Genomic DNA, 51755 nt, shown 5'->3' on the forward strand with positions numbered 1-51755 from the left:
AGGAAGGAAGGAAGGAAGGAAGGAAGGAAGGAAGGAAGGAAGGAAGGAAGGAAGGAAGGAAGGAAGGAAGGAAGGAAGGAAGGAAGGAAGGAAGGAAGGAAGGAAGAAAGAAAGAAAGGAAGGAAGGAAGGGAGGAAGGAGGAAAGGTCGATGATTTTTTTTTAATACACAGAAGAGAGCAGAAGAAAGTTTGAAAGGTGAAAGTCAAGAAGAGGACAGTTTTGTTACTATTGTTAAATTTAATAGATACTTTTTATAAACTATGTAACAGCAGGTCAAAGTTTTATATACAATCCTTTGCTTGTTCCTTTATCTATTGAAAAGTTCGTGCATGTTCTTTAGAGTAATATTGATGGATATGGACAGAAACATAGATGAAGACAAAGATAAATTGGGAGAGGCTGTCTCTATTTGTAATCTGGCTTCAAACTTCACCACATGACTACTAAAATAGCTCTCTTCAGATTACCATTGATTTCATAACTTCTAAATCCAATTCATTTGCTCAATCCTCAACCTTCTTGTCCTCCATATAGTTTTTAACATTTTTTATCCCTTTTCCTAAATACTCTCTCCCCCCCTTACTTTGGTTATTGTCTTTGTACTTGGAAAGGACCAAAAGGACTCTTGACTAGAGCATAAATTGGATTTAAGTGAGAGAGTTACACAAAGTCATCAGCCTCACACTCTCTTCCAGAGTCAAGGAAATCCAGTGGCAAAACAAAAATCAAGAGGGCTTGTGATAGCCCCGAATGCTGCAAGTGATGTTGGCTTCTTTGATGACTAACCCAGCTCTCACAGCTCCACGGCACCTGGTTCACACTCTTTCATGGTCATTGGAACAAATTACGTTCATGTCTATGGTAGCTATTCCCTCTAAGTCACCAACAGGTTGGAGATCTGTCAATTTCCATCAACATGGTTTAGCCTTTCTATTGAGACAGTTTGCTGGGATGTGGCTGCTGCAGCTTCTTGGAACCACTGCTGGGTAGCAGGTGGATCCCCAAGGACAAAAACAGCCTGGAAAAGCCCTCACACTAGAGGTGCTGGTTTTCCCTGAACACCTGGTACCCTCCTCCCTTATCTGGGAAATGGTAATAACAATAGCACTCACCAATATGAGAGAATGTATACCATCCAAAGAGGATCAGGTCTGACCATATCATTTCCTAGCTCAAGAATCTTCAATGCCTCCCTATCAACTCTGGAACAAAATATAAACTTGTTAGCTTGACATGTAAAGCCCTTCATGATCAGACTTGAGCCTATCTTTCCAGATTTCTTTCACATTATTTCCCTTCACAAGTCAACTGATTTTATAAACACTAAAGGATATAAAGGAAAGCAGGAAAGAAGCATTTGTTAAACTCTTCCTATGTGCCAGGGATTATGTTAAGCACTTTATAAATATGATCTCATTTGATCCTCCCAACTCTAAGAAGTGGAGGCTATCATTATACTCATTTTACAGTTGAGGAAATGAGGGAAAGACCAAGTGACTTGCCCAAGGTCACATACCTAATAAATGTCTGAGGTTAGACTTGAACTTGGGCCTTCCTAATTCCAGGTCCAATGCTCCGTTCAATGAGCTGACCAACTGCTATTGAGCTAATGTTGTTATTGAAGTATGTCTAACACATATGTCAAAATTACAAGCTATAAGAAGAAATAATCTTGTTGGGCAATCATTAATATTGAACAAAATATATCAGAAGAAGACAGGACTCATTGGAAAAGATTCTGAAATTGGGAAAGATTGAAGGCAAAAGGAAAAAGGGATGACGGAGGATGAGATGAAGAGATAGCATCAAGGAAACAATAAACATGAAGTAGAATAGACTTCAGGAGATAGTGGGGGATAGAAAGCTCTGGTGTGTCTCTTCAGATTACCATTGATTTCATAACTTCTAAATCCAATTTGATCAGTTGGACACAACTGAATGACTCAACAATAATAACAAAATGAGGAAATATGCTCCAAGATGGTCAATACTTACATAGAGAGCCAGCTCAGAAGACAAGTTGAAGAACCATTCCCTACAGATAGTGATGTTCTCTAAATTGTGTGTGTGTGTGTGTGTGTGTGTGTGTGTGTGTGTGTGATAGTATGCCACAGTTTTATAAAAGTAACATCTTATTGTTAATTTTCTTAGGTGATTTCATTAAGTGCTTTTGTTTTGAAATAAATGAGGCAGCTAGTTGTCACAGTGGAAAGAGAACCAGACTTAGATGCAGGAAAACTTGAGTTCAAATCTTACCTTAAACACATACTAGCCGTGTGGCCCATGGCACGTCATTGTACCAAAGTTTTATATGTGAGTGGCAATGTTCTGATTATCCCAAGTCTTAGGACGTGGTAGAGCCTCCCATAACGAGGTCTATAATAACTCAAAAAGAATTTGGTCTAACCACCTATACAGGAAAACCAAGTCGATAAAGAACAAATGTTGCCAAAAGTAACTCCCACTAAAATAACAATGAGAAAGGTCAGAGAGGAGCCAAGCTCTCCCTGAGAACATCCCAACAAGATTCTAGAAGGGTCCTAAAAGGTTGAAGGGCTTTAACTTGGCAGAGAACTGGAGATAAAATAAGGGCCCAAGGTCTAGGAAATGGCTAAATGATGACCTATGGATGTAATGAAATATCACTACAGTCTAAGAAATGACTAAAGGGACATATTTTGGGGAAAACCTGGAGACTTGTTTGAACTAATGCAGAGTCCAATGAGCAGAATCAGGAAAGCAATTTATCTGATGAGTACAACATTGCAAAGGGAAAGAATATTGAAAGTTTTAAGAATTCTGATCAGTGCTATGAGCAATCATGACTTCACAAGGGCGATGATGCGTCATGCTTCCCATCTGTTTACAGAGAAGGGATGGACCGAACAGGTACAGAATGAGACATCCATGTTCATACATTACCAATGGCCCTGCAGCATCAGCAACATCCTCCACATATGCACTTTCTGCCAGTGGTATGACAAAGCCAGTGTGTAGCAACTCGGGAAAGCAGATTTTCAAATATTCAGTGGGAGTAGCCACACATCAGAAATGGACAAGTAGGACAAAATAGAGCCTGATTTCTTGTTTTGCTTATTGCCCAGCCTTAAGAAAGTAACAGAGAAAATGTGGACAATGAAGATTAAAAGGATGTGTGCTATGGTTCCTTTTTTTGTTTTTCGGAGAACAAATACCCACATAGTTCTCATTCCGTACATATATTCTGACCATTCATGTATCCCTTTATGTGTGTGTGTCAGCTTATGTTTCCTATATCATGTTCCTTTATATATATTCCCTTGCCATAGAGTTTCTCTACTAATGTTCCTCCTTATATGTGTTCCCTACATATATCCATTCTAGAGCTCCTACTGATGGCGTATGTATATGGGATAGCATGCCACAGTCGTATAGGAGAATTATTTTATTGTTAATTTTCTTATGTGATTTCATGAAGTGTTTTTTGTTTTAAACTGAGGCAGTTAGATGGCACGGCGGAAAGAGGACCAGACTTGCATTCAGGAAAACCTGAGTTCCAAACTTAACTTAGACACTTAGTAACTCTGTGGCCCTAGGCAAGTCACTTTACCAGAGTTCTAGCTTCCATTGTACTCTATGGCCTACAAGGTCCCTTTTAGTTCTCAATCTATGATTCTCTGATCCAATTAGGCAGTATGGCATAGGATGGAGAGCCAATCTTGAAGTCAAGAAGACTCATGTTCACGTCCTGTATCTGACACATGCTGCTCTGTGGGTGATCCTGAAAAAGTTCCTTAGCCTCTCCATGTCCTAGTCAGTTCTCTAAGACTTTAATTTGCATAGAAGGTATTGACTTGCACTGACAGAGGGAGACTTTTCTCACCTGAGAGCTCCCTACACCAGTGAAATAACAGGTTCGATTCCGGTCTTATATTCCTGTCTAGATCTTGTCTAGGTTTCTCCAGATGGGCGAGAAGGAACTGGAGCTCCCACACAAGCTCCCAAAGTAGTCTTTGAAAAATCAAGTTGGAGACAGCTTTATCTCACCCTAGCAAAATACAGAAGACTCCAGGACTGACAATAAGCCATAAACAAATCCAGAAAACATATCCACACTCCCAAATAGGTCAATAGCTGTCTCTTCTCCCTAAGAGAAATGAGCTTGGAGTTGTTACTTAGGCAACTTCTTAACATTTCAGTTAGTCTCACCACAGTCCTCTTGCTCCTAAGACTCAAAGTATTGCCCCATAATTCAGATTACCCCAAGATTCTCAGACATATTCTGGGCACTGATGAAAAAGCCATCATTTGTCCATTGGACTGCGCTGCCCTATTTACTTACCAGCCAAGCAAGACATTGTGCATGAACCAAATGGAATAAATCTCATTACTCACCAAGAAGCACAGTGCATCAGAAAATGACCTTCTTTCTCTAGGAGGCCTAATTGTCAAGCCCTCAAACCCAGAAACTCCAAAATTTAGGGTTACCTGTGAGGCAACTATAAAAAGCAACTGCCCAGGAAATATCCTTTCTCTAATTAGAAAGGGAGATTCCCGGACAGATTTGCTGACCAAGGAATCTAAATTCTCTCCTTCACCCTTTCTGTCTCTCTGACTATCTCTGTGTGTCTCTCTATCTCTGGCTCTGACTTCTGAATCTGTCTCTGTGTCTGTCTCTCTGTCTCTGTCTCTCACTCTCCCTCCCTCCCTCTCTCCATTCACACACACACAAAGTTAAAGTTTCAATGTTTGAAAATATTATCCATCAATTTCTCTCTCAGGCATATATACCTCTGCCCTGCTTTCATAAGATCACAGTTGGAAAGGACCTTCGAAGCTATCTAGTCCAACTGCCTTCATCCTACAGATGAGAAAACTCGGGGCAAGTGACTTTCCCAAGGCTACGCAAGTATTAGAGGGCAGAGCCAGGAATCAGAACTACTACAACAACCCAGATGGCTAGGTAGTCCTACTTCAAGCCACTGTCAAATATCCATGGGAAAAGGAAATTGTACATTTGCCTTGTATGCAGATAGTCTGCTCTGATGCACTGAGATTTGTCTTAGAAAGACAGAGAGAAGGAAATACAAAGTGTGCATTGGTTTTATAGCTCACTTTTCTAGATCACTGAGAACAGGGAAGCTCTATCCTACCTCCATCAAACCGCATAATCATCAGAAATGCCCTGTGTGTCTGATTAGCAAGAGCCCAATGGGCACTGCCACACTCTATGAGAAGAAACTCCAGATACCTCCAACCATCAGTGTCCTCTAAGCTCATTGGGTTGGTTGTAGAAGTCATCAATTTAATACTCTTCCTAGACAGGGGGGGTTTTAATTGTTCTCTTGGTTCTACTGTTACTTAGGTGGCCTTTCCACCTCAGTCTTTTACTGAAACATCCTATCTGCCCAGACCACTAACTGTGGGTGTCCCAAAGCTCTGTCCTCACACCTCTAAGCAAACAGGGATGATGGAATATCTAGTCTTTGCTGGAAATTGGGAAGTGGGAGACAGGGAATGGAAAAGGAAGTCTTCTGTGAAGCCTGCATCTGACTCCAAGCATTGGTCCAGGCTAGGGTAAGGAAGTAGAAGGGATGATGCCCCTATTTATCTAGAATTCGTTTTATATATCTTTTATATCTCCTTTTATGTGTATATAGGTTGTTTCCCAATAGGATGTAAGTCCCTGGAGGGTAAGGACTTTCTCTCCAGTACCCAACAGTGTCCGTTACATAGTAGGCCCTTAATTAATGATTGTTTACTTTTCAAACATGTTGCTGGGTTTGTATCCTTTTAAAGCTTTCTTTTCCTTTAGATTTCATTAAGCTAACAGTATCTAGGGAGGATCATATGCCCCACCTACGGAAATACAATACCAAGACAAGAACTGCCTGCTATTCTTTCTGCCAGGCTTTGAACCCCTACATTCTCTCGTGAACTATTTAGAGAAATGGCTAGCTCCGAGGTGTCCAGTCTTCTCAAAGTATCAGAGAAGCAAACAAATGGCTCCCGATGCTCATGCTTTAATGCTTTAAAAGATAAATGAAATTTGGGGACAGGGCATCCGAACAGAAAATAATACCCCGCCAATGTCTATTTTTCTGAATTGTGGCCAACCACTCAAGCTCCATGAAAACTTGTTTCACAGGTCCTTGGGGGGGAGTTAATAAGTGCTGAAATTAGAGCCAAGCCAATAAACATTTCCCGCGGCTGAGTGCGGTACTGCATGAACCCTCCCTCCCAACTCCAAACTTCCCCGTGGGTATCCTTTATCCCCCTAACTGCCTCGCCATCTGCTCCCATCCCAAGGTGGCAACCTGGGGCTCGTGCCTCCTCTAGCCCGGCTCTGGCCGTGCCCGAACAAGCCCGGGCGCCCGGGCTTTCCAAGCAGGTGGCTGCTTTTGCAGGGAAGAGACCCGCCTTTAGCATCCCGAGGACGCGTGGATCGTTTTTCGCGGCTCCATCTGCTCAGCCCCTAGCTAATTGGCCGGCAGCGGAGCCGCCTTTTATGCATGACAAAAGAAACCCTCTCCCTAGACTCCTCCACGCCCCCTCCCCACGCCCCTCGTGCGCTTCCCGCTGCAGCCCCGCCCGGCCCGGGCAGAAATTGACGCGCCGCGCGCCCCACTCCCTTCTCCTCCCCTCCCCCGCCTCCCTCCAGCCCGCCCGCCTGACGTCTCGCAGGTACTACTACCCGGAAGGGGGAGGGGAGCGAGTTTGCTACAATTGGGCGGGTCCCGAGCCCGGACGCGCCGAGCGGAGCGCCAACATTCCGGAGGGGGCGGCGCGCCCGCAAGCTCGCGATTGGCGGGCTCTCCCGCGGGGCTCCCCCTCCGACCGCCGCCCATTGGCTGGAACCACACATTCCGTCTCAAGGCGCCAGAACCCGGGGGGGTTTAGCGGGGCCAGGGTAGCTCCGGACTCCAGTCGGGATCGGCGGGTCTGGGCCGGCGGGCGCTCCGTGCGGCGGCCAGAGGTGGCCTTGGCAGAGCCGGGCACGGCTTGCTCCCGAGCCCCCGCCCCGTGTGGGGGGCGCCGCGCTCGCCCTCGTCCGCCCATGGTCAAGTTCGAGGCGCCCCCCCAGCCCGGGAGCAGCCCGGCTTCCCGCGCCCCGGCGGCTCCGGCAAGGCAGGAGGAAGCCTCCTTGGGAAGGAGGGCGGTAAGGATCGCTGGGGACTCCCCCTCGCCGGCACCCCTCCCTCCTGGCGGGGAACGCGCCGCGGGTGGGGGTAGAGGGTAAGAGGTCGGGACCCCAAGCTCCCAGAGATGTCGGGGTGAGGGACTCCCCTTAGAGATCAGCCTTGGGGAACTCTCCTCCAGAAGCCCGGGAAGACGCCCGAGGTCCCCCCAAGTGTTGTGACCCTCAGCCGTACTTTGCGCCAAAATTAACTGACCGGGAAGCCCCCAGGGCTGTCTGACAGATTTCCCTGACCGCCCGGGGTCTGCGACTGCCTTTTCCTTCTTTGATGCGAGTTGTTCTAGGTTTGTTCCCCTCGCGCGTTTTCGATGATATTTGAGCGCTCTTTAGACGTTTGCACGGGCAGACCTGAGGGGGTGGGGGGCTCTCGTGGGAGTGCTCGAGGGAGTCAGGACTGGATGGAGGAATGCATGCAAAAGAAGATGATTCTTTTCCTAAACTCAAAAATCTATTTTCCTTGTGTAATCGCAACTTACAGATGGAGGTCAACTGTTTAACACTACAAGATCTGATCTGCCCCAGGCAGCCCAGGCTAGAATTTGTGATTGAAGATGGAGAAAATGCACAAAAGGTGAGTGGGCAAAAATATTCCAAGCCTAATAATCGGAATCTTTAGCACCTCTGGGTTCAGCAGGTCCCAGCGGGCCACTTCATTCACCACCACCCCCCCTCCCCCGGTGACCTTAGGCAAGTCACTTAACTTTTCCGAAGCCTGAGTTTCCCTGTCTGACAAAATGAGGGGGTTGGACTAGACTGACCTGTTAAGGCCCCTTCCAGCTTGGAGTTCATAATCTTATGGTATGACTTGTGTTTCCAGTAAATCCAGCTTAACTTTAGTATTTTTCCTACACCTCATACTTGAGGAGCCGGCTATTTGAAAGATAGAGCACTGAGCCTAGAATCAGGAAGACCTGAGTTCAGATGAGGTGACCCTGGCCAAGTCACTTAACCCTGTTTGCCTCGGTTTCCTCATCTGTATAATGAGAAGGAAATGGCAAACTAATATCTTTGCCAAGGAAACCCCAGGAGGGGTGATGAAGAGGCAGATAGCCCTAAAGCAGCTAAACAACAAAATACCTTAACTGATGGTCAGCATTAGTAAATTCCTGGCAAATGAGAAAGCCCAGAAATTTTCTGTATTCAATATTCAGAATACAATAAAAGTTGCCATCATAGTCATTTTTTAAAGCAAAATATCCCAGCCACTATAGGTTTACTTTTTTCCACCACCGTTAAAAATTTAAGAATATATATGAGGCTGATTTAAGCAGCAAATAACAGATCATTGGGTTTTTTAATAGGAGGGTAGGATAGAGTCTAGTCCAATTGCCTCATTTTACAGATAAGAAAACTGAGGCCCAGTGACTTCAGGTACTGGCTGAAGTGAAGTAATTCTGGAGAAGTAACTTAATTTTTCAGAGCCTTGATTTTCTTAGCTGAAAAATGAAGCTAATACTAAGCACCTACCTCTCAGAGTTGTTGTGAGGACCAACTGAGATGTGTAAAGTGCTTTGCAAACTTTAAATCACTATATGAATGTGAGCTATTACTGTTTTTATTATGCAGTAACTGTCTACGTTTAATGGTGTTGTCTGTGTCCACCAGAGGAAGCTAATGGGCCTGTGTGCCTCTAGAATTCGGGACCTCAGTCTCAATAGCACTGTCCTCTGATTAGTAACTGCACTAATAGTTCACCTTTATACAGTTCTGGAAGGTTTGCAGGACACTTTTCAGAGAGTATCTCATTGGATCCTCACAACAGCCCTTAGGAGGTAGGTGGTTTTATTAGCCTCATTTATAGATGAAAAAACTGAGGCAGGCCTAAGTGACCTACCCAAGATCACAGTAGTGTAAGTAACTAAGGCTGAATTTAAACTCAGATCTTCCAGTGCTTTATCCATTTCAGGACTCCCCTGCCTCTGGTCAGCCAGAGATGCTATAAGCCAGAAATTATGCTACCTTATTAGTTGATAAATTACTGCACATTTTAGGCAAAGGCAAAAACCCCTCATTCATAGAATTTTTATACCAAGAAGCAGCTTAGAAGTCATCTAACCTAACCCCTCTTCGTACTAAACCAAGTTTTAAAAAATAGAATTTTAATCGAGGCTTCGCCACTTCCTTAACAGTGGTCACTTAGTCACTCAGCTTCTCGGAGCAAATATTTAGATTTAGTGATAATAATGAAACTGACTTGCTAGGTTTTTAAGGAGTAATTGCTAATAAGCACTTTCTCTTCTGGTAGCAGCCTAGTCATCACTCAGGAATAAGTCTGTAGGCCAGTTGCTTAACCAGCTACCAAATTCATACTCCCAAAATTGCTAATCCAATCACCCCATCCCCACCCAGAGACCTGCAATGACTCCCAGGTACCTCTCAGTTAAGATGAAATTTTCACTCTTTCCAGAAGGGAGAAAACAAGCATCTCCAAAGTACCTACTAAGAGCTAAAAACCTTAAAATTATTGTCTCATCTGATCCTCACAATGGCCCTGGGAGTTAGGTGCTAATATCCCCATTTTACAGATGAGAGAATTGAAGCAGACTGATTTAGTGAGCTGCCTAAATTCACATAGCTAGTGTCTGAGGTCACATTTGAACTCACTTTCTTTGTAAAATGAGGGAATTGGGCTAGCTAGCCTCCAAGGTCTCTTCCAGCTTGAAATTTGTGCTCATGGAAGAGCTATTGGATTTGGACCAGGTGGACCTGGGTTCCAATCCTAGTTCTCCGTGATTTTTGCCTGGGCGCTTAACAGACAAAATCACTCCCTTTTCCCCTTTTGAAGTCTCCATTTTCTTGTTTATGAAATGAGAGCATTAAACTGGATTCCTCATTAAAGTCCTTTCCAGCTATCGATCTTGGGAATAGGTAGGGTTCTTAAGAATAGCAAACTATATCCTGCCATTATACTGCAATTCATTAAGATGGTAGAGTGAATCCGTTTGAGTGTCATTTTTTCATGCCTCTTGAATAGTTTTTTGAAGAGAGGAAGATAGTTAGAGCACATCATATTTACATAAGGCTCTAGAGTTGCCTGTGCCTTTTCATATTTATTCTCATTTACCTCATAGCCCTGGGAAATAAGACAAGTATTCTCCCCATTTTACAGATTTAAAAAAAAGGTTTAGAGAAGGGGTGACTCATCTCAGACACACCATAGAGCCAGCACTCAACCAAGTCTGTGGTTTTTAAGGGCACACACTTCTCTCGAGGGAAGAAAATGCTCCAAAATTGTATTTCATTAAAGGAGCATCTTTTTTCCAGTACCCAAGTTGTATCGGAGAGAAATGATGTAGAGGAAATATCTTCAATGAGTTCAAAGTCTCTAATGATTTTTAAATAAGATGATGCTAAAGTGTCCCCTCTGTTCCCTTTTCTCCAATTCTTTTATCTTTATACAGCTGCCAAATTTATATTCCCAAAGAACTTAAGTAGCTCCAGGGTAGCTCTCAGTTAAAATGGAAAGTTCACTCTTTTGGAAGGGAGGAAACAAGCATCTTTAAAGTACCTACTAAGAACTAAGCACCTTACAATTATTGTCTCATCTGATCCTCACAGTGGCCCTGGGAGTTAGGGGCTAATATCCCCATTTTACAAATCAGACAGCTGAGGCAGACAGATTAAGTGAGTTGCCTACATTCACACATAGGAACTCAAGTCTTCCTGACTCCAGACCCAGCACAATCTGACTCCAATCTATTTTTCCAGATTGTTTCTTTCACAAACTCTACACTCAGCCAAACTACCCAATTGCTACCCCCATCCGTGTTATTCCACATTCTGCCACTGCCCTTTTTTGCCTCGCCCTCAAAGCTCTTTTCTTTGCCAGGAATCCTCTCCCTCCTCACCTCTTAGAATCTGTAGCTCCCTTCCAGGGTCAGTTCAAGTGTATCTTCCTCCTGGAGACCTTTCCTGATTACCCCCCACTGAAATTACTTTGTATACATTTTTCTATCTACTTAACTTTGTAATTGTTGTCCTCCCTCCTCCCCCAACCAAATATGTAAACTCTTTGAGGTCAGAGATCATTCAGGCTTTTGTCTTTGTATCCCCACTTCTGGGCAAGGTCTATAATAGACACTTAATAAACGTTCGCTCAGTTGGATTGCATGAAGACAGTTGGATTTTCAGAGCCTGGAAAGGATGTGGGAATCTCCAAGGAGTGTAGATGAGTCCTGGTTTGCTTTCCTGGTCAATGACTTTTTGCCAGATGACTAGACGTAGAAGGCACGCCTCACTCTATCCGGCCATGATAAAAATGTCAGATTGAGCTTTCATATTTTGATGAGTCATTAAATGCTTACTGTGTGCTGGGAACTGTGCTCTGTGAGGCCGAGGGATCCTAAGAGAAGCAAAAGACTTTCCCTGCCCATGAGGAGCTCACCTTCTAATGGGAAACGGCCCCAGACAGTAAGGAATATTCCAGAAAATAAAACGCATGAGTTGGAATTATTTAGTCTCAAAAAGGAAAGCTCGTGGGATAAGTTCATAATTAGCTATAAACCAGAATCTCATTATGAAGAAGAATCAGCGGGTATTTTGTGTCTGGTTAAGGTTGAGGAGAGAGCCAATGTCAAGTCACAGAGACCCGAGTTCCAATTCTATCTCTGATACATACCAGCTGTAGGACTCTGGAGAAGAGCCCCTTAGGCTACAGCAGCAAAAGAGACGGTCCAGCGTCTTCTTTGGTGCCGCTTCCACTGGGGGCCGTGGGGCTGGGGCATAGCTTTCTTCTTTGACTCATTTGAGGGCATTGGTGGTGAGGAGGAAGAAAGAGACTTGAAGTCAACAAAATGCGGGTAGACTTAGAGGCCTCGAATCTCCTTTTTTAAGAAGCATTCCAGGTCATGGTTTATCCAGCCGAAGTATACAGTAGCGTAATGGAAAGAGCAGTAGCCTTGGGTAGAACGTTCCTGGTGGAATTCTAGCTCGGCTTCTTACTTCAGACATCACTTACCTTTTAAGCCTCTGTTTCCTCATCTATAGAATGGGAATATCAATACATCTTGGGCAAAGGAAGATATGATTAGAGCAAAACAGTTTGCTAGCCATCACGCGCCATATGCGTGTGAGTTATCATCCCTCCACAGTCTCCAATCAGTCACGGGGGTCCTCGGCCAGAGAGACCACTGGCGAGCCTCCCCCAAACAGCAAAGGGAGCTGTGCCTCTCCTCTGATGATGTCTCATGACTGGACCGCTGTCTTTCCTGAAATACCTTCGTTTGAGGTATACAAAAGACATGCAGGCATCTCAGGTTTTCGCCCATGATCTCCTTTTAAGGAAAACAGATTACAGTTGACATTTCTACTCCTCCCCCTCATCTTTATGGTATTTAGAGGTCTTATGATCTCATCCCCATTGTGTAACATGGTCCAATAGGAAGAATATTGAATTTGGAGTCTCATGACTTAAGTTCAAATCCCAACTCTGCCAGCCCTGTGACCTTGGGTGGGTCACGTAACTTATTTGGACCTCATTTTCCTCAAGTGTAAAACAACAAGGAGGTGAAGAGCTCTTCTAGCTCTAAATCTGTGATGTGAATGTTGGCAATTGCCTACTTTTGTTCATTCATTTCAGTCATGCCTGACTCTTCATGACCTTCTTCTGGGTTTTCTTGGCAACGACACTGGAGTGGTTTGCCATTGCCTTCTCTGTCTTATTTTACCACAATAACAACAACAAAATATTTGGGCAGCGCCTACCAGATCATTCCTATTTGACTTCATTGGGTTAGCACACGGGCAGAGACAAGAGATAATAGCGTGCCGCTCTCGGAGAAATTCCCACCCTCCTTCCTCTGCCCTGTCGTGTTGTTTGAGTCAGATCCTGGCTCTGCCACTCATGGCTCCTGTGCCCTCAGAAAGTTTACTTACTCATTTTCTTCACCTTTAAAATAAAGGACTTAGACAAATAAAATGTATAACATTTTAAGGTTTACAAAGAATTTCACCTGTTATCTCCTTTGATCCCCACAACTCTGAAAGGTAGAGGTTATTTTTGTCTCTATTTTACAAATTAGGAAACTGAGGCACGGGCTGTTAAGTGACTTACCCAGGGTCACAGCTAGTCTTAAGTGTCTGAGGCAGGATGTGAATCATCAGTGAGTCCAAAGTTTTTCCCCCTTGCTGCTCTAACTTCTCGGGTACCTTCCAGCTCCAAATTTGTGACCCAATTGTGCATAATTATGTACCATGTGGTCTTCCAGGAGTTTACAAGTCTTAAAGGGAAGGTAAATAAAATATATGCCTGGATAAATACAGTGCAAATCAGAACATGGCCATTGTTTAAAAGGTCCTTTTAATCCTATGCCCATCGTTAATCCAGGCCCCTGGGACCATTTCCTGTAGAATTAACATGAGCCGGAAATGAGCGAGTTCTTGAGTTCTGCTCTGTTCAACCAACAATGGCTTCATTAGCTCGGACAAACACTTGGAGTACGAGATCACGGCTGCTCTTCAGAGCTTTCCTCACGCTGACAAATAACATTTAAAAAAATATTTGACCCACCGAAATTGTATTAATTCAACCCGCATTCGCTCGGTGTCCATGTCCTTCTCCCTCCTGGCCCTGTTCTAAGCCTCTGTCAACAGCAAATACACCAAGAGGGAAATCTTGTGAAAATCAGATTAAATAAGTATCAGGAGGAGTAGCTGATGGGACAAGCCCGATCCTACCTGACCCAGTACTTCCTTTCCACTAGCCTCTCTCGTTCATTTTTATTCCATCTGTTGGGCCAGGGGCCAGTTTTTATTGGCGTGTCCATGCTCGTGCTGTTGGGGACCTTGGCTGACTGACCGTCTCTCCACATGGCCCGTCATCACTCACCAATCTCTCTCTGTCATAGGAAAACATATTTGTTGATCGATCCAGGATGGCCCCAAAAACGCCAATGAAAAACGAACCGATTGATTTATCGAAGCAAAAGCCCTACACCCCCGAAAGAAGTCCAATTACCCCAGTGAAGCTCGCCGACAGGCCTCAGGCAGAGCCCTGGACCCCGACGGCTAACCTGAAGATGCTCATCAGTGCGGCCAGTCCTGACATGAGGGACCGGGAGAAGAAGAAGGAGCTCTTCAGACCCATCGAAAACAAGGACGACGCTTTCTCAGACCCGCTACAGGTAACGGCCATCATCAGCCTTTTTGACTCCTTCCGCGTCTCGGGTGGGCACGTGCTGCTTGAGCCTCATTTCCACCGAGGCCTTTCCCACTCCAGACCCAACAGCTCACCCGCGACCCCCCTCGCTGCCCGGTGAGCAGACGGACCTGTAGAGCGGAAAACCAGCTCAGCGCTGGCAGACTGAAAGAATTCAAAACGTTGTCGTACCTTAGTAGGGAAAGGATCTGGCTCTAAGTGTCTCCGCTGCTCCGGGACCTGGGCAAGTCCTTTAACCCCTTCATGAGGGCCTTGGGGCATCCACTTAGACTTTTTAGCACAGTCCTAGCACAGAGGAAGCGTTTAATCTCTACCCCAGACTGCACAATTGTAGCTGGTCTGAATCCGGCGATGGGGCTACCATCGTAGGCCTTTATACAGGCCTGGGCAGTCAAGAGGTAGAGAACTAAATGAATAAATACACTTTACACAAAGAAGTTTTCATTATCAGTATTCTTCAGCCCATCAGGATTCTGCAGAGTTCTTTTGGAAATAGGCACTGATTTCACTGGATTAGGGAACTCCCAGGTGAGGAAGCCCCTTCTAGCTTTTCCTCTGCAATAAACAGGTCTTGCCTGTGGCCCTGAGAGATTGAGACACTTGGCAGGTGGAAACATAGAGAGAGAAAAAAAAAATGTCTTCATTTTGAACAATATTTTTCATCACAAAATGCCTTTTTAAAAAACTGTCTGATGCTACCTCGAATAACCCAAAGAGCGATAACTTTTTAAGGCCTAATTTTTAACCCTGTTATTGTGTGAAGAAACTCTTATATTCTGTAAAATCCATTTTTTTTTAACCCTTGTACTTTGGTGTATTGTCTCATAGGTGGAAGAGTGGTAAGGGTGGGCAATGGGGGTCAAGTGACTTGCCCAGGGTCACACAGCTGGGAAGTGGCTGAGGCCGGGTTTGAACCTAGGACCTCCTGTCTCTAGGCCTGACTCTCACTCCACTGAGCTACCCAGCTGCCCCCTAAAATCCATTTTTTTAAAAAATGTTCAGTTCCACACGGGCTCTTGGGGCTGTATTTTCAGTTCATCTTCCCTGAAGATTTTTTTTCTTCCAAGTGAATACACTTTATTTTTTTCCAGTCATGATAGATTATTTGCAGTTAATTGATTTTGTCCTGTGTTGAACTCTTCATTACTTTGACTCATGAGTGTACCAGGAAGAACAGAGACAAATGAAACAGAATGGACAGGAATCAAAAAGCTCAGTAGGGATCAGTTTCCCTTTATTTCCCACCAAATTGCTTTCAAGAGTCGCAGATAAGGACAAGACTGACTTAATGATGAATATTTTTTGTTCTTTTTTTTTTTTAACTTTATCTTCTGTCTTAGAATCCACACTAAGTATCACTTCTAGGGCAGAAGAGCAGTAAGGGCTAGGCAGTGGGGATTAAATGACTTGCCTGGGGTCACATAGCTAAGAAGATTTGAAACCAGGACCTGCTGCCTCCAGACCTGGCTCTCTATCCACTGAGCCTCCAGCTTCCTCTTGTTCTTAATTCTTACTTTATTTTCCATCAGTAAAAACATTCAGACATACAAACAAAAATGCTAAATGCTGGGCATTGAACTTATAAACTTCCCTAGTTTGTTGTTGTTTTAAGGTGTGTATTTCAGGAGATAGAATGTCATAGCAAATAGGGTGCGGAAATCCTGGATTCAAATCCTGCCTCTTGTCCCATAGGGCTGTGTGGTCATTTAACCTGTCAGTGCCCAGGCCTATCTGGGACTGTTCCTTGTAGAGCAAGTGTAGAATTATTTCAGTGGAGGAAGTTTACTCACTAGGAGATCCTGTCAAAAAGTGTCTATTAGGAGCAGCTAGGTGACTCAGTGGAAAGCCAGGCCTGAAGATGGGAGGTCTTGGGTTCAAATATGGCCTCTGTGTGACCCTAGGCAAGTCACTTAACCCCATTTGCCTAGCCTTCTGTCTTAGAGTTGTTACTAGAACAGAAGGCAGGAGTTAAAAATATAAAAATGCACACAACAAGATCCAGCAGCTAAGTCCTGCGGGGAAGGGAGGGAGGGGTTCCCCTCATCTCCTGATATGGCCTTTTTTCTACATATTTACCCAGATTTTGTTCTTGTTCCTGCCATTTACATACTTGTAAATATGAGGCACAGAGCTTGGGCTGGAAGCACCTTCATTTTACAGGCCACAGGAAGCAAAATGTGGGCATTCGTGTTTATTACTCAGTTGATTCTTTTTCATTGCCTTTTCTCCAGACTCCTTGATGGAGATACAGCTTATCAGCTCTAGCATTGGATCATTTGACCATTGAACAATTCACACTAGAACAGATAGAGCAAAATGGGCTTTCTGGAGCGCACGAAGATAAGTGGGTGTTGCACAACAATGAAAGCCCTTAGCTCGGCGCCTCACGCCGGGACAAGTTTGGCAGCTCCCCTGACACGTTCGGTTTGGTCTCCTCCGAGAGGATGCTGGCTTTTGTCATTCTTTCTTGGGCAAAAACATTTCAGGGCAAAAGGCAGCTGGTTCAAAATGAAGGCCTGGGAAATCCTTACATTAATAGTGTTCAGCACACATGGGAAAGGTAGGGGGGGCTGGGGTGCTTAGCGGATAGAGAGCAGGCCTAGAGACGGGAGGTCCTGGGTTCAAATCTGGCCTCGGACACTTCCCAGCCGTGTGACCCTGGGCAAGTCACTTGACCCCCATTGCCCACCCTTACCACTCTTCTGCCTTAGAGCCAATACACAGTATTGACTCCAAGATGGAAGGGAAGGGGGAAGGAAGGGAGGGAGAAAGGAAGGAAATAAGGGGCGTTGAGCCTCCACTGTGTGCCTCGATGCTTAAAAGTCGTCTGGTCCCAGGCTCACACGTCTGGAGTCCAGCCCCAGTTTGTGGTGATCAGTCGTGTTCAGTCCTGTCTGACTCCTCAAAACCCTGTTTCAAGCAAAGATACTGGAGGGTTCGCCATTTCCTTCTCCAGCCCAGTTTACAGATGCAGAAACTGAGGCAGACAGGGCGAAGTGATCTGCCCAGAATCACCACAGCTATTGCGCGTCTGAGGCCAGGCTTGAACTAGGAAGAGGCGTCTCCCTGACTTAGACGCAGTTCTCTCTGCTGAGCCAAGTAGCTGCTCCTAATACCGAATCCTGCGGAGTTCCAGCACTACCAAATGAAACATTTTAGCCTCGTCCCCTTGGCGGTGGCGGCCTAGCGCTGTGCTTCCGTCAGGGAGGGCGCTGCCAGTGAGGAGATTCCCTGCATTGAAGACAGGCCGCTGGCCTGCCGGCTATAGTCATTGCAAGTTGCCTGGTGACTTCTGAGGGAAACGACTTCCCCAGGGTCACCCCCAGTCTGCTAGAGTTCTGCAGCACTCACTTGTCCTCTTTCCGTTATTTGCGTGTCACCTTGGACGTGGCCTCGTGGCTCCCCCACTGCACTCTCATTTCTGTCGGCGTCGCTGCAGCTTTCCCCGGTCTGGCCGTTCCCCGGTCTGTGAGCGCCTCCGCTCTTTCCACATCCTCACAGTCACAAAACAAAGCCCTGCTAGAAGTGTCCTGGGGGTGGGGTGGGGGGGCCTCTCTCTGGTCATTGTTCTCCCCCAGATTCACACCCCCGCTGCGTCGCCATCTTTGGTCGTCTTTGCTGCGCTTCTTTAGTGACTGGTGGCAGCAGCATTCTTCTCTGCAGTTAGTAGTTTGAACTTCTTCAGAGAACTGTTTATCTCCTTGACTATCCCTGGAGGAATGACCTTTGGTCATATTTACGTATATATGCTTATAGCTGTTAATTTTTTGTGTGTCTCAGATATGAAATCCTTATGAGAAAAATTTGCTAACAAAGACTTTCCTCCCCACTTAACTGCTTTCCATCTTACTCATTTTATCTGTAGAGATGCTTTTAAGACTCATAGAATTGAATTAAGTTTCATATGATTAAATATAAATAAATTACTTTTCATAGAATTAAATTAAATTAAATTTTGTCCTCTAAGCATTTCTGTTTGTTGTTCGGTTAAGACTATATCACCTAGGGGCCACTGGGTAGCTCTGTGGCTTGAGAGCAGCCAGGCCCAGAGACAGAGGTCCTGGGTTCAAATGTGTCCTCAGACGCTTCCTGGGCAGGTCCTTTAACTCCTGTTGCCCAGCCCCGATCCCTCTTCTGCCTTAGAACTGATACTTTGTGTCAACTCTAAGATACAGGGGTTTTAAAAAGAATGCATCAGGGGGCAGCTGGGTAGCTCCGTGGATGGAGAGCCAGGCCTAATGACAGGAGGTCCTGGGTTCAAATCTGGCCTCAGACACTTCCCAGCTGTGTGACCCTGGGCAAGTCACTTGACCCCCATTGCCTACCCTTACTGCTCTTCTGCCTTAGAACCAATGCTTATTACTGATTCTATGATGGAAAGTTGAAGGGTGTTTTGTTTTTAAAGGAAGGGTTAGAAAAAGAAAACTATTGCTGCTGGAAAACGTTCTGATTTTCTTTGTTCCTTGTAGATTCCTGTTACCCCTCAGGTTCCCCTTCTTATATTTTAATGGGTTATTTCCCTCTTCTGTCCTCCTCTCCCCATCACCCACCGTAGTTTGACGCCGTCGGATGTGGCACTGTGGATGAATTTGAAAAGCAGCGGCCAAGCAGAAAGCAGAAGAGTTTAGGGCTCCTGTGCCAAAAGTTTCTGGCTCGCTATCCAAGTTACCCCTTGTGCACCGAGAAAACAACAATATCCCTGGATGAGGTGGCCGCCAGTCTGGGTACGTATGTTCCTGGCGTGAGTCTCCGGGGAGTTGGTCAGAAAATGGGCTTCCTTTAACCCGGACCTCTTCAGCGATGGCAAGTGATGGTGTCTCTTGGCCTGCGGCCCAGCTTTGTGTCGCAGCTCTTTAAAGATGGAGGGAGCCGGTCCTGGGGGGGATGCCCGGCGCCTGGCAGCTTACTGAGGCCGGGGGAGGCCTGCATGATGCCTCCGTCGTTAGCCACATTTCCTTGCACGCACGAGCTTCTCACCTCTTCCAAATCCGAAGCTCAGGTTTTGTTTGTTTTCCCTTCAGTAACAGTGTTTTAACTTGTAACTATGGCAGAGCAGATAGTGTGTGTGTGTGTGTGTGTGTGTGTGTGTGTGTGTGTGTGTGTGTGTGTGTGTGTGTGTAACACTCGCCGTGGGCAAAGCTCTGGGAATCCAAATTCAAGAATCTTCCCTCCTGGGGGAAGCCGCACAGAAAGGATCTAAAAGGGAGGGAAGGTCAGGAAGGTGCCTGTAAAAGCCCGGAGCGTCGGGAGCGTGGCTGGCGGGGCACGTCGAGGCCTGTTCTGGCCTCTCCGCGCCTCAGTTTCCTCATCTGTAAAATGAGGGTCAGACCGTTCGTCCCGTAGGGAGGTGCAGCGGCCGCCCGGAGGCAGGAAAGCTGGCCTTCGTGGGGTCACGTCTCCCGGCAGACATCGGTAGCCGCCGGTCCTGGGCCAGTCACTCAGCCCCCTTCGCCAGCCTTTCGGCTCTCTTGGCCCAGAATCGATGGCGATTCTTAGGCGGAAGGTTAAGGCTTTGCGTTTTTTCAAAAAAAGGAAAAACGAATGACTTCTTCTGTGGGAGCCGTCCGCGTCACGTGGGCACAAGCCACAGGGACCCCCAGTGGGCCCGCCCTGTCGGAGGGGCTTCCCTGCACATGGCGGACGTGAATGTTCACTCCCATAGCGACGGCCGGGAGCGAGTTTGTGTTCCTGTCCCAAGGGGGGCCCTGAGGGGCCGCGCAGGGAAGGCGCCTGCCGCAGGACGGGTGGCCCCGGCTTCCGGGGGGCGTCCTCGGCGTTGTTGGGCAGCCCCGTGGGCGCCCGGCCGAGGGACCAATACACAGCCGTGCCTTGCTTGGGCTTTATGCTCCCAGGAAGCCTCTGAGTCCAAAGGCCACCCCGACAGCCGAGGCCCCAGAGAGCTTACCTCTCGCCCACCCAGAGGTGGCGGCGGCCCGCTCATTTTTCAGTCGCGTCTGCCTTTCTGCGGGCCCGCTGGGGGTTTCTCGGCAAAGATCCTGCACTGGTTTGCCATTCTTCTCCGGCTCATTTTACAGATGAGAAACGGAGGCGAACAGGCGTAAGTGACTTGCCCAGGAACATACAGCCAGGAAGTGTCAGAGGCCAGGTTTAAATTCAGAAAGAATCTTCCCGACTCCAGACCTGGATTTCTATCTTCAGTAAACACACAGCCAGTATTAGAGTCTGCTTTTGAGACGGGGTCTCCTAACTCTAAAACTCTCGCTTACTCCCTGAAAATCTTTGCTATGTCCCACTTGGGGGCTTCTAGTACTAGTTAGAAGTAATAGCATGGGCAGTTGGAGGATACAAATAGAAACCCATGTTTTAACTTGCCCTGGGTTCAAATCCCAGCTCGGCTACTCAATATTTGTTTGGCCTTGAGCAAATCACTTAAAAGTTGGGGGATTTCATTTCTTCATCTAAAAAAAATCTAAATTAATAATCTCATAAATCAAAACAGTAGACTAGACATCACTTTCCTGAGATTTGAGATGGGAATGAGGAGAGAAAATAAAAGAATAAGATGTTGTTTTGACTGATGTTTAAAAAAAAACGAGGAAAGTAAAGGAGAGGTAATCAATCTCCTGGGATGAAGGGGGTTCTCGAAAAGCCTAATCAGTGACTAACGGAAGCGTGAGGATGGTAACAATGTGCAAATCCTCAATGGCGGAACTAATGTCATAACTAGGATTAGAAGGATTACTTGGATCCAAAAGAAAATGGAGGCTGGGCACCAAGAGAAAAGCTTTCTGGCAGCAAGATCCCCCAGAGTGAACAAAAACGGAAGGCAAGGGGTAGCTATTTGACCTTCGAAAATGAATTTTTCATGAAAAAGCAAGCAAATAGTTAAATTCATTACTGCTTGGTAAGGTCAATGAATGTGAACAAAATGTTTGAGGATTTTCTTTCACACAATAATTCAGTTCACATTTTTAAATCTTGTGTTATTTTCCATGTGAGAGATATTTTTCTTCTCGTGGCCTGGCCCCTTTAGACGGTCTAGTGAAGCCCATGGAGACCCCCTTCCCAGAATAATGCTTTTAAGTGCCCAAAAGACAGCACGTAGGGTTACAAAGGAAACAATTCTGTTGGAATTCAGTTATCCAAATATTCAGCAAACAAGACACCAGGTTAAGAATCTCTGCTCTTTGTCCATCAGAGCCAAAAGTCCTCTTGAAGGTCATCTCCAGACCCCATTTTACAGGTGAAGAAATTGAGGCCCACAGAGATAAAGCGACTTTCCCAAAGCAGCGGCTCATTTGTAGCAGAGTTGGACCCAGAAGCCAAGCCTCCAAACCTCCATCTAGCGATCTATCCTTAGAGATGGAAGAGATCAGGGAGACCCAAGTTCAAATCTTATCTGTTTTGGGGTTCCGTGGGCAAATTTCTTTGTCTTTAAGCCTCAGTCTCCCCCTTTGCAAACTGAAGGAGATTTAACTCAGTCATTCCTTCCAGCTCCAGATGTCTTCCTCTAGAATGAGACCAATGTCTCTGGAATTAGAGGGGCCAGATAGTAAAAATGTAAGAAGACTGAAGAATTGGGGGAGAGGGGCGTAGGCTTTTAAAGCCACCCGGAGGATTTCCTGTTTGATCATGAAGGTAATAGAGAGCCAATGGATTTGATTGAAAATGGGGGCGAGATTGTTAGCCCTGTGACTTTAGGGAGGTCATTTGGCAGCCGAGTGGAGGATAGACCAGAATGGGGCAAGACTTCAGGCAAGGAGACTAAGCAGAAGCCGTTACCATTACAGCAGTCCAGGGTGAGAGGTGGTCACGGTCGGCACTAAGGGGAAGCTATCAACATCTTATTTTCAAAGTAAATATATGAAAACTGGAAGGGAGTTGCCCTGGACATATGGTCTGATCAGCCTTCATGTCAGGGCTGTTCCATTGTGGATTCATCATCAACCAAAACCTTAGGACTGAACTCTCAGCTCTTCTGAGTGTATGTGACCAGCAAATGCCTTTTATTGTGTGATTTGTGATTACAGTGTATCTCCCCTGATAAACATTTGAAGGGCAGAAGTTCTCCATTGATTTTAGTCTGCCCTAGTTGTCCAAACTAGGAAGAGAGCCAGCCAGGCAGAAGGAGGTCCTCCATACTCCATACCTGTCAGAATTCTTTTGCTGTGGATATTTACATCAGAACAAATGGGGCAGATGAATGCCAAAAGGGTAGGGAGCCTGTTGCTAAATCAGGTAATTCAGAGATGGGGTAGAATTCTTCTTGGATCCATTTCTTCATCGGGCCTTCAAGCTGGCCAGGGTTTTAGGTAGATTCAATGACCATTTAAAGAGATGAGGCCTGTTTTATACATAGAGGAATGCTATGGGATGATAGGATAACAGATTCGTCCCCAATACTCTACTTTTCCCTCCCTCTTCCCAACCATATTCTGTTCTTAAGATCCGAGGAAACAATCCCTGAGATTTGATCGGCACCAATGACTAAAGAGCTGGACTGTTAGCAGTTTCCTGCCGGACTCTGGTCATGGTGACTGCTCCCTGTCACTTAAAACATACAAAGGCCCGCCATATTGATTCAGGCTTCCAGACTTGCCAGATGGACCAGTGCCTTCTGGATTCCCATACCATTTTCCTTGGTGTTGCATCACTGTAGAGTCTCCTTCCTTTCAATGATTTGGTAAACCTGGGTGACCTACAAGGGTCTGATTTCATTCAAATATCTGTCCTAAACTCCCAGGGGCCAACCTGATCCAGGCCTAGATGGTAACTGGAGTGAGAGATTGCTTTCAATCCATTGATCCAGTTGATTAAACTAGCTTTTATTTCCTTGGTTAAGTGAAGGGAGGGAGAATGTTAGTCGACAAGGACATTTAGAATAAGTCACTTCAAAGTCCCTTTTTGTTGCTGTTACAGTTCTGGCTAGGTAATGGTACACTGAAAAATGGCACAGGGGCCAGCTGTGGGTCTGGCTTCTTAGTGGACAGTCTTTCAGATTACATGCAGATCATTGAGGGCAAGAACAGTTTTTTGGCCCTGGACCTACCCATCCCAGTTCCTTTTACCTATCAGGCTTCAATAAGATCATAGATTTAGATCTGGAAGAGAACTTGGAAGTCATGAAGTTCTACCCTCTCATTTTAAAGAAAAGGAAATCAAGGGCCAGCAAAGATAAGCGATTTATCCAGGGTCACCTTGCTAGTAAACATCTGAAGCAGGATTCTAACCCAAATCCCTGATGCCAAGTCTAGCACTCTGTCTACTCTCAACTCCTTAATAAATGTGGAATTCCTAAGGCTCCCAGGGGGCACAGTGGATAGAATGCCAAGCTTGGAATTGGGAATACTTATCTTTCCGAGTTCAAATCTGGCCTCAGACACTTCCTAGCCCTTTAACTCTGGGCAAGTTACTTAGCCTTGTTTGCCTCTGTTTCCAACTCTCTAAAATGACCTGGAGAAGGAAATGGCAAACCTCTCCAGGACCTTTGCCAAGAGCACCCAGATGGGTCAGGAAGAGCCAAGACACGACTAAACAACAAAATTTTAAGATCTCCAATGTAGAAGTCAAAAAACGTAAAATAGTTACCAACTGTTTACTCCACTGGGATCTTAGAAGGATTTCAGAAGGGAGATGTTTGAAGAATTAGTCCTGGGACAGCTGGGTGGCTCAGTGGATTGAGAGCCAGGCCTAGAGAAAAGGGATGTCCTAGGTTCAAATCTGGCCTCAGACACTTCCCAGCTGGGTGACCCTGGGCAAGTCACTTGACCCCTATTGCCTAGCCCTTCCTACTCTTCTGCCTTGGAGCCAATACACAGTATTGACTCCAAGATGGAAGGTAAGGGTTTGTTGTTGTTGTTGTTGTTGTTGTTGTTGTTGTTGTTGTTGTTGTTGTTGTTGTTGTTGTTGTTGTTGTTAAAGGAATTAGTCCTTAGACTCTTTTTTTGGTCCAGATCTATGATTTCATGGTCTTGGAATCTCCCCCTATTGATGTGGTTCAGTATCTGCACCCAGTAACTTATAGTCTGAGTGTTTCCTGGGGCACCGAGAAGTGAGCGTGTCACATTCAGGAGGATTCAAACCCACATTGTCCTGATTCTAAAGCCAGCTCTCGAGTACTAGACATGGAATATTCTGTAGCTGGCATTCTTAGCTACATACTCCAGAGTCAGATGGGCATTTCAATCCATGGGGACTTTTTGGTTCCTTTAGAGTCCAAGGCACTGCGACAGGATGCTCTGGCCAAACAAAATGCTCTCGAGAAGCTTATCCTTTAATAGGGGAGATAAGCCGTGCACATGAGTCACTCTAATATAAGGGAGTCAGTATGAGAGGCATTGTTGGATAATGCATAGAAAGGACTGACTCAGGTTCAAATCCTGCCTCTGACTAGCTCTGTGACAAGACAAATCACTGAATCCCCCAATAACTCCAAGCCACTCCGTAAGATTATATTCTAGATGAGTGGCCAGGATGCATTGGTGGAGAGAGTTTCCTTTACACCGATGAAGCCACATGTCTGGATCAAATGAAATAATATTTGTGAAACACTTGATGTCCGGCATATGACAGATGCTTTAGTAATTGCTTGTTCTCTCCCTTTCCTCCCCTCCATTCAAAAAAATGAACATTTTATTCAATATATGCAGGCTCTGTTAGGTGAATGTAGAATGTCACCAAATGCTTTTCATTTTGATGTAATTCAAAACTTCTGAAAAAATGTATTCATTTATTATGTGCTTGGTTCTGGGAACACAAATACAAAGAACAAAAGAACCCATTTTCTTTATTCCATCCCTATCTTCTGTCTTCAAATCAATACAAAGTATCAATTCTAAGACGGAAGAGCATTAAGGGCTAAGCAGTCAGGGTTAAGTGACTTGCCCAGGGTCACACAGCTAGTGTCTGAGGCCAGATTTGAACCCAGGTTCTCCTGACTCCAGACTTGGTGCTCTATCCACTGGGCCACCTAACTGTCCCTTAACAATTCCTATTTTCATAGAACTTACCTTCTAATGAACTACTCTCCCAAGTCCTATTCTGCAAAAATCTTTCTACCATTTATTCACCAGACCCAGCCAGCCTTTATTGAATCCTCGCTCTTTGCCAAGCATCAGTGACAGACAGAAAGACAAGCGTGACACAGATTCTGCCCTCACAGAGCTGACGGTCTAGCCAAGGGAGAGGCCATGCGTGTGCACACACATTGTACATACAGAAATACACAAAATCGATGCTAGATGCTTGTTGGGGAAGATTTCATGGAGAAAGGGCCCCAGAGCTGATCTTTGAAGGGAACTGGAGCCATCGGTGAATTAAGCCCAGATCTTAGCCATAGATTCTCCAACCCTGAATAGAGGATCATCCCAAGAAATAAGAGAAATCATTGCATTATTGTCCATTATTTAGCCACTCTTTGCTTGATTCTTCACTAGAAACCATACCAAACCTGCTGCAGATACGGTCTTTGCCATCCAGGAGTCTACACGCCATAAAGTGTTTGGTTTTTTTCTAATAGGTGTCGAACGAAGACGCATCTATGACATCGTGAATGTTTTGGAGTCCCTGCACATGGTTAGCCGAGTGGCCAAAAATCAATATGGCTGGCATGGACGGCACGGCCTCCAGAAAACCTTGAAGAACCTCCAGAGACTAGGAGAGGAACAGAAATACGAAGAACAGATGGCCTATTTTCACCAAAAGGAACTCAACCTGGTGGAGTATAAATTTGGAGACCGTAAAAGGGAAGGTTTCCTAGATTCCCAAGACCAACCACTATTGGATTTCTCTGAGCCTGACTGTACCTCTGGTGAGTTTGCTGAGCACGTGGGTAACAGAGCTGTGCTTCCCCAAGAGTTTCAGCACGAGGGCAAAAGTGCAGAATCTGAAGCTGTAGAGATTTCCTAGAGGAAAATTCCCCGTTTCCTATCTTAGGATTCTCTCCAATCCAGTCCAACAAACATTTATCACACACTTAATAATAGAGGTAGGGGATGGAGGACTGACCTGATTTCCCTAAAAGAGGAAACTTGCCTTATGGTCATACCTCATACTATGGGTCAAATTATATCCTCTAATGGCTTGGTATAGTAAAGAGACAAATGGCCTTGGGGGTCAAGATCTTGACTGACTTCCAGTGTAATCATATTTCTATTGAAATGGGACATTGTCCAGTTGATGATGCCATTTCAAGGAGATATATAAAAAAAAAATCTCTCGGACTCTGGGGGATGCCCCAGGGAACTCTTTTAGGGCTATAAGTTGCAAAAATGGGCTTGTCCGTGTGGCTAGATATGGACAATATCATAACAATAAAACTGCAGGGCTGGAAGTAAATTAGACGTCTTGAGGGCTTGAGCCTGATTCTCCAGGCTCAAATTTCCCAGGACCTGCCCCCCCCCCAACATGTTGTCTCTAGAGAGACCCCTGACCCATGACTGGGTGCAGCCTTTGCCCCGATGAGCTGGGCCTCTTGACCCTTGTGTTCTCTTCCTCTTGAAGCATCTGCCAACAGCAGGAAGGACAAATCGTTGCGGATTATGAGCCAGAAGTTTGTCATGCTCTTCCTTGTCTCTAAAACGAAGATAGTCACCCTAGACGTAGCGGCCAAGATCCTGATCGAGGAGAGCCAGGATGCAGCCGATCATAGCAAGTTCAAAAGTAAGAGTCCATCCATGAACACAGTCTGAGGCTAGAGGAACTGCTTGGTGCGTCGTTTTCCTGACCAGCTTCTGGGCAAGGGCAGATGACTTATTTTAGACCATCAAATGGGGGTCATAACATAGAGAAAAATCATTTAGACCCATTGCTTTGTTTTTCAGTTGGGAAACAGGCTCGCCAAAGTAAATGGCTGCCATGATGAAAAATGGCAGGACCAGGAGCAGACCCAGGTCCTCTCCCCTTTCCTCATCACCTCAGCACAGATGAAGCCCCCAAGGCAGCCAGGTGGTGCAGTAGATTAACTGGACATGGGTCTGGATCCTGTCTCACATTCTTTCCCCAGACTCAGCATTCTCCTCTCTCAGGGGGAATATTATCCCTTGGGAGGATCCAGTGAGATGGGCCATAAAGCCCACCCCATACTGCTGCCACCTGGGGGCTTGCTCAGGAGCCCCACGCTTCCCCACATGTCCTCGTGTGCTCTTCCCACCAGCGTGAGCTTAGGTGCCCAGCTAGCTCTCAGCAGCTGCTCTCCTAGCAGGCGGGACAGTACTGTGAAGCACGGCTCCACTGGTGCCTCCTGTCCCACACCCCTTCCTCTTCTCCCCCACTGCCCCAGGCACATTCCGAAAAGGGGGGGCAGGAGAGGCACCCCCAGGAACACTCGGGCTCCTGGGGGTTTGAGCAGAATGATAGTGATTAGCAATTAATAGTATGCGGTAATTACATATTTATATCTAATTGTAATCATAACTGGTATATTTTAACTACACCTTTTTATATAAATATTACTAATTGTAATAACCGGTCATTATTATTATCTACCGAAATTCACACTAGGCCAAGAATTGCCGGGAGTTATTGTTATGATGATGATAATGACAACAATATCATTTATATAGCACTTTATGTTATAATTGCATTCGCACCCACGTCTTCAGACTAAACCTAGCATTCCCCACCACACCATCCTGGTGATTTAGTTTTACCCGGTAGGTAAGAAAATAGCTACTATCCCTTTGTAGCCTCAGCTCGGTTCTTTCTGCCCCTTTCTCTGGGATAGCATCGAGGTTCCAGGGCACCTTTGGAACCCACTTAGATGAAGGGAGGAAAACCGCTAGAGTTGGTGGGTGATGCTTTTGGACAACGTGGGAAGCAGCGCCCCTGCCCCGTCCTCAGTTGTGAAGTGAGAGCATTTCCCAGCTGTGTGTAATCACTTTCCCATTTGGATAGAGCTTTTCGCCCAACAAGATATCGTCTCCACCTCATTTACCTTCCTGAGATTTTTCTCTGGCCAGTGAGTTTTTTAGTCTCTCTTGGAAACACAGGAGTTTTGAGAGGATACTTTTCTCTCACTGCAACAGTGGCCAGCGTGGGTGATAGAGAAGAGGACAGCCAAATTTGGAGTGCTGAACTGGGACCTAAAGGAGGACAGGGTTAGACTTGATGGCCTTAAAGGTAGAGGTTTTCCAGCTCTGAAACCCAAGGTCTTGTGTCTTGAGTTAGAATCCTGGCTCTCTTCCTTCCTCAGATGAGGATGTTGCTTTAGGTGGCTTCTGAGGTCCCATCCAACTGTAGCTCTCTACTCCTCTGATCCAAATTGCAGGCATTTTAGATGTAAAGCCACCGTCCAGGTCAGATTGCCCGTCATGGCAGTAGCTCAATGGCCATAAGCCCTGGAGGCATTCCATAGGACTGGGGGGGCTCTTTGGCTGCTCGTGCTTCTTCAGAGACCACAGGGCCTGCTTTTGACAGGGCCATAAATAAGAATTTTAATTTACCAGAAGTTTCTTTAAAAGAATTCATTTTCCCAGTTGGTATTTTTGTCTTTGCTGTCTGTCTCTCTCCCTCCTCCCCCCACTACCAAGATGCATCATAGAAGAGGGGAGCTATTTGGAATATTAAGTCCTACTTCTCTCCATCTGAGCTTTTATCAAGCAACAGGCAGTATCATGGTTAGAGCACTGAGCCTAGAGTCTGGAAGACCTGAGTTCAAATCCAGCCTCAGACACTTCCTAGTTGTGTGACCCCCAGCAAGGCATTTAACTGCCTCCATTGCCTCATCAGTAAAGCGAGCTGGAGAAGGAAATGGCAAACCGCTCTAGTATCTTTGCCTTGAAAACCTCAAGTGGGGGTCACAAAGAATTGGAAAGGACTGAAAAACACCCAAACAACCCCAAACAGAACCCTTCCCTAGTCCCTGAGCCCAGCAGACCTGGGGCCATTAACCATGACACCAACGTTGGTTCTCTCTCAGCAAAGGTACGGAGGCTGTATGACATTGCCAACGTTCTGACCAGCCTGGTGCTAATTAAGAAAGTCCACGTGACGGAAGAGCGAGGTCGGAAGCCGGCCTTCAAATGGATCGGTCCCGTGGATTTCAGCACAGAAATTGGTAGGTGGGGGCATGGCATGGAGGCTTGCTTTATTTGTGATTCTAAATCAAACATGGCATTCTTGTCCTTTATAACTTTCCAGGCTGATTTTTCTCCCTCCCCACCCATTCATGCAAAACTATCAAGTTTCAGGATAGCTCGAGGACAAGATTCTTTAAAAAAAAAATGTTTTATTGATGTTTTTCTTTCTGAAAAACTGATGTATTGACCATATCCAAAGTAAATGCCTAATTCCAGACTCACAGTCAACTATCCCTCTTCCAGGATAAAGGGATAGAGTTCCTCTGTCAAAACGAGCAGTTCTCGATTCATCTCAAGAAGCAGAAATCAAGCTAGTTAATACTTGAAGGACTTAGGAAAACAGAAGAGGAAGAGGATTCCAGATTGTGGGGGAAGCATCAGCAAAGGCACAGTGATGGGAGTTTAGGCACTGAGGAGGGACAGAAAAGAAACCGACGTGCCTGAACCAGAGTGTCTGTTAAGGATGATTGGAATGGAAACAGATCAGAGAAGACCTTGAGAAGCCAGCCAAGATGAATGTAGGGGGCAGTAGGGAGCCATAGTAGGTTCATGAGTAGGAGGGTTAGATGCTAATATCAGTTTCTAAGGACAATTTATCCTAGTCATGATAGGATTTTCAAGTTGGAAGGCTGAAAATAAAGGGACCAGCAGAGAAGGTGTTGTTTAAGGCAGTCTAAAGAGGAGCTATCTGAGTCAAACTTTAAAGTATGCATAGAGTTCAACAGACAGAATAGGGAAGGAAAAACTATTGATAGAAAAATTAGCTTCCCATTTTTTTCTTACATCTGGTTTAAACAAACCTAAGAGAGGTAGCTAGGAGACACAGTGGATAGAGAGCTTGTGGGAAGATTCATCTTCATGAGTTCAAATCTGGCCTGAGACACTATTAGCTATGACCCTGGGCAAGTCACTTTAACCTGTTTGCCTCAGTTTCTTCATCTATAGAATGATCTGGAAAAGGAAATGACAAAACACTCCAGGATCTTTGCCAAGAAAACTCCAAATGGTCAGGAAGAGTCAAGCACAATTGAAACAACTGAATAACAACAAACCTAAAAATAGCCTATAGTTGATTTTTCTTTTAATCACTACCTATTTATAATGGCATTTATATAGCACTTTCAAATTTGCAATTATCTCATTTGATCCTCACAGCAACTCTGGGAAACAGGAACTTTTCCTGTCCCCATTTTACAGATAAGGAATCCAAGGCTTAAAAGATTAAATTACTTCCCCAGGATCAGAAAAGTAGTAAGTTTTGGAGGCTGGATTTGAACTCAGATCTTCCCAACTCCTGCTCCAGTGTTTTATTCACAATGGTCCCCATTGTTATGATCGTAGAGGGACTTGATGGAAATGATTTAACTTGTTAGGAAGAGAAAAGCAAAAAAACTCCAGATGGTAGAGGAGCTTTAAACTTTCCTTTGATATAAACAGGAAGTCAGATAATTCAACTAAACTTCCTGTAGAATCCCCTCAACCAATCACAATATGGTTCTTCAGGAAGACTAGCCTCCTGGTATCAATTGATGTTTAGCTGATGTTAACTAAATCAATATTATTAGAATATCAATGGTGATCAATAACGCATCTGACTTAATATTGATGATGGTACTTAATCTCAGCTTCAGAGAGTAAATCTGGATCCCACTCTCTCCCTTCAAATTCCCTAAAACTCCTTTGAAGCTGTCTTGTTGCCAGGCCAGCCAGCAAAGGTCAGTAACTGGTTTGAGTTTCATAAACAAAGATTTTACTTGAAGTAATCAAACAACAAGGGGAACTGAGAGCAGGGAAGAGGGTTTTAGGAATCCCTAAATGAAGTCTAAGCTTAACTCAAAGTATATAATCTAACAGCTTCAGAATGTTGATAGCTGAACTGGGCCAGAAAGGCCTACTGGCCTTCTTTGACCTGCTTTGGTGGACACTGCCTGCCTCTAAAAGAATTAAATTACAGCTTAAATGAAGATATTTAGATGGATAAATCTGCTGTAATAATTTGATGAATGCTGATAATTGACCTTAAATTTCAGTAGTAATCCTGTAACTTTCAGGTATGCTGGTTGATACTTGGCTAGACCAATAAATTTTGGAGAGAAAGGTCTGACCCCAACCACCCTCCAAAATGAGTCCCTGGGTCCAGTCTCCCTCTCCCTTATATAGGGCACAGCCCCACCAATGATTGGTCTCAGGCCCTAGCATGGCGTCAGGACTCTCCCAAGATTCCAAGTGTCCAACTGGAAACCCTGCCCAAAGGCATGGCTTCTTGCAAATCCTTGCAAAACTCAACTTACAATAATGCCCATTTTGTCTTTGGGAATTTTTAACCTAAAAATTTCCCATGTGTATATCTACTCTAATTCTATGCTAACTATGAATTATGTTTTCCTATCTATGTCTACCCCCCTCCACAAAATAATAAATCTATCACTTTCTATGCCTTAACTAATCTACTTTCTATTCTGTCTAAGGCAGGGAAAAAGGAAAGAAAAATTTGGGGAAAGGTGGGGTTTTATATAACAGGTATATGCATAACACCGTTCAGTCCCATACAGAGTGTGTGTGTGTGTATATATATATAAGCCCATGAGTATGGACGTATTTCTCTTTAATCAGAAAAAGTCATTTTAATTCTGTAACAAACTACATTTTAAAAGAGTCTAACTTTAGAAAATCAATCATTGCAGTATTATGTAAATTCCTCATCAATGCATCTTCTCAAATTTTTGAAGTTTTCCATAAAAGGAGAGAGCAGTTGCATTCTTTCTCAAATATACCTTTTACAAGGCACAAATCATAATGAGCATCCCTTGTGTTCTGTTGTGCTTTGTATCTGGAAATCTTAATTAAATTGTTATCATAGTCATTTTATAATTGCAAAGGCAAATGCAATATTATGCAAACACTGTAATTTGGGCCACCCAAAGTTTTAGCAAGAGATAATTATTTTATAGTTTTCTAGATATTCTATTTAGCTAATTCAGGAAACAAAAATATAAACCTGTGATTAAGTTGAGCGTTATCTGGTCTTATTTTAAGAAAGCTTGTTGTATTTAACCTCTCCTTTGGAGAGGAGCATTGAGGCTTGTTCAGCTCCTCCCCTGGCACCTTCTCGCTCAGCCCCCTCGTTTTACATATGAAGAAACTGAGGCCCAGAAAGATCAAGCACTTTACTCCTCACAGGTAGTAAGTAAGCCTCATGGGTGGGACTTTCGCAAGGCTGCTGACTCCAGAGTTGCCCTTAAAATGTCATTTTCTGCCTTGGGGGCACAGCAAGCTCCCCATTAGTCCAAGTTGTTAAGCAGAGGCTGGGGAGCTGTTTGCCAGGAAGACGGCAGAAAGTATTCATGTTCGGATAAGGTTTAGTGTGTGTGTGTGTGCAGTGTATAACATGTGCCCATATATTATACACACAAGTGTGTACACACCTACCGTGTTAGCATACACACCCACAGGGCTTCACCTCCGTGTTCAGCAAATCCCGAAACTTGTCCTATTTTTGGCTTCGTGGCTTGAGCCAGCGCTGTTGCCCGCCAGGGTCCCGGCGCCTAATTCGTTCTTTCTGTAGGGGAACAGCTCGACGTTTCAGCAGCGGCTCTCCCGGAGATGAAGGCGCAGCCGTGCTCCCCTGGCCAGCCGTGCGGGAAGCAGAGACTGTCCCGCCACGGCTCCTTGAGCACGATCCCCCCCTCGGAAGGGAACAAGAGGAAGGCGAACTCGGAGCCCAGCAGCCCTCAGCGAGGACAGCGAGGTAGAGCTTCTGGGGAGATCCGGGCTGAGCGCGGGTCTGGCACCAGCGGCTGCTGCTTAGTGGTGCCTGATGTGAAATCTGTTCCTCCCCTCACGAAGTTGCTCTTTGATGCTTTATTGGGGCTTGAAAGGGCAGCCAGCTGGGTTTTTATTTTTAAACTCTTACCTTCTGTCTTAGTAACAACGCAGAAAGGCAAGGCCTAGACAACTGGGGTTAAGTAACTTGTCCAGGATCACACACTTAGGAAGTGTCTGAGGCTGGATTTGAACCTGAGTCCTGACTCCAGGCTCGGCTCTATTTACTGCGCCTCCGCGCTGCCCCTCTTACCGGCTGGCCCCGTGCGTGCCACAACGCAGCCTCCGTTCCAGCTCTAGGCCAGCGCTCCGGGGCTACGATTGGAGGTAGTGATATAATCCTTCAGTTTTAAATACGGATCTCTGTTGTATCGTCTGATAATAAAGCTCCCGTTCTGCTTTGCAGGGTCAGATGAATATTGCTCAAAAATAGTCAACCTGGCAGCTGCCTGCAGGCAGAAGATAAATAAAGATTCACAGTAAGTAGTTCTGAAAAGAATGTATTTTCCTCTCTAGATTTTTCCTCAGGAAGTTTTGTTGTTATCATTCAGACACTTCCTGTCATGACCGACTCTTCGTGACCCCATTAACTGATTTTAATTTAGTCTTACTAGTCTTACCACCTTGGATATTAGCGGTTCTGGTAAGGACCTCCCTCTCGCAAGTTTGAGCGCCTGCTCAGTGATCTCGAGGCTCGGAGAGCTGAAGCTCCGAGAGATACATGAGATACAGCGTGTGGACGTGTGTGGATAGAGGAAGATCGCACAGACACGTTTAATAAGGGTCATTTTATTATACGGGTGTGGTATAGCACGGTCACGGAGCCAGAACTTGAACTTGGTCTTCTTGACTCCCAGGCGAGCCCCCTCCCCACTTTTAGTATTTCCCCGAGTAGAACTGAGATAAACCAGAGAAGACAGCCGTCCTTCGATGCTTTGTAGAGGTGTGGAATACTGCCTGTCAGGTTAAGAGTGTTTAGATTTTTGGTTCATTTATGAAGGTTTTTCTTCCTCTTTCTCTTTATTTTAGATTCTTTTTGATTTTCAGCATTTCTTGACCCTTTTTGTGTATGTCCTGGGCCCCTTTGGCAGACTAATGATGCCCAAGGACCCCTTCCCAGAATTGTGTTTTTAAATGCATAAAATAAAATACAAAGGAAATATTAAACTGAAAAACTGTAATCAAAATCTTTTTTAAAACTCAATCACAAACTCCATGTTAAGAGCCTGTTTAAAGAAAGGGACGGAAAATAGGTCATGTCAAAACAAAAAATATCAATAAAATTTATTTTTCCGAGAATGATAAATTATTGGTCCCTCCAAAATTTAATTTCTTTTTCAGTTTACCATGCCTTTGGAGCATGTCGTGGCTGCGTTGTTACACTCTTCTAGACCGTAGAATTCTCGAGTTGGCCTATCTGTACCCTGAAATAATCACTCTTCTCTCTATTTCAGGAGTAAGGGCTGCATCAGTAAAAAGGCGGCCCACTCATCAGGCAAGCTCGACCCCGTTCCTCCTTTCCCAGCTCATCCTGTGGACTCAGAGTATTGCTTTCATCCATTATCCCACCAAGTGTTTTCGGTAGCTTCGGCAGACCCGTCCCCAGGCGGCCTGCAGAACGGCCACGATGGCCACGTCGCTGTCCTCCCCGCTCCCGCGTCCCCCGAGCCCGAGAGCCTGAAGCCTGCCGTGTTTCACAGCCAGCCTCTGGTCTACGTTCCCTCGGCTTCTCTCTTCATGCTGTACGGCAGCCTCCAGGAAGGTCCCCCCAACCCGGAAAGGGGCCGCGAGACCCCCGAGGGGGTGGCGACCGCCTCCTCCCCCCCAGAACTGTCCGCTGTGCCCCTGGTGAGCGCTCCCAAGCGCAGGCCTTCGCACACTCAGGAGCCGGCTGCCAAGAGGCAGAGCCCAGAGGCCGAGGAGAGCCCGCTGTCCCTGGTGCTGCCCAAGGTAAGGGAACGAAGGGCAGTGCCCCAGGAGATGCCCGGCCTCGCCCTGGCCCGTGGTGGTGGGAAGGAGTCCGTGCGATCGCCTTTCATTGGCCTCCTTAGGAGTCCTGTTTCCTAAAAACACCGTGCCGGGAGGCCACCGCAGCATCCTTGAGAAACCCCCTCAGAGAAAACCTGGGGCGAGCTTTAAGGATTGGGAAAAGGGGTTCTGGTTGTCCCGCTGGGGCCCCTGAGGGCAGAACCAGCCCCAGAGGAGCCGCTTCAGGCTTGAGATCAGGGAGGAACGTCCCAGGATGGAGAGCGGGCCCGGGACAGCATGCCTCCGGTAGTGCGGGGTGAGCTCCCCATCCTGGGACAGCCCTCTGGACACAGGCCTTGTCCTGTGCCCTAGCAGGTGGCCTCGATCCCTTCCAAGGCTGATGCTGTGAAATTGGATCCTGGGTATTTGAAGAGAATTCCAATTCACGTTGTTTTTTACAAGCCTAAGAAATGGGGGCAGCCAGGTAGCACCATGGCTAGAGCACCAGACCTAGCCATGAGAGATCCTGGGTTCAAATGTGGCCTCAGGCACGTCCTAGCCGGGTGACGCCGGACGTGTCCCCTAACCCCAGTGGCCTGCTTCTCGCTGTCCCTGTCCTAGAACTGATAAGACAGAAGGTAAACTTTTAAAAAGAAGAAAGAAAGAAAGGAAAGATTGGAAATCCTCAAAGTGACACCCAAGGGTTAGATGTCAGTCAAACAACAGCATTTTTTTAAAGCCTTTACCTTCTGTCCTAGAATAGGTTCTAAGGATCAGTTCCACGGCAGAAGAACCCTTGGGTGAGTGACTTGCCCAGGGCCACACAGCGGGGACGTGTCTGAGGCCACGTGTGAACCAGGGCTTCCAGGGCCCCCGTCTCTAGGGCCGGCGCTCTAGCCCTGAGCCACCGGGCTGCCCCTCAGCAGGCATTGGTGCGGGGCCTTCTGTGTGCTCGTGAGCCGTCCGGGGGGGGGGGGGCCGCTGATCTCGGGCCTCGCAGGCGAGAGCAGGCCGAGCCGTCCGTGGGAGCACGAGCAGAGAGCTCTGTAGCCGCCCTCTGCGGGCATGTCGGCCATGGAGATGGCTTTTGTCCCCACATCAGCCTGGGACTCGAACCCGTGTCTCTGTGAATGCCAAGCCAGCTCTGTGCCCGCCTCACCGCGCTGCTGCCTGTGCGTTTGGCCGCCTGTGTGGCTGGCGGTGCCTGGATGGAGGCAGCACAGCGAGGCAGCTCGCCGCTCGGACGCTCCTACGTCTCATGCCGCACTTGGGGAAGGCCGAGGCTGGCGAGGGGCACAGACGGAGCCTTTTTAACTTTCTTCTTTTGGGTTTTGCTTAGAGAGTCGCCGAGCCCAGGAGCGCCGTCAGCGCCGAGGCAATGCCCGGAGAAGCTCTTGAGGGGGGCTCTGAAGCGCCCCTCGCCGAGGAGGCGGCCAGGAAGACGGGGCTCCGGGGCCTGCTCACCCCGGAAAGGGGCCTTCCTGGGAGAAGCGCAAACGCCGAAAGAGAAAGCGCCTCGGAAGAAGGCGCCCAAGACTCGCCTCAGTCCCAGTATCTCTACGTGCAGCCCGCGCCTGGTAAGGACGAGTGCGTTCGTACAGTTTGGGGGGGCTCGTTGTTTCCCCCAGGAATGCCACTTCCCCTCCCCACCGCCTCTCGGGGCCACGTTTCCTCTCCCTGTAAAATTAAGATCATGAGAGATGCTGAGCGAGGAAGGTAGGCCCTGACGGCGTTCAGGGAGCGCTCGTTCCGTGCCAGGCACCGTGTTCTCTTGGAGGAGTCCGTCCTCGCCGCCATCGTCAGCGTTCCTCTGACACCCATTCTGGAAACCACCCCCTGAGACGCTTTCGCACTGTTCTGTGCTAAATCTAAAGACCAGACATACTAGAAACACCCTTTGAAAGATGAACCAATATGGACTGTGAAACCATTCCAGTGGCCAAGATGTTTCCTTGATTTTCTTTTGTTTCCGCATCTTTGACACATTGGAGATTTCCCCACCATTGGCATTTCTTCTACCAACCCAGATGGCGGCCTTTCTTAGCCTTGTTGCATGATCTTTTTTTATTTATTATTTCAAAAATAATTTTCTTTTGAAATTTTGAGTTCCAAATTCCCTCCCCCAACCCACTAAGAAGGCAATATATCTGTTATACATGTGAAATCATGCAAAATGTTCTTTCATATGAGCCACATTTCAAAGAAAATAAAGAATGTGAGAAAATTATGCATTGGTTTACACTCAGAGTCGATCTGATTTCTCTCTAGAAGGGAATGCCATTTTTTCATTGTGACTCTTGGAATTGTTATGGACCATCGTATTGATCAGCCGCATCTTTCATGGTCGATCATTATTCCAACCCCGTCATCTGCTTCTTTTCACGCCCCTTTGCATGCGCTCCTGTAGGTCTTGCCGCGTTCGCCCTTGTCATTTCTATAGCCCGCTAGCTCGCCGCCACATCGTAGGCCTCTCCTTGTTCAGCCGTTCCCCAGTCAGCACCCCTGATCTTAATGTTCCGCCGTGTCCAGCTCTTCATGCCCCCATTTAGGGCTTTCTCGGCAAAGATCCTGGAGTGGCTCGCCATTTCTTTCTCATTTTACACAGTTCTATTTCTTGCCCAAGGACGTACACCTAGTCATTGTCTCGGGCCAGATTTGCCCTAAAATCTTCCTGCCTTTGGGGGCATCCCTATCTCCTGAGCCGCCTCACTGCCTCCAGACCAACCTAGGACTCCGTGCCAGCCGTGCAGATTTCTGCCTGTCCTGCCCATGTCCCCTCGCCCAAAGAGCCGGAAGCCTTCTCTGATTTCTCCTGGAATCACAAGAGTGTTGTAGAGGGTCCCGGCTGCCCGCCTCTCTGCCCTGGTCTCCGGCCTGTCACTAGCCCACATTCCCTTCCTTTCTGCCCGTTCTCCTTTTGAAGCTGCTCTCTGTGCCTCTCTGAATACTAAGTAACACTAATCCTCCTGTGTTGTTTTAGGATTAAATGGTTTTAATTTCCTGCTGCCTGCCCACCAGGCTGCCAATGCTGTTGGACCATCTCCAAGTCAGTTGACTTCTGTCCATGTTCCGTGCATGGTGGTGCCATCTACAGCACTCGCCACGATGCCTTTTATCTATTCTCCGGCAATCAACAGTCCAGTGCCTTCTTCTGGCCCAATGAATTTTGGCTTGCCAGGCCTCAGGTCATCAACTCAGCTTCTCGTTGGCACCAACATGGTTAATCCAAAGACATCCAAAGCCCCCTCCACGGACCCACATAATCCAGCACAGTCTCCAGTTCATCTAAGCCCTGGTGTGTCCAGGTCACATAACACAATAACACCCGATTCCCCTGTCTGCGTGGGTCACCCAGTAACAATTATGAAGTTACCCCAGGTGAGTCCTGATCACGCCTTTACGTTAACACTTAATTAACAGTCTTCATTACCAAAAAAAAAAAACTATAGTTTTCTGAGATTCAGAGGTGACGGAAAACAATGTTATCTTTTTTAAATTTTGAGTTTCAGATTCTCTCCCTTCTTATGACCCTATCTCTCTCTTCCCCCCACTCCAAGACAGTAAGCAATCTGATAGGGATTTTATATAGGTAATCACGTAAAACATTTTTCTGTATTAGCATTTTAAGGAAGAGATTTCAAATTTAAAAGACAATGACAAATGAAAATGAAATAGAGTATAAGCAGTGTTGTCTTACTGTAGGAATTGGCTTTGTGGTAAGCCATACCAGCAAATTAGGTTCACGAGATCATAGGTTTACCACTTTAAGGCCTCAAGACTAACGCTCTCATTTGATAGATGAATAAACTGAAGCCTGGAGAGGTAAAATTATTGGTCTGTGATCATACAATAAGTCTGTCTCCTGAGAAGAGGATTCCTAAATCCAAGTACAGCTCCTTGGGTAATATATCACACCCCCTCTCTGTTGCTTTCTTCTCTGGATTTTATATTCTTGTATTATTATATAAAAGAATATTTTATTCCTATATTTTATTTATTTAGGTATTTATATTCATATATATATTCTTATATTTGCTATTTGTGGTATGAATTTAGAGATAAAAGAGACCATAAAGAACATCTAGCCCGGCCCCTTTATTTTACAGAGAAGGGAATTGAGGCCTAGAGAGACAAAGCAATTTGTTCAATGTCATACATTCAGAGCCTAGATTTGAACCCACTTCTCTGACTCCAGAGTTAAGCATCCATTCTGCTTCCCTCATCTCACCAAGACAGATCCAAGTCTTCCACACTTTCTCCCTGATGTGCTTCTTGTCTGTTTTTCTCTAAACCATTCACAGACCAGTCACTAAGTGAGGCCGAGGCCTACTGGGTGGTTCTTGTTTTTTAACTATTTCAGGGCACAAGTACATGTGCTGGGCTGCCTCTAAAGTCACTGGGATGGCAGTCGTAACCCTAAAGGCTAACCTTGGTGGCCCACTTGCTGTGGGCCAGGCACTGTGCTCGGGACTTTACAGTCACTCTCTCCTCTGCTCCTGGAAACCAGCCAGGGCCGGCATATCGAGGGCAGCCCTGAACTCGGGGTCTGTAGAATGGCCTCTCGTGGGTCACCAGACAAGCTTCAGAGGACCCACGTTTAAAAGCATGTTTGCAGAGAGCCCAGCCCTGAGAGATCCTAGTCTGCCATTCTCACACCAGTCAGGGGAAAGCAGAGGGCAGCAGCCCAGGCCAGCGGGCTCATGTGCTTCTCTGCCCTGCAGGTCCCGCCACAGCTTCACCACTGGCCCATTTTCTAGGTCTCCCTCTTTAACAAAGCTGGTCCTTTTCCTGGGGACAGAGCTGACCGCTTCCTGCCAGGCCTTGGGCTATAGCCAGCAGTAATGGCTGTATGATCTTCGTTGGGTCATTTCTCTCTTAGCCTTAGTAACGGGCCTGCCCTTATTGGGTTCTGGTGGGGAACAACTAATGTGTGGAAAACTTCAAAGCTTGAAGTGCCAAATGACCAGGAGAGATCATTCCTATGAACGTCTGGTTCCGAGACATTAAACGATGGAGGCACTTTGTTGAAAGGAAGAGTTTTTAAGAGCTGCAGCCTTTCCCCTTCCTCTGCCCCCCGTGTCATGCCTCTGTCTCTGTGCTCTTAAGAAAATTGTCATAATTACAGCTCATACACATCAGCTTGAGGTTTCCAGAAGACTTTAGGGGTAGGACCTCATTTGGTACCTACCAAACTCCTAAGAGATAGATCATCCACATGTTGAAACTGAGCTCTAAGTCACTTTTACCATATCACTTGGGGTGAAAGCTTTATATGTTTTTACATGTACTATCCCTTCACCAGGCTGTACAATTGTTCTGTCTACGATTGGTAAAAGTGAAACTATGGAATTTGCGGATGGTTGCTTGTTATTGGCCTTTGATTTGTTAGTGGTGGTATTATTCCCTAGGTATTTGGACTCCACAATCTCTAGCTGGAGAATTGTGTGTTTGTCCAGTTCCTTTCCTTCTTGGAATAGTAGTTTGATGTTATCTACTAGTTCCCCAGAATCAGTGTCTTTCTTTGTTGTTGTAATTGAGTTGAACCATTGCCACAAGTGAGAGAGAAAACATTTTTTGAGACCACTAGGAATTGCCAGATTGTTAGGATTATGGCTATTGCTGTTGGGATGAAGCAAATACATTCAGCCAGAGTCAGAGCACACCATTTATAATAATCATAGATATCCAGAACTTTTGTTGCACGAAATTAGGGACCCTTATAAACCAAAAATCCACCATACCCTGTATTAGGGACCAAGAAATCATTGAGAGGATAAATGTTATCCTGGCCAAATTCATTTTGGTTGGATCAGAAGATTTTAGGTAGTTCGCTAACTTTGCTCGCCAATTAATGTTATAAAGAAATAAGGTAATCTTTGAGGCAGGTCTCAGGGCAATTTGGGTAGTGAGGAGAGATAAAGGGGAAATAGGTGATTATAAGGTGTTTGGAGGAGGAATGAAGGTAGGGGGAGGTATATAGGAGATAAGGGAAATGGAGTATGTAGGAGGGCAGCTCAAATAGGTTTATTCACAGAGGCTAGAGACAGAGGATACAGGGAGGAAACTAGGCTATTAAGAAATATTTAGATCAAGGCTGGGGTTTTCTCTTGTTAGTTTCTAAAGTCCCTTGAGAGAGGAGTCGAAAGGGCTCCTCCCTGCCAGTGAAACTGATGGCTGCAGGAAGTCTGAGATAGGTACTTCCTGCCAAGATGGATGCCTGCAGTTCCCTCAAGAAATAAAAAGAAAGTAATTCCTTCCCTCTTTAGCCCTTGCCTTAATCTTCAATACAATGATTCACCAGAGGCTTTGAGTAGCTAACAAGGGGATTTATTAATGTCAGGTTAATCAGAGGGAAAGAGGTTCAGGTTTTCCTAACTGCTGCTAGGTAGAGGGCTGATGGTGGGAGATGGGTCACAGGAGAGGTTTAGACTGAAAGAGTGTGGCTCTTCCAGTCAGGAAGGTATGACTGCCTTTTAAGTAAAGTCTTTATCGAATCACTAAAACTAGGGGTGACTTATTTGAAGATGCCCTACTTGCCTACAGAAACTAAACCCACAATATTCAATCACCAAGCCCTCCCTTCCAGGACCCAAAGGGAAATTCAGGTGAAAGGGAGGGATGTAAATGAAGAGAGATCAGGGAGAGGTCCAGAGAAATCAGATAGGTCTAAATTTCCTCAAGACAAAATAAGCACAGGCCAAGGCCGAAGCTAAAAGGCCAAAGCCAAGCCAAAAAGCCGAAGCCAACAGGCTAAGCCAAAGCTCAAAAAGCAAATGCCTCCAGCCAAAGCAAAAGCCAGAAGGCAAAAGCCTCGTCAGTTGGAACTTCAGCCCTGTTTATAGCCTCAGGTTTCCAACTGTCTTTCTGAAGAGTCTAAAACCTCTAACTGCTTTTTTGTGACTGTTTGAAATTGCAGAAGCAAAAAGTTTCTGTTAGCCACCTTGCATTACAGTACCTTCCAAACTCCCAAGAGATAGATCATCCACATGTTGAAACTGAGCTCTAAGTCACTTTTACCTCATCACATGGCCAGTGAATAAAGAGCCAAAATTTGGACTTGAGGCTTGGAATGCCAAACGCCCCGCTTCGAGTATGGCCGTATGTTTTCAGAATCTTGGTATGAAGTCCTGTTGGTCCACCGTACAGTCCTCTGTGCCTGCTCTAAACTCCTCACTCTCTCTCTGCATATCCACTATTTTCAGAGGATTTCTTCCTAATTCCACCCAATAAAGGGCCAGCCCCAATCTTCAGTCCACAGGAATATACTAAAGTAATCTAAAGAAAGAGGAAAAGTTGCCCCAGAGATTTAAGGGTCCCCACACAGCCTAGAAGTTAGGATTGTAGAAGAGGCAGCACGTGAGTGATGAATGAAAGGGAGGCCAAGCGTATGTTCCGTCTGTTTGTTCTGATTCTGGCTGGGGCTCTTAGACAAGAGAGCCATTGAGGCCAGAACCTTCAAGCAAGCTGTTCAGAGACTCTTCATTTTACACACTGGTTTGGCGTTCTCCCCCGTGCGTCCCTTTGCATCACGGTGGCTGTGGGCTGATCTGGTTTCCTTTTCTCGTTTCTAAACAGTCGCCGGGCCCAGTGACACCCAAGAGCCTCCGGCCGCCCTACTACGAGACCTTCTTCAAAACTCCCGGCAGCCTCGGAGAGCCTGTGGCTTGGAGAAAAATCGAAGGGAGTCAGAGAAATTTAAGCTCTGCCCAGAGGAGACTCCAGATCCCCAGCGGCAGCACCGATTAACCGTGGCTTGGCCAAGTCAAACAGAGGAACCCCACAGGGACCCTGACCCGTGACGAGGGCGCGCTGCTCCCGCGTGGACTGTCTGTACTATAGAGCGTAAGAATAGCCGTCCCCATCCTGTCCCCCTCCTTCCCGCTGGTCCCGCTCAGCCTCCCTCCTCCTTCTAGATCGTCCGTTTCCCTGAAAGTCATTTTTTATTCGTTGCTCACTTAACAGCCGTCAGGTTCAAACACTATGCCGGGCAGAGCCACGAGAGCTGCCTCTCAGCGGTGGTTTCGTTGTCTTCGTGCTCTGAGTAGACGAAGAGGCCACCAGGCTTGTGGCTCTGGACGAGGTGAGCCGTCTAGCACTTAACTAGGGCACTCGCTCCTTCCTTTTACATGGACTCGACTTACCCTGAGTAAATCTGTGGTAAAACCAATTGCTTTCTGCAGTGAAAAACTCAACTGCTCTCTACAGTCTCTGGCAGTCAGAGGCAGCAGCATCTACACATTCTATTTATTTATTTTGTTCTTGAAACAGGACTTAGTGGGAAGGGGGAAAAGTTTACAACTACAGGAAAAAAAAAAAAGCAGATTTTCTCAGGGTATGACTACTTGAATGTTAATACTGTTTTCTCTGTAATTTACCCTGTACTTAAAAATCCTCATCCCCTATGGATGAATGTATACGTGTGAAAAAAATAACAAGACCAGAATAACTGTGAAGAACAACGTGCTATGATGCGTGTAGTATAAATGAATTGTCCTAACATTATTTATGCAGGTTAGAAATGAGGCGGCCCTTCGTGCCCAGCTGTCCAGGGGGAACGTGAGCTTTTGGGGCTGTGCTCTCCAATCCCGTACGTTCAGCTCCTTCTCCTCCCACCGACCCCCTCGTCCCACCCCACCGCCGCCCTCTTCTTCGCCATGTAAAATCGAGGGAAGTTAATTGGGTGCAAATCCCTCCTAGCACTTTCCGCTTAGCTCCGCCGAGAAGGGGGGAGGCTCTCCCCGTAGAGTAGGTCTGAGGGGACGTTGGAAACCTGAGACGTTTTGCCGAGTATCAGAATGAGGAGAGTGACTGGAGATGGACAGATTCAAACAGGAAAAGCCAGCATTCTCTTCTTGGACTTCTTTCTTTACCCCTGCAAGAGGTAAAGGAGAAAATGGCCACCTTGTCAGGAAGCAGCTGAGAGTGACTCAAACTCTGGGGAAATAGGAATGGTTAATCCTCACTGAGGCTGAGTGCGTGGTCACAGACAGTCACCCGAGTGCCTTTCTACTGTATCCCTCTGCTCCGCCACATGACTAGCTCGCAGCAAGGACGAGATCCCCAGAACGACGGTGCTGCTTATCCCTACATGTGCTGGTATTTATCGCATCCCCCTTAGAGCAGATCTCTCCTTTTCCCCCTCCTGTCTTAGAGGTAGAGCCCCCTCATTTGGTCCCAATAAAACATTATCCCCCCCCCAAAAAAAAGGAACTTAAATATTAATTTAAATGACTCTGGGAGTCTGATTAGCTTTTTATTAACCAATCCAATTCAACGAGCATTTAGGAAGCACCTGCCCTGTGCCAGGCACTGTGCTAGGTGCTAGAGATACAGAGACAAAAATCAAATAGTCCTTGTCCTCAAGGAACTCCCATTCTACTCAATAAAACAGAAAAGTAATGATAATCTTACAGCCCTCGAGGTAGGCGGCTTCAATAAATAAATATGCCATTTTTTTATTTAAAGTTTTATAGACACTACACTTTTAAAGTTTACATGATTCTTTTTTTCTTTTTTGTATCGTACTCTTCTGAATATCTCTTAGAAGCTAAATAAATAAATAGAAAGTAATTGTTTTATTGGTAAGTGAAAAATGAGATGAACTATTGGAGGCCAACAGTTAATGCCCAAATGATTTTGAGAGAGACCAGTGTTGTGGACCTTGGAACCAGGAAACTGGGTTCGGGTTCAGCTTCTGACACAGCCTGACTGTGACCCCCTGGGCTGACCCCTTATTTCTCCATGCTCTAGACAATTCTCTAAAATGCTGAGCCACAAGGGTAGTCAGCCTGCCTTGGCTTGGTAGAAGGAATTTCCTCCTGAGGGAGCTCCCTCAATGAAATCACAGGTCCAATCCCTACCCTATCGATGATTGAAGGGAGAGAGAAATCTCCACTAATATAGAGAATGACTCGACGATTAGGTAGATAATGTGATATACAGGCTATAAATCTGTACAGGGTACAAGTTTGTTTTTATTCTAGGCCAATTATAAGAATTCTTTCCTAACATTTCCACTGAGATGGCCTCTCTTTTAGGTTAAAGCTGTCTGTTTCCTTCTCTCTCCTTCCCCCAGCTTTCCCACTCGCCTGAAAACTCACCACTTAATATCGTTTCTTCCATTCCTTTTCTATCTCATTTGGAATCTCTTTCCTGCATTGTGCGCCTCTAACCACCAGGGATACAGCATGTGACAAGGATGTCTGGATCTTGGGGGATCCCAAAAGTTCCCATCCCAGATCTGTCAGTTCTACAGGACCGCCGATGGGCTGTCCATACGACGTCCCTCCGTAGGATCCAGAACATCATTCCTGAAGTATCCGACATCCACTTAGAAACGTGTGGCCTTGAGAAGAGAGACCACAAAGGTCACTTCTCTTGGCTACAGCCGTCCCAGCAGAATCCTTCAGTACCTGAGCTGCTGAATTCCATTTGGGGGAGACTTTTTTTTTTTTTAAGTAGTGAAGAAGCAATGGCAATCTATAATGTATAATGTTCATCAGAGGAAAAAGAAATGTCAGCAACACTGCTTGGACAATGCAGTCTTTGTATTTGCACTGAGGAAGGTGCATGCACGGCCCAGGGTTTGTGAAACCCTTGCATTCTGGTATAAGTGTTGGAGACATAACTTAATATACTTGAATCTACCGACCAAGTTTACATTTCTCAATTTCTTTTTTAAAAGGTGCTATTTCTATATTTAAAAGAGCTGTATTTTTTTCTCCATGTAAAGCTGCTTGCTGTTTATATTATTGCACTGCTAGTTCTCTGTACTTATTAATTTTATTGCTGCTTGTAGCTTTCTACATATCTTTTCTCCCTTCTGTCTTCTTAGCTCTATTCTCTATAGCCATCTGCATATAACTTTATTTACTACAAGCGCACTGATTTATTTCTTCTAGAAAGATATTCCACTTTGTGAGATAGCAATAAAGAAATTTGAAAGCAAGAAGTCGTTTCTGGGTGTTTATTTTTAGGGGGTGTTTGTTTGGCTTTCCCTAACATGATGAAGAATCAGTTACTGTTCCCTTTCAAGTATTCACATCTCATTGTGGGGTAGCAAGATGAGATTTTGAATAACTGGACCCCAAGTTAGCATCCCTTCTCTTCCACTTATTGTGTGACCTTAAATAATTCACTTCAACCAATTGGCCCTAGATTTCTGCACCTGTAATAGGAGGGGGTTAGATGAGATCCATGATTTTTTTTTTAACTCTTTACCTTCTGCCTTAGAAGGAAAACTACATATTGGTTCTAAAGTAGAAGAGCAGTAAGGGCTAGGCAGCAGGGGGGGTTAAGTGACTTGCCCAGGGTCACACAGCTAGGAAGTGTCTTAGGCCAGATTGGAACCTAGGACCTGCTGTCTCTAGGCCTGAGTCTCAATCCACTGAGCCACCCAGCTGCCCCCAAGATCAGTGTTTTTTTTTTTTGTTTGTTTTGGTTTGTTTTGGTTTGGTTTTTTGCTATTTAGATCTTCCAGGAATTTTTTTTGGACCTGTGTCCAATCTGTATTTTTCCTCAAAGCTTTGGTTATTTTTGTTTATATATTTTCTGAGTCTCTGTTGTGAGCTTCCCTGTCACTGTAGTGTAACTCAGGTTCCCTTTTTTGTTTTTTTGCCCATTTTTTGTAGCCTTTTTCTTAACTTTGAACGTGTGTTAAAGTTAGGCTCTGCTTACCTGGAGAGTGAGGAGGCACCATCCCAAACTTCAAGCTTTTTAATGCTGCTATTTTCAGAGCTAGTTCTGGCAAGGGGAGGCTTGTAAGTTTTGGGGTGCTTCCAGAGTGGAATAATCTGGGAGGTGGTATGGTCACTGGTCTTTCAGTGGGTCTGCTCCCAACTGCAAGCACTCCTCTCTACCCTGGAACCAGGGAATAGGCAATGGAATTGCCACATGGGGTTCATTCCTGTGCCTAGTGCTCGCACAGGGGTCTCCCTTAAGATCTTTCTAATCAGGCGTCCTGCTGCTGCACCATTACTTCCTCCAAGGTCCACAGCCAGACTTACCCATCCTGTACTTCCAGCCAGTCCCCTCCCAATCCTCTTCCCTCTGGTCTCCTAAACTGTCCTGGACTGGGAGTGTCTCACCTCCAGCCTTTGATTACTTATGCTTCTTTAGAATTCAATTTGATATATTTTAAAGTTGTTTAGAGGGGATGTTGGGAGAGTTTGGCTAGCATGATGGCTTTTCCTTGACTCGAGTGATGTAAAATTAGCAGTTTCATGACTGCACACTTCAAGCTGATCATGAGTCCTGATGAGTTTGGGGTTTGGGTTGGACATAATTTCACTGGGATGGAGATATCCAGGTTTGATGCCTCTATCACTGTAGATGGGCACTTCCTCTGCAACTAAGTTAATTGCCCAGGGCACTGAGAACCAGGACTCCTATTTGTGGCTTCTTGAATCAAGGCCTCTCGGAAATTAGCTAGGAGGTGTAATGGGGAGAATAACCCAGGCTATAAGGCTGTGTCTAAAGGGTTCCATAATGGAATGAAGCTGGGATTTTGAAAAGGGGTGTAGGAGTTTGACCAAACTGGAGAAAAGGAGGTGTGTTGGCTGTGTGGTCCAGGTTTTGCCATATACCCAAGGATCTGTCAGTGTAGGATGCCACTGAGAAGGAGATTCTGCAAGGAAACATGGTGGCCTGGGCTGAGGAAAGGCCTGGGTTATCTGTTGGTGAACAGCAGATTTATCTACCTTACTCCCTAGAGCAGGGTTTGGATTAACTGGCTGCTTTTGAACTTGTCCTGTAACATCTTTGACCAGCTTGGAGCATCTCTGGACCTGTACTGCGAGAACCCCTCTTCGGCCCCTCCTAGTTTAGTTAGAGACCAGCTTAGTTAGAAATCTAGTTAGTTAAACTATTACGCTATTCTTTAGAATAGAAACACCCTCTCCCGACTTCCCTCAGTCATTACCATTGAATACCATTTCGTCAGCACTTCCTGTCTCCTCTTAGTTGTAAGAACTCATTTCAATGGTTTTCCCTGGTTGGCAGTTTGTCAGTTAGAAGTCAACTGGCATTCCTGAAACTCACATCACCATTGGGCTTACCTGTGTTCCCCTATCTGTCCTTCCCTTGTGAGGAGGGAGTGTGTCCTCAGTTTATTATTAATTTCTCATTCCCAATATCACCTTTTTCAGTTGGCACCCCAGATGGGACTCATTAAGGTTATGGAAAAGAACTCTAGACGTCCAAATACTTGGTCTAAGTTTGAAAAAGTAAGACAAACTAGTCAGGAGACACCGGCTACTTTTCTAGTCTGAATCATTGAAGCTGCCAAAATTTATTTAGGCCTCAGTGTCTTAGAAGATACCACCATTGAGCATGTTAAATGTCTTTTTGTAAAAAATGATGTTCCCCAAGTTAGGAAATTTTTCAATGGAAATTATCCAGAGTGGGAGCTCCTTATCCTAGATCAGTGGTCGGCAATGTATGGCTCTCGAGCCATATCTGGCTCTTTTGAGGGCCAGATATGACTCTTTCTGCAGGAGCCATAAAGTCCATTTTTTTTCAGGCGCTGTTACAGGAGCGGCATTGTTACAGGAGCGGCACTGTGAGCACTGTACGGCTCTCATGAACTTACATTTTTAAAAATGTGGTGTTTATGGCTCTCACGGCCAAAAAGGTTGCCAACCCCTGTCCTAGATGAACTAAAGCAAAAGGCTACCTATGTCTTTGCCCAGGAAAAAGATAAAGTAAATGATGAGAAGGATGCAGAAATAGAGAGCCTTTTACAGAGGTTCCTGGGTAACACCAAGCCTAGCAAAGACAGAAGCTCGTAGTTGGCCACGTAGCAACTTTTTTGATCAATGCAACCAATATTTATTTTTAGAAGATTTTTTAAAATTCTTAAAATGTTTCCAACTATGTTAAAAAAAAAAACACCTTATTGCTCCCGTAGTCTAAATGTCCTAGAGGGCAATTATTAGAAGGAAAAAAAACCAAACAAGACCACAGGGGACTAGAATCAAGCCTGCCAGGAAGGCTTCTTCTATAGGAAATGGCTCACAAAAATAGTTTCACTTTCTTAATGGAATTTCTTAAAAGATTTTTTTTTGCCTGGGTTTGATTGATTGAGAGGCAAGAAAGAAAAAAAAGGAAGTCTAGAACCAGAGAGAAGCAGCCAAGGAGTGCAATTAAGCAGCAAATTCTGCAGACAGCTGCTATCTTTATATCAGGCAAGGACCCCTGGAGACCAGTGGTGGATCATGACTTCTTCAAGACAATCAAGTCTGGCCCACTGGCAAAGAGATCATAAATCTAGAGCTGGAAGGAACCTTAGGGCCTATCTTTCCAATTCTTTTATTATATAGATGACAAAACTATGGCCCAGGGAGACTATTTGCACAAGTTGATTTGCCCATGTCATGAGTAGTGAGCAGCAAAGGTGAGATTTGAATCCTGGTTCTAATTAGAATCAAAATGCTTCCTCCACAAACCTAACTCTCCAAAAAGTGGAATAAGCTATGATGGCCAAAAGATAGGAGGAAGAAATGAAAACAATCTGGGACTCATTGGTCAGATGCCGTGTGGCAAATTTCCCTGCACAGCCACGGATGAATCTTGATCTGGAGAGAAACTCTAAACTGATTACATCTATTTTGAGTCTGATTATGAATCAAATGTGTCAATCAATGGCCAATAAGCTACACTTTGCAGGGTTGCATAGAGGAACAATCAATCACTGGACCCAAATTAGAAGCCTTTTCATCTTTAAAGGACTGAATCATGCTGTCTACCTTCCAGAACAATGTTAGTCTTAAAATGCAGAATAAGGGAACTGCAAGGTGTCAGAATGGATGGACTGCCAGGCCAGGAGTCAGGAAGACCTGGGCTCAAATTTGGCCTCAGATACTTCCTAACTGAGTCACCCTGGGCAAGTCATTTAATCCCATTTGCCTAGCCCTTATCCTTCTGTATTAGAGTTGTTACTAAGGCAGAAAGTAAGGATTTAAAAAATCCAATAAAATGCAGAATAAGACACATTTGGATAAGGCCACTGTGGCCAATTGCTTTTTCTGGATAATGAATATTTATTATGAGGGTTTTCTATTTTTTTTAAGTATCCAATTGGGGCAATGGGGATGAGATAATACTTTTAAAGGGGTTTGGGGACAAGGAACAGTCTAGTTTTCCACAATTTGTATTTTTAACCTTAACAGTGTTAGACTTAGACCAGAAGACCTAGATTTAAGTCTCTACCCATCAAGCTATTTGTATGAATTAAAGTGGAGAAAGTCCTTATCTTGCAACACTCTCTGAGACTTAGTTACCTCATCTGTAACCTGAGGGAAGTAGAACAAGATGATCTCTGAAGCCTCTTCACCTCCAAAACAATAGCCCCATAATTATTGGATGATGCGTTACAAAACATAAATGCGGATGTCTATTGACCATTGAATTTCATGTATTTTTCCAGTCATAAAACTGAGAGGCAGTTTGGTATAATGGACAAGAGACCTAGGAAGGATCCCTGATCCAGAAGCCAGGAAGATCTAGATTCAAAGCCTGATGATGTATGGTCTTAAAGACCAATTACAGAGATCAAACCCTTCTCTTAGCTCACATTCTAGATTTGCAGAGTGCCTTACACATATTATCTCAGTTGATCTAAACAACGAGGTCGTGAAGTATATGCCATTATTAACTCCACTCTCCATTTCTCTGAAAGGAAGGAAGGAAGGAAGGAAGGAAGGATACTAGGTTAAAGAACAATGTCTCTGGGCTCCAGTTTCCTCATCTTTAAAATGGAAATGGGAAAGGGGTGGGTAAACTAAGACTCTGAAGCACATCATAGTTCCTAATATCTGGTTTCATGATCATTAGAAGATGAATATTCGTAAAAAAACAATTCCTAAAAGTTTCTCAATGGCTGATGGCAGAAGACACCACACACATACCATTTCCTCACACCTGTCTTACCTTCTAGTTGGAGATTCCAGCATTTCCCACACGATGGCAGCAGCGTCTAACAATGGCATGTCAAGAAAGCTGCTATTAGGTTTCAAATCCTCACAATTTCAGCAGGAATCTATAGGTTAAATAGGAAGTTTGCGTTTCCGTTGCATTAGAAAAAGTAAATACAGATGTCTATTTACTACTGAATTTCAGGTATTTCCCAATCACAAAACACATTTTTTTCTTGTATAAGTGATATGTATCTTCTTTCACCACATGATGAACATGGAAACACAGGCTGTATGATAGCAGATGTTTAATCTATATCAGATTACCTGCCATCTCAGGGAGGGTGGAGGAGAGGGGAAGAGGGAGAGAATGTGGATCCAAAAATGTCAAAAAACAGTTATTAAAAAATGTATCAGGGGGCAGCTGGTTAGCTCAGTGGAGTGAGAGTCAGGTCTGGAGACAGGAGGTCCTAGGTTCAAGCCCAGCCTCAGCCACTTCCCAGCTGTGTGACCCTGGGCAAGTCACTTGACCCCCATTGCCCACCCTTACCAGTCTTCCACCTATGAGACAATACACCGAAGTACAAGGGTTTAAAAAAAAATGTATCAACATGGAAAAAGATGAGAGACAGAGAGAGAGAGAGAGAGAGAGAGAGAGAGAGAGAGAGAGAGAGAGAGAGA

General features: G+C 45.5%; 1 protein-coding gene across 1 annotated transcript; it reads left to right on the top strand.

Moving 5' to 3' along the window:
• The first annotated feature begins 7657 nt into the window (after nt 1-7657).
• Nucleotides 7658-42909, top strand: E2F7 (E2F transcription factor 7). The gene is made up of 12 exons (XM_044678821.1): nt 7658-7750; nt 14025-14300; nt 18891-19059; nt 25815-26105; nt 26798-26956; nt 29214-29351; nt 32939-33121; nt 33602-33674; nt 34650-35145; nt 36503-36740; nt 38144-38541; nt 42739-42909. Exons 1-12 carry the CDS (start codon nt 7658-7660, stop codon nt 42907-42909), a joined length of 2685 nt encoding a protein of 894 aa, XP_044534756.1.
• The last annotated feature ends 8846 nt before the right edge of the window (nt 42910-51755 follow it).

The sequence above is a fragment of the Gracilinanus agilis genome, chromosome 5, assembly GCF_016433145.1.
Source record: "Gracilinanus agilis isolate LMUSP501 chromosome 5, AgileGrace, whole genome shotgun sequence".
NCBI lineage: Eukaryota > Metazoa > Chordata > Mammalia > Didelphimorphia > Didelphidae > Gracilinanus > Gracilinanus agilis.

Excerpts from the sequence above, each read along its gene's own strand:
- E2F7 (XM_044678821.1), top strand. The coding sequence starts at position 7,658 with ATGGAGGTCAACTGTTTAACACTACAAGATCTGATCTGCCCCAGGCAG. Across the intron at positions 26,106-26,797 it reads TGAGCCTGACTGTACCTCTG|CATCTGCCAACAGCAGGAAG; the intron begins GTGAGTTTGCTG and ends TTCCTCTTGAAG. Across the intron at positions 33,675-34,649 it reads AAGATAAATAAAGATTCACA|GAGTAAGGGCTGCATCAGTA; the intron begins GTAAGTAGTTCT and ends TCTCTATTTCAG.